Source organism: Peromyscus californicus, unplaced genomic scaffold (assembly GCF_007827085.1).
Source record: "Peromyscus californicus insignis strain IS unplaced genomic scaffold, ASM782708v3 Scaffold_9__1_contigs__length_137607984, whole genome shotgun sequence".
Lineage (NCBI taxonomy): Eukaryota > Metazoa > Chordata > Mammalia > Rodentia > Cricetidae > Peromyscus > Peromyscus californicus.
In genome coordinates this window covers 74,196,522-74,265,460 of record NW_026294617.1, presented here as the reverse complement: position 1 = coordinate 74,265,460, position 68,939 = coordinate 74,196,522, and the positions used below count along the sequence as shown (strand labels likewise).

General features: G+C 47.7%; 9 protein-coding genes across 10 annotated transcripts; 4 read left to right on the top strand and 5 right to left on the bottom strand.

The window, feature by feature from the left end:
- Positions 1–11,592: 11,592 nt before the first annotated feature.
- Positions 11,593–12,685, bottom strand: LOC128105394 (histone H2B type 2-F). Its single transcript, XM_052730510.1, has one exon. It carries the CDS (start codon positions 12,559–12,561, stop codon positions 12,181–12,183), a length of 381 nt encoding a protein of 126 aa, XP_052586470.1. The 5' UTR covers positions 12,562–12,685; the 3' UTR covers positions 11,593–12,180.
- A 178-nt stretch (positions 12,686–12,863) lies between these two features.
- On the bottom strand, positions 12,864–26,032 carry LOC128106642 (uncharacterized). Its single transcript, XM_052732207.1, has 3 exons — positions 25,521–26,032; positions 19,265–19,498; positions 12,864–13,641 (listed from the first exon to the last, which is right to left on the bottom strand). The coding sequence occupies exons 1-3, from the start codon at positions 25,923–25,925 to the stop codon at positions 13,204–13,206; spliced, it is 1,077 nt and encodes a 358-aa protein (XP_052588167.1). The 5' UTR covers positions 25,926–26,032; the 3' UTR covers positions 12,864–13,203.
- On the top strand, positions 18,289–19,977 carry LOC128105395 (histone H4). The gene has a single exon (XM_052730511.1). It carries the CDS (start codon positions 19,208–19,210, stop codon positions 19,517–19,519), a length of 312 nt encoding a protein of 103 aa, XP_052586471.1. The 5' UTR covers positions 18,289–19,207; the 3' UTR covers positions 19,520–19,977.
- Positions 26,033–26,714: 682 nt separating the features above from the next.
- Positions 26,715–31,552, bottom strand: LOC128105393 (histone H2A type 2-A). The gene has a single exon (XM_052730509.1). The coding sequence runs from the start codon at positions 27,207–27,209 to the stop codon at positions 26,817–26,819; it is 393 nt and encodes a 130-aa protein (XP_052586469.1). The 5' UTR covers positions 27,210–31,552; the 3' UTR covers positions 26,715–26,816.
- Positions 31,553–31,590: 38 nt separating this feature from the next.
- On the top strand, positions 31,591–36,562 carry LOC128106159 (histone H2A type 2-A). The gene has a single exon (XM_052731479.1). It carries the CDS (start codon positions 36,068–36,070, stop codon positions 36,458–36,460), a length of 393 nt encoding a protein of 130 aa, XP_052587439.1. The 5' UTR covers positions 31,591–36,067; the 3' UTR covers positions 36,461–36,562.
- Positions 36,563–37,229: 667 nt separating this feature from the next.
- On the top strand, positions 37,230–39,806 carry LOC128105663 (histone H3). The gene is given in 2 exon segments (XM_052730938.1): positions 37,230–37,330; positions 37,332–39,806. Coding segments are annotated over 2 exon segments (543 nt in total). The 3' UTR covers positions 37,774–39,806.
- Positions 39,807–59,816: 20,010 nt separating this feature from the next.
- LOC128105894 (histone H2B type 2-E-like) lies at positions 59,817–62,804 on the bottom strand. 2 transcript variants are annotated; one of them, XM_052731205.1, is made up of 2 exons: positions 60,630–62,804; positions 59,817–60,241 (listed from the first exon to the last, which is right to left on the bottom strand). In XM_052731205.1, the coding sequence occupies exon 1, from the start codon at positions 62,542–62,544 to the stop codon at positions 62,164–62,166; it is 381 nt and encodes a 126-aa protein (XP_052587165.1). In that variant the 5' UTR covers positions 62,545–62,804; the 3' UTR covers positions 59,817–60,241; positions 60,630–62,163. The 2 variants fall into 2 exon arrangements, with proteins under 2 accessions (XP_052587165.1, XP_052587164.1); XM_052731204.1 differs by having other exon boundaries at positions 60,671–62,804.
- A 73-nt stretch (positions 62,805–62,877) lies between these two features.
- Positions 62,878–63,414, top strand: LOC128105893 (histone H2A type 2-C). The gene has a single exon (XM_052731203.1). The coding sequence runs from the start codon at positions 62,879–62,881 to the stop codon at positions 63,266–63,268; it is 390 nt and encodes a 129-aa protein (XP_052587163.1). The 5' UTR covers position 62,878; the 3' UTR covers positions 63,269–63,414.
- Positions 63,411–65,821, bottom strand: LOC128105891 (histone H2A type 2-B). The gene has a single exon (XM_052731202.1). It carries the CDS (start codon positions 63,801–63,803, stop codon positions 63,411–63,413), a length of 393 nt encoding a protein of 130 aa, XP_052587162.1. The 5' UTR covers positions 63,804–65,821.
- Between the last annotated feature and the right edge of the window lie 3,118 nt (positions 65,822–68,939).

Genomic DNA, 68,939 nt, shown 5'->3' with positions numbered 1-68,939 from the left:
GCAGTGTCCTGAGGTTGGATCCATCCATCTAACCTCCCTCAGGTCCAGATATTGCCTCACTCAAGCGGCCTTTCCAGGCAGCCTACACGTGGAGTCTTAAGAGCTGTGGTACGAAGGCTTTGGGGCTAGATGCATGAGCACCTGACAAGCAGTCATCACCCTCCAGTGCCCTCATGGGGCTGCTGAAAGCATTCTCCTCCAGGACTGCGTAGAAGCTGGAGCCTAAAACGGGGCCTGAACATTGGCTGAAGGAATACCTCTTGGAAGGCACAGCTCACGTGTGTATGCCACCAATGTACTGTGACCACACTAAGAAAACCGAACTCTAGAAACAAGGAATAGATCGTATCTCCATTTAAGGTCGCTCCTAAGGACCTGCTGAAGGCCCTTCACATCTCTGGAACTCTAGGCTCTGTTGGGCTGGAGGTCCGGGTCCCCAGAGGGGGTGTGGCATAGCATGAGTCTGATTGGGTAAGAACCATTAGTGGATACTAGGGCACTTTGGAACTTTTATAGCCAGGGACCAATAGACCTAAGAGAGACAGGAATAATGGTCACTGGAGGAGATACACTCTGTTGCAGAATGCATGCAGAAACTGTTAGTGTGAAAAACGGTCTTGGAGCTGGAGAGATGGCTCAGGGGTTTAAGAGCACTCCCTGCTCTTCCAGAGGACTTGAATTCAGTTTCTGTGACTGCTTGTAACTCCATTTCATGGGTCTCGATGCCCTCCTCTGGTCTCTTTCAGGCACTTACACATGCATGGCATACAGACATATGAACAAAAGACACAGATACAGACATACGAAAGAAAACAATCAATCTAAAAAAAAAAAAAAAAACCGGGAGTGGCACACGCCTTTAATCCCAGCGCTCATCTAAGTTCGAAGCCAGCCTTGTCTCCAGAGTTCCAGGACGGCCAGGGCTACACAGAGAAACCCTGACTTGCCTGTCTTGAAAAACCAAAACCAAAACACCACAGCTCTTACCTCAAAGGGAATAAGAGATATACATGTAAAAATAATATAAATAAATCTTTAAAAAATTAAAGATGGCTCAACAGCTAAAGAACTTACACTGCTTGTCTTAGTTACTTTGCTACTGCTGTGAAGAGTCATCATGACCAAGGCAACTTACAAAAGAAAACACTTAACTGGGGGCTTACAGTCTCCCGAGGGTGAGGCCATGACCATCACAGCAGGGAGCGTGGTAGATGTGGCAGGCAGGCAGGCGTGGCACTGGAGCAGTAGCTGAGAGCTTACATCTTACTGGCAAATTGGAGGCAGGGGTGGGGGGGAGACGGAGGGAGGGAGGGGGGGAGAGAGAGAAGAGAAGAGAGGGAGGGAGAAAGAGGAAAGAGAGGAAGGAGGGGGAGAGAGGGAGAGACTGAAGCATTTATTGTAATGATAACAAAAATAAAGAAAAAAATTGGTAATAGCAAAAACCATTCACATCTGACAACATTTGGTACCAGAAAGCAAGCTTGATATTCTTGTTTGTTTGTTTTTCGAGACAGGGTTTCTCTGTGTAGCTTTGGAGCCTGTCCTGACTCTCTGTAGACCAGGCGGGCCTCGACTCACAGAGATCCATCTGCCTCTGCCTCTGCAGTGCTGGGATTAAAGATGTGTGCCACCACTGCCCGCCACAAGCTTGATATTCTTGAATGATGAAATTTAATAGCTTGCCATATCAGTGGTTTTATACACAGTTTACGAAGCAAACTATCCTTTTTCCTCTAACTGGGCAAGGGAATATCTTTGTTTCTGATTGTACTTTTGTGAACTATGTGTTACTGTCGAGGGGTCTGGTGCAAGTTGTTTTCTGTCAATTAAAGAATTAAAAGGCAGAAGAGATCTCTAGCGCATCAGGTAGCGATGGCAAGGAGACTCTCAGGTACAGCTGCAGAAGCAATGGAGGAGAGCACACACAGACACACACCACATGCACAGATACCACACATGCACACACACTCACACATGCACACACTCATCACACATATTTTTTTTTCACTCTTTTTGGGGAGCCTACCACCAGCTCCCAAATAAATCACACACAAAGGCTTATTCTTAATTATGAATGCCCGGCCTTAGCTTGGCTTGTTTCTTGCCAGCTTTTTAAAACTTATCCCGTCTACCTTTTGTCTCTGGGCTTTTCCCGTTTTCTCACTTCTGTAAATCTTACTCTTATTCCATGGCTGGCTGTGTAGATGGGTGGCTGGCCCCTGGAATCCTCTTCCTCCTCTGGCTACTTCTTCCTCTTTCTCCCAGAGTTCTCCTTCTATATATTCTCTCTGCCTGCCAGCCCCGCCTATCCTTTCTCCTGCCTAGCTATTGGCTGTTTAGTTCTTTATTAGAACATCAGGTGTTTTGGACAGGCACAGTAACACAGCTTCACAGAGTTAAACAAATGCAACATAAACAAAAGTAACACACCTTAAAATATTCCACAACGTGCACACACACACACACACACACACACACACACACACACACACACACACACACCAGCAAGGTAGCAAGGGCTCACACAAAGACCTCCTGCAAAGCAGAGGGGCAGGTATTTCCTCTCCTGGAGGAGCAGGGGTTTTCAGGGTCTTTGGTGGGAATGGGGGTTCCCTTTCCCTACTTAGGGTTGCTCAGTTTAGACAAAGAAAGGGAAGCTGATAAGCGCACAGCACCTGACCAGCATGTGGTGGAGGGGGGCGGGCATGGGTGAGCTGTAAGCTGTAGGGGGCGCTACCGCGGGAGAAAGAGATGCCAGCCTTGGTCTCTGGTCAGAGGGATGAAAAAGAAGCCAGAAGTCTCCCCTGCTGTGATTTTGCTTTGAAATCTGTTTTCACTCAGTCCTGCATACAGACCTGCATCTTAAGGCCAGGACTTAGAATTTCTCTGGTTATCATGAGAAGTAAAAACAAATGACAAGGGGTTTCACAGGGCAACTTCCGGAATTTCTCCTCCGTGAAGGGCGAGTTGGTAGTTACCTCACTGGCCCGTTACTCCGTCCATTTCTCTACTGCACGCAGATGTGTCCAGCCGCTTGACATCGCGACACCTCCCAATCAAGTTACAAAACAGAAATGGGCCAGGATTTAGATCCTTGATAGGCAGGCACATAGGGAGGCGACAGATAGTAAATACGGCAAACCGCTTGCTGTTTGCTCCGACTCCTGACCAGAGACAAAGACCTAATGACTGGGTGGGCTTTTCCTCCTGCCAGCAGGGCCCGAAGTTAAGGCCCGATTAGTACATGTGGGCCTATCAGCTTCTGCTTTATTGAAATCGACCAGCCCTAAATTAGGGGAAGACCCTTCAAAGATCCTTAGGCCTCAACCCCTCCCGAAGAGGCGGGTTCCTGAGATCATCCCAATCTTTCTGTGTGCCCGGCTGTGTGTTCTTCCTCACCCCAATAAAAACCTTCCTTCACCGGTTGAGTCTGCCTGCTGTGTCTGAGATTTACCCTTTTGCTACCTGTCCCGCAACATATTTCCTGCCTTTAGTTCTTTAAATGGCACAGAAAACAAAACTCAAATCAAGACTCCTAGATAGTAACAGAAAGAAAAACAAAACAAAACAAAACAAACCCCTCTGGGCGGCATGACTCGCTGGCGCCACCGCGTGGTCATCTGCGCACACTGCAGCCAGCGTGCGGCTGCGTCGCCGTTGGCAGTGCTCGCGGACCCACGTGACCCGAACCTGGTGAATAATTGCTTTCCCCCAGGTGGCAGGAGCGAAATGATCTAGAATGGGTCTGCGGCAGCAGAAAGCATGTGGAAGAAGGCCGTGCGTGCCCGGTTCCCCCGGTGCCGGGAAGGGCGCCCACTCAGGGGCGGACCCAGCGTTCGGCGATGATTTACATCTGCGTGAGCTCAGCAGCACGGAGGCTGGCAGGAGTGCGCAGCCGCAGAACTACCCGGAGGGCTAGGCCGATTAGCGCGCCCTCTAGTGGCCACCCTTGGGGCTCGCAGCCGCCGCCGAGGAGGAGCCTCAGTCTACCGCCCAGCTCGCTGCGAGGCTCCCGCCGGAGACGCCAGGGAGCCAGCAGAAGCCTGCGACCTCCGCCTCCTCCGTGTCCAGCGCACACAGCCTCCCCGCTGCTTCCAGCATAGTCGGAAGGAAGGAAACCTGGATCAGCCGAGCCAGCGAGCGGGCACCACCCCAGCGGATCCCTAATGAGAAGTTTCCTGAACTGAGAAAGAGGCATCCCGAAGGCATCTGTTGCAGCTGATGGGGAGGAGAGTGGGCCGGCCTGCCTTTTGGGGGAGGTGTGGTGTGGAATGAGGCATCCCGAAGGCATCTGTTGCAGCTGATGAAGAGGAGAGTGGGCCGGTCTGCCTTTTGGGGGAGGTGTGGTGTGGTGGTGGGAGTCTTCATTGCTAGACCAGGGCAAGAGGGTCTTGGCTTAGTCTTGTAATGAACTACCAGGGCTTCCATGCCTGAGTACAAAGCAGGCAATTAGTTAGGAGGATGGATCAGGATGGTGGCGTCATTTTCCAGGCTTGCTGTGGAGAACCACAAACTCATTCCCGGGTGGGGGTGTCTGGGCCCATAGCAGAATGCTCAGAGGTTTCTAGGCGTACTTGGGGATAAAGCAGGAATAGCCGAATCCAGCCAGGGCGTTCCATTACTCAGTACCTTCAGAATTTACAGATTATCCCCTAGGAGGGGTCTACGATTAGCCCAGCTCTACCCAGTGATTCTAAGCTGGAAGAAAAAAAATGGAGATGCTGCTGGTAGACGGCCCTCAGGGGTGGGTGAGACCTTCATTGACACAGACTTCGAGACTAAGTCAGGGGCTGACCGGAGAGGGGGAGGGGCAGCTTGTGCTGGAGAGTGCCAGTGGAGCTACTGAGAAATGGTCATGTGGATAATATTTTGGAGGAAGGGTCAACAAAACTTTCTGATTCACTAACAGGAAATGAGAGAAAGGTGATGGTGGGCGTCTTGGCTCAGAACATTAAACATCCCAATTGCTGAGCCAAGGAGCAAGTTGGTAGAACAGGGCAGGAAGGTATAGAAAGCAGCCAGAATTTTGGATGAATACATTACGTAAGATTCTTTTTTTTTTTTCTTTTGATTTTTCGAGACAGGGTTTCTCTGTGTAGCTTTGGAGCCTGTCCTGGATCTCACTCTGTAGACCAGGCTGGCCTTGAACTTAGAGAGATCCACCTGCCTCTGTCTCCCCAGTGCTGGGGTTAGAGGCGTGAGCCACCGCTGCTCCACTGTTTAAGATTCTTTTAGACATCGTCTCGTCTCCCTGGCTGGTCTGGAACTTGCTCTATACAGACTACTTACCTAGTGCTGGGATTCCAAGTGTGCACTGCCATGGCATGGGTGCTGGTGACTGAACGCAGAACTTCCTGCCGGCGGGGCAATCACATTCCACACTGAGCTGCACCCCCACTTCCCTTATTTAAGATTCGTATTAAACCTAAACATTACAGTGGAGTCTAGAATGTTGGACTCTGGAATATGTGACATCATCAGTGTAAGTGGACGAATGCACATAGAAAGTCTGAGCTTTTTGCTCTGTAGATTTTAGAGGCTGGGTAGAATGCCAGAGAAGAATTTGATAAGGGGCTGGGTATGGTGGCACACACCTTTAGTTCCAGCACTTGGGAGTGATCTCAGTGAGTTCAAGGCCAGCCTGGTATACAGGACAGCCAGAGCTATATAATAGGGGGATCCTGTCACCAAAAAGAAGACAAAACAAAACCCCACAAAAATATAAATAAAATAGAGAATGTTTGATAAGGAACTGCTGGGAAGGGGGAGGAAGAAGTCTTAGAAAGATTGGGAGGGAACCATCCCAAATTTTCATCAGAATGTTTAATATGGAGAAGGATTGCTTTAAACCTGCAGATGTGTGTTTCTGTGGGGGTCAAGGAAGGAAGGACAGGTGTGACGATGTTGACTTTCCTAAACTTGACAAGGCATAATCTCCACTTACTCATGTCATTGTTTGTATCTTACAGTGGTGGTAGAATTTTCCTTCTAGAAGTATTATTAGAACCATGCCTACATCTTCCATTTCTGTGAAATGGAAGGTAGAATCTCAAGTGATGAATATGTCTCATAACCGTAACAGTATAAAAACTAACCCTCATATGGAATTAATGGAATTAATATACAATTAATTAATATAATTGTATATTAAGGTTGGCAATGAAAAGCAGGATTCTACTCTCTCCCTACTCTCCACTCCCACTCCCTAAACCGTAAAACACTAGGATGTAGAAAATCTGGGACTCCATAAGGTCTTTCTGGGTTGGGGAGTACTTGGGAAGCAGCTCTGCTGGAAGTGCTTGTCCAGCATGCATGAAGCTGCATGTTTAATCCTCAGTATGGCATACAACCATGCATAGAGACACGTGCCTGGAATTGCAGCATTCAGGTAGAGGCAGGAGGGTCAGAAATTCGAGATCATCCCTAATACTTAAGGAGTTTGAGGCCAGGATGGGCAGCTTGACATCCTGTCTCAAAAAAAAAAAAAAAAAAAAAAAGGTTCATGGAGTATAGTGCAGACTGGTTAGTTGGTACAAAACTCAAAGCCAATAAAATTGTTTGTTCCACATCTTGCCTTCCCTTCTTACCCATGTGACATCGAGGATACACTCCTTAACCATTCAGGCTTACAAAGGTTAAAAAAAAAAAGTAACTTGTAGAGAGGGAACATAATGTTCCAGGGAAAAACTGGCAGACATGATATGGGAGCTATTAGGGAAGGAAAATTGCTAAAGACCAGAAATAGCTGACTAAGGCATTCTGGGGAAACAAACACAAAATCTTCAAATGTAACGTTTGCTGACAAGATAATGTTGAGGAAGCAGTGGCCTGGTCTCAACTTGACTATGACTTTGAGGACCCACTGGAAAGACACAGAAAGAGTCAAATGAATAGCATTTTCATAGCTTACAAATACCACACTTATTTTAAAAAACACAATGATTTCTAACTTTAACTGAGTCATATCCTAAGCGTTCCCAAGTTTTGGTTACAATAAGAGAATTCAGATTTTAACCCTAGATTTCATAGCTCCTTTGCTTCTTACCCTAATTAATTCTGCTATAATTATAATAGAGTAGATCTTTGACTGTCTTTTCAGCTTCTCCAATATATATGTATTTTATTGTAAGACTTATTTCTTTAATTGTATGTGTATGAGAGTTTGGCCTACATGTGTATGTGCCCCGTGTATGCAGTACCTGAGGAGGCCAGAAGAGGGAGTCGGATCCCCTGGAGCTAGAAACACTGACAGTTGTAAGCTGCCATACAGGTGCCAGGAATCTAAAACCTATACCCTCTGGGAGAGCAGCCAGTGCTTTTAACTGCTGAGTCATCTCTGTTATGAATTATGCATGCGTGGGAAACCCCTAGCTGGCCTGGCCAGGGTATCCCACTCTTGAAGGGAACCATGCTGGCATGCTGGGCAGATGCAGTGGTGGGCTGGTGGCCGACTCACTCCATGAGGGCATGGCAGCGGGGTGGTCGGTGGACATTCATAACCCAGACACTACATCTGCACGGAAATGGTTTATTATAATAGAGAGGCAAAGAGAAGAGAGAGAGAGGTCTAGGGATGCACACCTCATGGGAGTGGAGGGGGAGAGGGAGTGAGAGAGAGAGAGACAGAGAGAGAGGTAGGAAGGGGCAGAGTTTTTCCTTCAGAAGAGGCTTCTATGTCAGGACGCAGGGCCGCCCCAAGGGGCGGGATTTCAAGGTCAGAATATTAACAACCTCTCCAGTTTCTTTCCTTTAATTTAGACAGTCTCCTTTTCATGGAACTACTTTAGGCATGGTGGTGCAGACTTGTAATCCTGCACTCACAGGAGGCTAAAGCAGAAAGATTAAGATTTTGAGATTAGCTGAGGGTTTATCTTATTATAGCCACCAGAGAACACTGCTTAGACATGGGTTTAAGCCAAGAGAAAGTCTTTATTAGCCAACCAACAACTATACTGGGTGTTGGGGATCCCGATTTAGCACAAAGCCTTTTCAGGGTGAGCTTTTAAGCACAAAAATCATATTCTGGTTGACATACTTCAGTTAACAAGAACGATTAGCCAGAAGCAGAACTATAAAGGCTAAAAAGCAAGGTTAGAACATTTTGAGACTTTCCCAGAACTATGGATTTAGATGGATTAGGCCTTTGTTTTCATTTTGACATGTGTACTCTCTGTGAGCTGAGTTTCATGGCCTGAACGGTATTTCCATCATGGAGTCAGTTGTGCTAAGGTCTGGGGACCAGTTCCCAGCAACCACTCGAAGGCTCATAACCATCTGTTACTCCATTTCCGGGGCATCTGGTGCCCTCCTCTAAACTCCCTGGGTACCAGGTATGCATGAAGTGAACATACATACACACAGGCAAAAGACTCATACACATAATACAAACAACAACAAAACCAAACCCAAGCCCCAAGCATATACCATTTAAAATATCTTCTGCATTTAAGAACATACCTTATCTCTTTCACTGCCTAGCTTAGAGAGCAGTGTCAGGGAACAGTCTGGTTTTATTGGTTAATTCAGTCTTCGTAGACTAGGGAAGTCTTTGCTATCCTATTGATTCTGTTCTTACTCAGATTTACTCTACTTTCCTTCGGGTTTAAAAGCTTCACTCATTCTCACTTTCCCTTCAGTCCATTCCTTTTGCCCGCCCTGCCTCCTGAGTGCTGGGGTTAAAGGCCTGCATCACACTCACCTTCCTGCAATCCATTCTCAGCTTGATGTGTCCTCTGCTTACCTGCAGATTCCAGCACACGGTAAGCTCATTGTTATTCTAAAGACGGTGCGGCTTTGATTTTGAAATCCCTTTTAACTTGTGGACTTTTCCGTAGAGCATTGATTGTGGGGTATGCTTGTTTTATTGTTTTGTTATCAGTGAGTGTATCCTTTACGATTTCAATTTCCCAAAAGTGGTGGCCAGTTTTGGTCAATGTTCTGTGTGAGTTTGAAAATAATGTAAACTTTGAATACAATATAGTGTAGGCATGAGTTATGATTTAGTCTTGTGAGGTATGTTTTCCAAAATCCTTATATTCACAATGGAGGTTTCAGTCAACTTGGTCACTTCCTGGAGATTGTATAAATATTACTATTATTCTCAATTTTAAGATGAGGAAGCATTCCCAATCAGACCTCAGAGTAAGTCACAGGGCAGCTGGCTTGTTGCACAGTGTGCACACGGTACACTGGCACACTCAGGGGATTTAGGAATTTCCCTTCTACATCTACACCATCGTTCCATACTTCCAGGGATGGTCTGCACATGTAGTTTTGTTGACACCTGCAAATTGTGGGTCTGATCAATCTGAGGGACTCGGTCAATGCTTACAATCTCAAATATAATTCTTGTTTTTGAAGTAAGGATGTCACCATTTGCCTGTAGACCAGGCTGGCCTTGAACTCAAAGTGATCCATCTGCCTCTGCTGGGATTAAAGGTGTGTGCCACCATACTCAGCCAAATATTTCTTCATGCTAGGAAGTTTCTTAGTTTTGATTTGTCTTTATAATCTATGCAACTTGACTTTCTCCTCAGAACTGAGCCAAGGACTTCTCAGTTATGACCCTTTATAAACATACTCCCACCATCACAGATAATAAGATAAACTTGGGTAGACAGAAAAAAATTATCTTTTTTTTTTCTGTAGGCAAATGATTGGAATTCAAGTTTTACTGTGATGAACTCTCCTAACATCCTAAAAATACTATTTACTTATTTACTTATTTATTGCATTTCCATATGTTTGAGCACTCAGGTCAGAAAGTGATTTCTGAGAATCACTTCTCTCCTTCCATCAATTGCCTTTGTCCCCAGGATCAAACTCAGGTCACCGGGCAAGCACCTTTACACATGGCGGCATGCTTGCTAGCCCTCAGATTGGAGTTTTAACAATTGTTTTTGTTTTCCAGGGGTATAGGGGTAGGGAATTGGTCATTTAGAACAGTTTCTATCACCTAGTGTCTGGAAACCAGTATGAAAATATGACAATCCAAGTTTAGATACTTAAAATGACTCAGGAACAAAAACCAAAGCCAACAGAGGAATTGACAAGCAAATCCTTCAGATTTTCAGTGTGGACACCTCAGAAAACAAGGTTATTCCCTTGGGTGGCTAACCCCATTGTTCATATGTGCATACATTCATTAGCACACCTTTTTTCCCCCTGTTTATTATTCTCCATGAGTCTTGACTAAATAGCCAAGCTGGATGAAATACAGTATCAGGGGGGCGGAGAGATGGCTCAGAGGTTAAGAGCACTGGCTGCTCTACAATTCCCAGCACCCACATGGCAGCTCACAACTTAACTCTAGTTCCAGGGGACACCACATCCATGGCAAAACACTAATGAAAAATTTAAAAAAATTTTAAATTAAAAAAATACAGTATCAGAGAGAAAATAGCAGAGATGAGTTGTAGGTAATTTCTTTTCTCTTGGCTCCCTTTTGTGTTAAAGCATCAAAATTCAGAGCTATCAACTAAAAGTTGGGAAAGGAGTCTTTAGTAGAAGTACTTTTCCTCCTGAGGGTCCTGACGTGAAATTCGCCATGCTTTTTTGTTTTTCCGAGACAGGGTTTTGTGTAACCCTGGCTGTCCTGAACTAGCGCTATAGATCAGGCTGGCCTTGAACTCACAGAGATCCGCCTGAGTGCTGGGATTAAAGGCGCATGCCACCACCGCCCAGTTTACACAATCATTTGACTGTAAGTTATTACCAAAAACTTGCCTAGGATTATATAGACAGGGTCTCACTCTGGCCGGCCTAGATATGAATCTGCCCTCTAGAGTGCTTTTTTTTTTTTTTTTTTTTTTTGGTTTTTCGAGACAGGGTTTCTCTTTGTAGCTTTGCGCCTTTCCTGGAATTCACTTGGTAGCCCAGGCTGGCCTCGAACTCACAGAGATCCGCCTGGCTCTGCCTCCTGAGTGCTGGGATTAAAGGCGTGCGCCACCACCGCCCGGCAAGTGCTGGGTTTAAAGGCATGGGCCACCATCAAGTTTAAAAAACCCACTTCCCCCACTACTGGGTCATATAAAAGATACTTTCGAAGTTTCTGCAGAATCACATCCTGCAAGAGGTCTAGACGCCTTACTAGAAAGATGATGTTTTATTCAGTAAGGAGTTTAACGCAAGATGCTTAGGGAAGTGGCCTTAGAGAGCTAAAAATCCACGAGCGAACTTGTTGGGAAAGGAAGTGCCGGAGGTGCAATGGCTCCTGCGTGGCTTCCTAGCCGACCCACTGATAACTACTTAACTGGCTCCAGCTTTAAGTCCATTATCTCATTAAACCCTAACCAACCTAGAAAGGGCTCCGTTTCATTTTGACAGGAAGATTATCAGAGAAAAAGACCTTTCTGAGGAGCATTCAATCCTTGGTGAGGGTTAGGACTGAGTCTCAGTCCCGCGGTGTACACCACCGTTAGTGCTCACAGAAAAGCCAGTTACGCTGTGAAAACTGCTCCCAGGCTGATGCTGACCTTAAAAACACGCGTGGAGTCAGTCGGGCAGCGAAATGGCGCAGCAGGCAGGACTTGCCGCCAAGCCGTTCCCACTCACCCCACCCCCGCCGCCCAGAACACAGGGTAGGAGGCAGGCGAGACTACAAACACTTTAATCTCATACATGCTTATAACTTAAAGTCTATGGGATATTCAGTCTTTATCAAACAATCCATAATAACCTCAACTGGAAAGATCCAGTGTGATGAATTAGAGGAGCATTTTAACCGAGTTTCTGAAGACCATCCTGCTCAGCATTGGGTACACAACAGCCTGATGCCAGTGACTGCCCCCACATCATGCGCTAGGCAGATCTAATGATTTCCGGATGCCCCAAGGCAGTGAGGGATTAATTGCAGCTTGAAGTCACAGGAAATGGTAAGGTTAACTTGAGGTCGGCTCAGACTACAGCAACAATATCTAACAGCTAAGTGGAGGAAGAGTGCAGACTTATCTCTCATCACGTACGTGACGCGCCAGGCTCTGCCGCGCCCTGCCCGCCCAAGATTATTTGAAATGCTCGGTATTGCACCAGCCCCGCAGGGAGACAGACAGAGTCACCGCCCCATCTTACCTAAGCAAGAGATCATAGGTATTAGTGGTTACAGCTCTTTCTTGGGAGAGCTGAAGTGGCTCTGAAAAGAGCCTTTGGGGTAAAGTCGATCAATCACGTCTTGGCTGCGCTTTACTTGGAGCTGGTGTACTTGGTGACGGCCTTGGTGCCCTCGGACACGGCGTGCTTGGCCAGCTCCCCGGGCAGCAGCAGGCGCACGGCCGTCTGGATCTCCCGGGACGTGATGGTCGAGCGCTTGTTGTAATGCGCCAGGCGCGACGCCTCGCCTGCGATGCGCTCGAAGATGTCGTTCACGAAGGAGTTCATGATGCCCATGGCCTTGGACGAGATGCCGGTGTCCGGGTGCACTTGCTTCAGGACCTTGTACACGTAGACGGAATAGCTCTCCTTACGGCTGCGCTTGCGCTTCTTGCCGTCCTTCTTCTGTACTTTGGTGACGGCTTTCTTCGAGCCCTTCTTGGGAGCAGGAGCAGATTTCGCCGGATCCGGCATTTTCCTCCGCGTTCAAAGACTCACCGCAAAATGGACGAGGAGAGAACGGAGTGTTGCAGCGCGGCTGGTTATGCGCTACTTATAGAGCTCGTATGCAAATGAAGGCTCACACAGCACTACGTTTTTATTGGCTAATTTACACTGGTGTTAGCGTCAAGTGGGCGGAGCCTACGCAGATAGATTCTGGCTGCGCGCCTTGATGGTGGTGAAAGGAAAATCTCCCTAGCCAATCGCAGGCCTCCCTTTCCTGGTGGCCCGTAAATGAGAGCCGCGGTTCTCCCTTCGCCTGTCCGTCTCCCTTCCACTCATTGGCTGATTCCTAAACACCAGGTTGAAACAAGTTAACTTTTCGTTTTATGGGTCATCCTGCTTGATGGTTGGCTTGAAATTGATTCCCTACGGTCGTGTTTCCACCTGAGAGTCCGTGTCTCCTAGAACTCCTCAGCTTGACACCCAAACGGATGGAAAAAGGTTCAATCCCATTTGTTAGGTCGGACACATTTGGGGATATGCTTGGAATACTGGAAACTAAGCTCAGGTTTGGCCCGACCCTCAGTTCAAAGCTGACACAGCTGCTCTTAATGACAACGTAGGTGGCTCTGAAAAGAGCCTTTTTTTATGTCGACTTTCTAGAAACGCAACTCAGGCCCGCTCCCCGCGGATGCGGCGGGCCAGCTGGATGTCCTTGGGCATGATGGTGACGCGCTTGGCGTGGATGGCGCACAGGTTGGTGTCCTCGAACAGCCCCACCAGGTAGGCCTCGCTCGCCTCCTGCAGCGCCATCACGGCCGAGCTCTGGAAGCGCAGGTCGGTCTTGAAGTCCTGCGCGATCTCGCGCACCAGGCGCTGGAACGGCAGCTTGCGGATCAGCAGCTCGGTCGACTTCTGGTAGCGCCGGATCTCGCGCAGCGCCACGGTGCCGGGCCGGTAGCGGTGCGGCTTCTTCACGCCGCCCGTGGCCGGCGCGCTCTTGCGGGCAGCCTTGGTGGCCAGCTGCTTGCGCGGGGCCTTGCCGCCGGTGGACTTGCGGGCGGTCTGCTTCGTGCGAGCCATGTTTTTGCGGCTTTGGCTGGCGGGCGCCTAGTGGCCATATTTATAGACTTATCTTCGTCTTGATTGGGCCAGGAAAACAGGAGTTTCTGGACTTGGAGTCTGATTGGGTAGAATTCGATCCTATTTGCCGAGTCACGCGATGGTTACACTGCCCCTTCTTCCCGATCCTTTTCCATCTTCCTGTATTTACGGCCCACGGAGCGTTCTGGAAAGATGGTTCTTTCCAGTTGCTTTAACTTTTCTGAAAGCAGTGTGTAGTGTTTCGCACACTGTGTTCGCTAGTGTGTTCCTTCGGAAACAAGCTTGCCTCTTTCCTATACGGCGGTCACCAGTTACTGTAACGTATCCCACAGTCAGCATTTAGTTAGCATCAGGCACGGTGCCCCGCGGTTTGGAAGCTTTTATAACCATAGTTGAAGAATGACAAAGCAATATATAGTGAAAGGGACCAAAATTAAACTTACATTGTATCCACTTCTGAACCCGACCAAAGCTGGACTACATCAGCCACACATTGACCCTTGTTAGGTTTGACTCCCCTGCCTTCCCTCCTGTCTAGTACCCTCCACCTTTTCCCTTCACTAAAGACCAATTAAGTCCTGCAAATGAAATTATATGTCAAAGAAGGATAAGATTAGAAGTATTAATAACCTCCTTTCCCATAGAGAATAGCTGCTAATCAAACACTAATCATTCAGGTGACAGGTTAACAAAACTTTCAAAGCAAACAAGTCGTTTATTGACGACTGAGGTGCTAACATATTTCCTCCCACAAAGAGTAACTGTTTTATTAAATGTCTAATATTTCCCATATTCTTCCCAAGAACAGTAAAGTGTTTTTTTTTTAACCTTTTAGCTATTTGACATGTTTTGGAAAGTGCATGTTATAATGGTTATATGCAGTTCCACTAACTAATATAAAACTTTTAACAGCATGCATGTCTGGTGTTTTTTGGTTTTTGTTTTTTTAGCATTACATAGAACCCTTCTAAACACTCAAACCTAAAAACAAAAAGAGGACCAAGATATTTAAAACTTGCCTGAATGGTGCCAGTATGTATTGTCTTCTTGCTGAAATCCAAGTGAAATGAAATTGAATTTAAGGGGATTCCAAAATACTAAGCACATGTAGAAGTGTGGTAGTTTGATTAATTTCTTTAAGAATCTCAGGGGCAGAAGCAACCTCCAAAATGGGGCACAAAAGTATCGCTGATGTGAACTGTTTACCCCTTCCTGTTGATCATTTTCCAACAATGTTTTGTTTTGTTTTTTTGGTTTTTCGAGACAGGGTTTCTCTGTGTAGCTTTGCGCCTTTCCTGGAACTCACTTGGTAGTCCAGGCTGGCCTCGAACTCACAGAGATCCGCCTGGCTCTGCCTCCCGAGTGCTGGGATTAAAGGCGTGTGCCACCACCGCCCGGTTTATTTTCCAACAATGTTTTAAGCATAGATAGCAACGCTCTGTTTAAAAGTAGTTCTAGGGTCAGTGAGTATAGCTTTGAAGTACAGAAACATTTCCCTATTTTGCATCCAAACCATCCAGAACATCTCAAACTTCTTTGATGAACTTTCCCATCAGAAGGGGAAACTGCCCTGTGGAATCTGGATGGTGCCCACCCAACTGCCATGTTTCGTTGTAAGATTTCCTTTGTAATGTATGTGTGGGTTCATTTAAATCAGAAGGAGATTCTCAAACTCCATACCTTAATGCCCCTTTCTGAGGTGTTTTGTGTTGTTGTTGTTGTTGTTTTTTGAGACAGGGTTTCTCTGTGTAGTTTTGGTGCCTGTCCTGGATCTCGCTCTGTAGACCAGGCTGGCCTTGAACTCACAGAGATCGGCCTGGCTCTGCCTCCTGAGTGCTGGGATTAAAGGGGTGTGCCACCACCGTCCAGCTTTCTGAGGTTTTGATTTCTGCCTTCAGCAGTGTTGAGGTAATATTAAGTGAAAAATTTCAGAATAAAAAAGTCAGGAGTTTTACATTGCGTGCATATCCCTAGTACAGTGATGAAATCTCATACCTTCTTACCCAGGACATAAATCATCCACTCCCATCCAGCACATCCCTACTATGCACAAATTAATCACTTTGTAGCAGCCTCCATCACCATATCATCTGTAAAGGCCTCGAGTGCTTGAGTTCAGGTAACCCTGATCTTGTGCAATAAGGACTCCAAAGTGCAAACTTTTTACTAAAGAATGTGATCAGCATTGTTCTATCTTACTATTGTTGCTTTTGATCTTTTTTTGAGCCTAATTTATAAGTTAAACTTTAATATCATATATACATATACTATAGGGAAGCATAGAGCACCGTATAGGTATATGTAATACACAGCATTATCTATGCTTAGGCATTGGTTGGAGATCTTGGACTGCATTCTCTGAGAGTAAGAGAAAGCTGCTGTATTCAAGTATAGAACCCAAGAGTTGTGGGCTTATTTTACATAATAGTCAATAAGAAAATCCCAAGAGTCTTCCTCTTGTCTAACTTTTAAAATTATGCTTGTAAGTTTTCTATTTTTCAGAAACAGGGATGCCACTGTGAATGTGAATTCTAAGGCAAGAAATTAGACATAAAAAAGGAAACTTTCAAGGTTTATCAGGACCACTTCCTAAAATACAATAATCTGACAGGAGGTGGTGGCCCACACCTTTAATTCCAGCACTCAGGAGGCAGAGGCAGGGAGATCTCTGTGAGTCCCAGGCCAGCCTGGTCTACAGAGTGAGTGAGTTCCGGGACAACCAGAGCTACATAGTGAGGCCCTGTCTCAAAACAAAACAAATTACAAGGGCCTGAAGTTTTAGAGACGGAGAACTGAAATTTTATAATTGGGGCGGGTACAAGAAACTTAAAAATTTCCACGCAGCAAATAAGCAAACACAATTTAAATAAATGATTTATTGGGCATGCGGTATTTTATATGTGCTGGTGTTTGTTTTTAGTACAAAAGTATGGACTAAGCTTTGTGTCTGGGTTCAGGTACCTCCAGAATTATATTAGAACACCGACTGGGACCATTTGGGTTTTTGGTCTGTGAGCTGCTCGGGCTGTATACCCGATTTGCTTTTATTTTGTCTGGTCAGCAACCCAGGACCAAACTAAGAAACCACAGGAGTTTGGGGTTCTTACTCCATTTTGAGATGGACCAGTGCCTCCAGGGTCCTGCTGCTGGATAGGAATCAGCACAGGTCTCCTTCCTTCTGGTCAGTCACAGCTACTGCCTATAGACCACAGCTTAGTATAATATAACGTCATATTTCACTGGAATGTTCTAGAATCTAGTAATATATTACAATATCTCAGAGCTGTATAAAATGTTGTTTAATTCCAGTAGCTATCCTCATGAGACCTGCATAAATGCTAACATGTATATTTTAAGGGCTTTTTTTAATTGAAGGATAATTTTTTTTTGCTTTAACATTCAACTTTAGTTTCTTAGTTGGAATCTTACAAGAAAAGATAGGTCAAAACAATGTTTTCTTCTAAATATGTTGTTGTCTTCTAAATATGGGTATTGAGCATAGACATGGGAATTCTTGAAAGATGAGTAATTCAAAAGGGGTGGTTAGAATTTGGGGTCCATGTAGGGTAAAGGGAAAGGAAGAAGAGACACTTATGGAAAAATCAAGTGACTTTTGGGGAAGATAAATAGCCCTTAGGAGAATAGATGGGGACAGGACAGTCCTGAGAAAATGCCTGCTTAAGAATGGTCTAAGGTTTCATCTCTGAAAAGAGAACATTAGAATTGCCACCTGCCCTGGCCCCCCTTGTGGGGGTAATTTTCAGCAAACGGGATAAAATGCTGACTTCTTTTTCTTTTGCAGGTTCTAATTTGAGACAGAGAAGGGATATCAGGATCTCAACCCTTCATTCAAAATGATTCTCATGTTCAAAGTGAGCGCATACTCTTGAGCCCCTTCAAATAAGAAGATGGTAGACACTGTCTCTGGTACCTAAGGGCCCTGGTACCAAGACCTGGGTACTGTCGGCCTTGGTATGTGGTTTTTTATTTTGCAATTTGATTACCTCATCCTTTGTTTTAAAATTAATGTTTAAAGAGTCAAATGCAGGTCCTGTCCATTCATAAACAATTACTGAGTTTCTGCTGCACTTCGATTTACAAAAAAAAAAAAAAGAATAAACAGAAACCACATCCTATAAGGGCGGTGGTCACCGGTGTGGAGGAGTCGGTGAGATACAGACATGTGAAGTAACACACCTTCCAGGGTTGCTTCGGAAATCAGCAAGTGGGTTCTCATTCTCGGCCAGGAAGCCCCTAGGGTGCTGGTTTGGGCATGTAGGCATGTCCAAGCAGTGACCCACAGTGAGTTCTGTCAGTCAAGAAAGAGACTTGTACAACTGTCTAGGTTTACAGTGTGTGTGTGTGTGTGTGTGTGTGTGTGTCTCACCCCCTAAGAAACACACATTTCACAACCCTTAGGTTTAAAACACTTGAGTTTTGAAATTTTTGTTTTGTTTTGTTTTTGCTTAGCTTTGAGCCTAACACGACTAAAAACCTCCCACATCTACCTACAAGCCCTGAGCCAGAAAATCTGGATTGGGGTGGGGTGGGGGTCGGGAATCAAGGATTCATCAGTACGTATAAAACAAGGCATATAATAGGATGAATTTTTAAAAGATAAACTTTTTTTTTTTTTTTTTGATCAGAAAACAAAACAACCCACCACAATTATGATGCAGAAAGAATGTTTTCTCATGGTTCTTCGATGGAGGGCCCTGGGAACGACGAACATGCTAGCAGTCCAGACTCCAGTTCATTTCCCAGGGCACTGTGCGAAGCAGATACACTTGCAAAACCGAATATAGCCGGTTGCATGCGGGCCCAGTTTGGGAACCATTTCCCTAGCTGAAAACACCGGCAGACCTCCAAGGACTGGTCGAAACCAGTGTGGCAGCTCTCCCAGGCTCTGCTTGGGTAGAGGTGCGTGGGGACCCACTGACCCGGCGAGAAAGCTCCCCAACATCCTCAGACGAATTTTCCTAGGATCTAGTTTCTGCTTGGGCTGAAAACTGTCTATATCAACAAAACAGCGACTATACTCAGAACCGCCCGCGAACTTCCCCTTCCACACATAATCCTGGGTCCGCTGCTTTCGATTATGGTACCCTCGCTACTGGAACCTCTTTTGCAAAGGTTTTTATCTTACTGTAGCTCGGGGCCTTCGATGCAGCGCTCTCCCCTTCTCATCTCTGAATTCCCTTTCTCTTTCTCCAGTCTTTTGTCCTTTTAGCATACGTGCGGTCCAGAAGCCCACAGACTGGAAGAAACAGAGCCATAAAGACTGCGGTGTCTCTGAGTTTTATTTAGGGGCCTGGATTCTCCCAGGGACTACGGCATCACGATTTAAGAAAATTAAAAAGAAAAATAAGAAAGGCAAGGGGCTATGAGGGACCGGTAGAGGGCAGAGAAGAGAGAAGAAAAACAAGAAAATGACGCAACATCCAGAGCCGGGAGGATTTAGAAAGGTTCCCGCCCGCGCGCTTTCGGTTTTCACTCTGGTCCGATCCTCTCATATATCAGAGGGAAGCCACGTTCAGTGTTTCACAGGCTGGTATTTCCGACTGCATCTACCATGTCTGGGAGAGGAAAGGGTGGGAAGGGCTTAGGCAAGGGGGGTGCCAAGCGCCACCGCAAGGTTCTGCGCGACAACATCCAGGGCATCACCAAGCCCGCCATCCGCCGCCTGGCCCGGCGCGGTGGTGTCAAGCGCATCTCCGGCCTCATCTACGAGGAGACCCGCGGGGTGCTGAAGGTGTTCCTGGAGAACGTGATCCGGGACGCCGTCACCTACACCGAGCACGCCAAGCGCAAGACCGTCACCGCCATGGACGTGGTCTACGCGCTCAAGCGCCAGGGGCGCACCCTGTACGGCTTCGGAGGCTAGGCCCCCCGCCACTCCTTCATCCCCCATCCCTAACGGCCCTTTTTAGGGCCAACCACAGGCTCATCAGGAGAGCTGGCACTCTTGACTGCTGGGTCTGAACCAAATTACAGTCGATCTAGGTTCGGTATGGTGAAGGCGCATCCTCAAAATGGAGTCGCCCAGTTTGTTGGAAGCCGCGCTACCGGGCGTCCGTTTAGTGCCCTCCATTAAGGTTAATTTCCTGGGTTAACATCCTGGGCAGAGTCTGCTCACAGGCAACTATTAGTTTCCAGTAACGGTGTGCGCTGGTTATTTTTAGCGCTTTGTGGCCAGGACCGCCGTAGGCTGGCTCCTCAGTCTAGGCAATGACGTAGGAAATACTGGCCTGGAATTGCGGCTTTGCAAGTATACAATTGCAACGACACTTTCATGTCTTGTAACAAGCAAACCACCTGTGATGGTTATAATCCCAGCAGCTGGGGAGGAAGCAAAAGCATTAGGGGTCCAAGGCCCACTTGTATAAGGATATTTCTGGTTTTTTTTTTTTTTTTTGAAAGCAGTTATGGCAGGAACTTAGAGTCACGAGCTGATACAGAGGCCAGTGGAGGAGCGGTGCTAACTGGCTTGTTCCTAGGCTTGCTCAGCCTGCTTTTTTTTCTTTTCTTTTCTTTTCTTTTTTTTTTTTTTTAAGACAGCGTTTCTCTGATTCCTTGGCAGTCCTGGTAGACCAGGCTGGCCTTGGATTCACACATCCGCCCGCCTCTGCCTCCTGAGTGCTGGGATTAAAGGCGTGTGCCGCCACTGCAGGTTTTGTACAAGGATTTGAGGCAAGTCTGAACCACCATACCCTGTCACCAAGAAAACCATGAACAAGAAGTTGAGGTAAACTATAATATAACTTAGTGGAAGCCATTCAGATATGTGGTATGTTGGGGCCTGTCTAGAAAGAGACTTGCCAATTATGCCCACCACCCGTCAGTACAGAAGGTGCAGTTTAATTTTGGTAAGGCAAAAGCAAATTCTCCGCCTGGCCAAGAATAGAGTAAGCCATTCTCTCTGGTTCACTCTCCCCACCGCTCAGATTTGGGTTGGACATGTGGGTTGTGGGTTTTTAGTTTTATTGCTCATTAATTCGTTTACTTCGAAATATTGTGCGATCTCCACATTCAGTTACATGATCCTATGTAAGGATTCAACTTCCAATTCAAGAAGCTGGATTTTAGTGTACACCAACCACATCAGGTACACTGTAAGGATCATCTTAGCAACATGTTTGTCTTGATCCACCTGTAATTGTCATATTTAAAGAAAATACATTTTTTGGTAGTTATATAGGTAGCACATACTGAATAAGATGGGGAATGTAGATAATTTTCAGAATCACAAAACTAGGGAAATCACTTTGTTTTGGGAAACTGGCCAAGCTCTGCAGTAGGGATGGAGCTTATGCTAGTCTTTGGCAAATCTGGAATGCCTTCCATCCTAATTAGGTATTTAGTAAATCTGAGGGCTGGGGGAGATAGCAAGATTAGCATTTGTGACCATTTGGGCCGAGGAAGAAACGGCTTTCCTTTAAACCTGGATCACAATTTACAACTCTAGTTCAAATAATGCTGTGAGTCCCCCCAGATGAAGACATCTGATTCTCACCCAAAAGCTCTGAAACGCTGGGTTACAAAGGTTTAAAGAGAGACCTAACTCAGCAAATAAAGGAAGCAGGAAACATTCCTCGGTTGAAGTCCGTGGTTCTGAAAGAGATTTCCAGTCCATCAGCATGGCTCACCTGAGCCTCACTGCAGACCAACTGAACTGGAAACCTTGGGTGTTTGGCCCAGCAATTGGTGGTTAAGGCCAAGTTCTCCAGATGGTTCTGACGCACATTTAACAACCCTGGACCCAGGTGACAGATGTTTTGGTTGTTGTGGTGATGGTGCTGGGCATCACATGAAGGGCATTCTACACCCTGGGAGTTGTTTATCACTAAATTAAAACCCCCTCCCTAGTTTTCCTTTAAAGGAAGTAGTGGCAAGCTGCTTGCCATAATGTTATATCTTGGCTTATGGAAAAGAAAGCAGATCTGCAATCCATTGTTAAGTAAAAAATATAGGTGGAAAGAGACACAGTTGCTTTACTCCTCAAGCAAGCATATAGGCTGTAGAAATGAAAAGGGAACAGGCTTGTTTTATTAAATATTACTGCTTGGTGCTTTTAATAGTACAGGATTGAATTTTATAATCAATGGGTATGACTTTTTTTCTTCCTAAACATTTCCAAGATCCAAGCTTTACACTATTATTTATCTCCTTTGCTTTTTGAGAGAGGTTCTCCCTATACAAAACTGGCTGTCCTGAACTATGTGTAGACCAGGCTGGCCTTGAACTCTGCCACTGACTCGAGTGCTGTGGTTAAAGGCAGTGCGCCGCCACCACCACCACGCCCAGCTCGTAACACTATTATACATCTTTTTACAGAGACTGTTATTTTTAAATTGATTTTTATTTTGTTTGCCTAGGTGTTTTGCCTGCATGTATGTGTGAGGGTGTCAGATCTTGGAGTTACAGATACTGTTAGCTACCATGTGGATGCTGGGAATTGAACCCGGGTCCTCTGGAAGAGCAGCCAGCGATCCTAACTGATGATCCATCTCTCCAGCACCTGAGATTCTTTTAGATGACCTTAACAATGAGTTTGCTCACATCTGTCAGTCTCACTAATATGCTAAAACATGGCTGAACCGTGTTAGCTATGTCGAGTCTGTGAAGGACAAATTATAGAATATTCAGCTAGGCATCCCTTTGCACTAATAAATTCCTTTTTTTTCCTTTACCATCTCAGCCACCTGTAACAGGAAGGACCATAAAACCCAGTCAACTCATCATAACAGTGAAGAGTGTAAGATGCAATCAGACATTTTCTTTGGTTTGCTAGCAAAATAGTTTCCATTTCCAAGCCTGAATGCTGTCCACGAGGCAGACCCTAACTTCTCATTTTCATCACTAGAGTAGATGTGGAACATCCCCCAGAGATAAGTGCAGAGGATCACAGATCTACCCTAAGGTTCTGCTTCCGCTGTAGTTACACTCGAGTGCCTACTAATCCTGTTTGCCTGAAAACCACTCTCTGGGCTCTCTCCTCGGCCTCACTGCAGCGTCCTCACAGACACCCAGGCTAGCCACTGTCCTCATTCTGTCTCGTCCTTTAAACCCTCCACTCTGTTTATCCATTAATACATATGTTATTTCTCTACCCGAGTCAAAAGATGAGCTGACGTTTATACAGACTTCGACTAGTCGTATACATTTGTATGGATATACAGAGAAGTATTAGGAATAGTCATAACAATGGTTTATTATAGGTGTTAGTTTTCTTCCTTGAATGTTTCCGAATTGTTTGAATTTCTTACAACACTCATGAATGTATTTCTTCACAAGATAATAAGATGCTTGATAGTCTGATGACAGCAGCCGTGGGAATACCATTTTTGTCCGAGTTAAACCTCCTCATCTTTAGTGTTGCTGAAACTGCCTACTTTTCCATTAGGAATACTTTAAAGAGCGAATAACAAGATCTACGCAAAGCCAAGATTGAGGCCATGAAGTGCACAGAACCAAACATGATGCTTATTGCCCATTCATCTTCCCTTTGGTTTCAGGGAAAACATCTTCTCTTATTTCCTGTCACCGGACACTCAGGCGGCACAGATGGCCCCGATCCTAGAGCTTTCGCTCATGTCCTTGAGCAGCTCTGCCCCAGCATGGCTGGAAGTTCATCTGCAGCTCTTCTTCCAGGCCCTGAAGCCATCGAAGGCCATAGGTTCAGTCAGTTTGGATTAGTTTTTACCTCAACAGCACTGTGCTGCCTCGTTTTATTATTTATTTATTTATTTATTTATTTATTTATTTATTTATTTATTTGTTTTTTCGAGACAGGGTTTCTCTGTGTAGCTTTGCGCCTTTTCCTGGAACTCACTTGGTAGCCCAGGCTGGCCTCGAACTCACAGAGATCGGCCTGGCTCTGCCTCCTGAGTGCTGGGATTAAAGGCGTGCGCCACCACCGCCCGGCCGCCTCGTTTTATTTTAACTTAACACAAGTCATCTGAGAAGAAGGAACCTCAGTGGAGAAAATGCCTCCATAAGATGGGACTGTAGGCCAGCCTGTAGGGCATTTCTTAATTAGTGATTGATAGGGAGGGCCCACTCATTATGGGTGGTGCCACCCCTGGGTTCTATAGAAAGCTGGTTGAGCTGGGCAGTGGTGGAGCACGCCTTTAATCCCAGCACTCGGGAGGCAGATGCAGTCGGATCTCTGTGAGTTCAAGGCCAGCCTGGGCTATAGAGTGAGTTCCAGTACAACCAGGGCTGTTACACAGAGAAACCCTGTCTCAAAACAAAACAAAACAAAAAACCAACCAACCAAAAAACAAAAAAGTTACTGTAGCTGAAAAGATGGCTCAGCAGTTAAGAGCACTGGCTGCTCTTGCAGAGGACCCTGATTCAGTTCCCAGCACCCACATGGTGTCTATAATGTCAATTCCAGGGCATCCATCAGCCTCTTTTGGCCTCCTCAGGCACCAAGAAGACTCCTGGTACACACACACACACACACACACATTTGTGGGCAAAACACTCATACATATAAACTAAATAAATCTAAATTTTAAATATTTAAATGAATTTTTAACTTAGTGGCAGGGAGAGAAACCGTCCTGCGTACCTAAGCTGCTTAGACCAGGGCTGTTGAGGGTGTCAATTAAGGCAAGGGTCCCGGACAGATGAATAGAGTGATACAATTAAAAACATTTGATGCCGGGCGGTGGTGGCGCACGCCTTTAATCCCAGCACTCGGGAGGCAGAGCCAGGCGGATCTCTGTGAGTTCGAGGTCAGCCTGGGCTACCAAGTGAGTCCCAGGAAAGGCGCAAAGCTACACAGAGAAACCCTGTCTCGAAAAACCAAAAAAAAAAAAAAAAAAACATTTGAAAGTATTTAGTGACTTGCAAGTTTGGGGCAAAGGACAAGAAGCAGCTTCTAATAGATGAGAGGGATCTACCAGTCAAGTGGGATATCTAAAAAGGAACAGATAGGTTTGGGAAGCAATATGGCATATAATGATTTAGAAACAAAATGAACTCAATGTATCCCTCTCTGAAGGAAGGACTTAGAAATACTGCTGTGTGCAGCTCTCAATGTGGGACTTGGATGACAAGGATGACGAAGGTAGAGGACCCAAGGGAGAGCTCTGTTTGTAGTGGTCAGCCTTTTACTATATAGTTTGCCTCTCTACACCTTGTATGCCATCATCCTAATTAAATCTGAACCAAATATGTCACACCTGAAAGGAGATAATGGCTTAGATTAAAAAATTCAAATGGCAGAACATTGAGTTCAGTCTCATAATGATACACGTGATCTCCCAAGCAACAAAACCTTGCAAGAGGACTGCAAAAGCCTAATTGTTCCAAGTGCACAAAAATGTGATGTTACTCTATTGTTACCTGTATACTAGTAATATTCTCACTTGAGACTTGAGGAAACCCTGCATGTTAGCGGTGCAGAGTACACCAACTTCTAGAGGGCAAGATAGGCTAGCCCTGTGGATTAGCCCGTCTGACACTTGGCCGCATAGGTCTGTGTTCACTCGTCACTCTTACCAGTGAGAAGGCCCTATCATTCCCTAGGTAATTGGCAACTCGTTAAGTTTATAATCAAAGGACCTACAGGAAAGGCCAAGAGCATGATGTTAGTGACAGGTGGAGAAGAGGCTCTAAGTAGGAATTGGGTAACCAGGTAAGATATAGAATACCAGGTGCTCTGCAAACCTTCCTGGGAGAAAACTCCATAGGTGCAGCACCTGGAGAAACCGAAACAGCGCTCTTCGCTGCTCGGCCATCACCCCAAAACCGAACCCTTCCCGAGACCGTGAAAGACCACGCAAGGACAGAGAAGCAAACAGCTCCTTCCGGGCACATGTGGTGGCTCTGAAAAGAGCCTTTGGTGGGATGGAACCGAGATCGAGAGCTCAGGCCCGCTCCCCGCGAATGCGGCGGGCCAGCTGGATGTCCTTGGGCATGATGGTGACGCGCTTGGCGTGGATGGCGCACAGGTTGGTGTCCTCGAACAGCCCCACCAGGTAGGCCTCGCTCGCCTCCTGCAGCGCCATCACGGCCGAGCTCTGGAAGCGCAGGTCGGTCTTGAAGTCCTGCGCGATCTCGCGCACCAGGCGCTGGAACGGCAGCTTGCGGATCAGCAGCTCGGTCGACTTCTGGTAGCGCCGGATCTCGCGCAGCGCCACGGTGCCGGGCCGGTAGCGGTGCGGCTTCTTCACGCCGCCCGTGGCCGGCGCGCTCTTGCGGGCAGCCTTGGTGGCCAGCTGCTTGCGCGGGGCCTTGCCGCCGGTGGACTTGCGGGCGGTCTGCTTCGTGCGAGCCATGGCAGAGACAAGAGACACCGAGACCAGGAGCGCGGGGACCTGCCCGGGTCCCCGGCCGCCGGTCTTTATAGGCGCACTCTTCCCGGGGGCGGGGCGGAGACAGCCACTTGAACGTCCCGCGCTGACGGGCCATTGGCCGTGACGCCACGACCTCGATCCCGCCCATTGGCTCGGGCCTGCCCCGCCCCCCGGTGCCCCGCCCGCCCCTCGTCCAGCCCTGCGGCGAGCGGACTTGACAACGTTCCCCGCGGGTGGGGCCGCCTCTCGTGGCCGCCGGTAGACGGCCGCTCCCAGCTCTGCCAGGGAGAATCGCGCCCGCCCGCCCGTCCAAGTCACAGAGTTAGTGTTCAGTGCCGCCCAGGGCCCCACGATCCCGGGAGCTGGCCGCGGCCGTCATTGCGGCCGGGACACGTCCCCTTCTCCTAGACTTTGCCGAAGGAGCGGGCGGGAGCGGCGGCTGGTTGGGACTGACGTCTGGCCTCGACGGCCTGGGCTCGGGTTCCTGTTTTAAGGGAGGGGCGGGAAGCTGTCAGGACTGTAGGTGGGGAGCCAGCGCGCTGGTCGCTGCGGGCGGGACACCTACCGGGGTGTGCATCGGGCTGACATACGGCGCTGAGTGCTTAGGACAGTAACACGCCCGCTCCCGCACAGGAGAACCAAGACCGAACGCAGAATACCCGGGGGCCCGCGGACAAGAGTGGGGAGGGCGCTGGGGACGCGCGAGGCGAGTGGCAACGCCACAGCCGACACCTTGGGCACGGGCCGGGCAAGGCCACCAGACCGGTTCCGTGAGTGACACAACTCTTTAATCTGAACCAGTGGGTGGCTCTGAAAAGAGCCTTTGAGTTCGCGGGCGTCTCCCCGAGACGCGGGCCGGCGCCAGCAGCGGCCTCACTTGCCCTTCGCCTTATGGTGGCTCTCGGTCTTCTTGGGCAGCAGCACGGCCTGGATGTTGGGCAGGACGCCGCCTTGCGCGATCGTCACTTTGCCCAGCAGCTTGTTGAGCTCCTCGTCGTTGCGGATGGCCAGCTGCAGGTGGCGCGGGATGATGCGCGTCTTCTTGTTGTCGCGGGCCGCGTTGCCCGCCAGCTCCAGGATCTCGGCCGTCAGGTACTCCAGCACGGCCGCCATATACACGGGCGCGCCGGCGCCCACGCGCTCCGCGTAGTTGCCCTTGCGCAGCAGCCGGTGCACGCGCCCCACCGGGAACTGCAGGCCGGCGCGGGACGACCGCGACTTGGCCTTGGCGCGGGCCTTGCCGCCTTGCTTGCCGCGACCAGACATGATGGAAAACACAGAAACTCTCACAAACAGGAAACTGCACGCCGGCGCCGCCGCCTCGCCCTTTTATAGGCAGAGCCCCGCTTGTCCGCCCGACGCTCTCATTGGCTCACGCGCGTCCTCACACCCCGGCCTATAGGAGCGTGCACACACAATCCGCTCATTTACATAAGCCCGGCTCCCTCGCCCGAGCGCCGCCGCCAACGCGCGAATCACGACGCGCGTGGCCGGAGCCCTCATTTGCGTGCGGCCGTTGGAAGGAGGGCCCGGGGCCTCGGCGGCGCACCGGCCTGCCGCCTCTGCCGGGGCGGAAGGAGCCGAGTGCGCCCCGCCTCCAGCAGGGCCGGCGGCGAGCGCGGGCGCAGCGGTGGCTCGGGGAGGTGTGCCGGGTGTGGGTGAGGCGGGTGTGCCCCGGCGCGGGCGTCCCGTCCCAGGCCGGGCGTCTGTGTGCGCGCCCCCGGCCAGGCGGTCCTGCGCCTGCTGCTCTGCTGCCCGGGCAGCTGCCCGGCTCACCAAGTGTTTTGATTTGTGTACTGTTTCTTTTCGTGGTAGTTTGGCCTGTTCTGGGATGTAGGTCAGGGTTAGTGTGCTTTAGTGTGCACGAGGGTCTGTCCTCACCACCATGCAAGGAAGTTAACCAGATGTAACCACACAAATATTCCCCGCACCGTCACCTTCCTTGCAGTGTCTGTAACAGGCTCTGCCGTTCTCTAGTAGAGTCAGCCGAATCTTCTGTCTACCCAGCCAGCTGTTACATTGTTTCCTTGGCTCCTGTCGCATTGCTGCTCTGATGGTGTTGGCTGCACTTTTCCTCCCACAGAGTCCCTGCAGATTGGGTTCAGGCCACCTTGGTTATTTGTGCTCCAAGTAAGCACATGTTTCTAAAAATTCAACAGAGAGAGATACACTTGAACCAGACTTGTATAATTAACTCCCAGGGGACTTCCTAAACAAGCGTGACGACCCAAGGGCATAGAAGTAGTGTATAGGGGGCTGTTTGACTTCAGCACTGAGACACTTCAGGAACCTAGTCCCTAAAGAAGCAGGCACTTGTGCTTTTCAAAAAATAAAAAGACCTCTTGTGGCCACAGGGTAACGGAAAGCCTGGCATCTCTGCCTTTGTGTCTGTCTTCCTTTCTTTTGCTGAAGGCACAAAGGTAAGTCATTGTCCTCCCTTTCTCTTCCATGGTAGCAGATGAGGGTGATTATCCATGGAGCTGAAATGATCATTTTGTGTGAGAGTGGTGTCCTCACAAGACAGCAGTATGGACTTCCCACCTTGCAGGGTCAGAACTGTAGCAATGATCAAAGAGATTGCACATCCACCAGGACTGCTTAAGTATGCTAACCTCCTCTGCTTAAGGGCAAAGCTCACCTCAGTATCCTGAAGATGGACTTGGGGTGTCACTGGACCTGCGTTTGTCCCCTTTACAATGGAGCCACCTTGACTGTGTCTCTATTTTGATTTTCTCTTGAATGTGGATGAGTGATTGCACCTAGCCAGGGTTTCTAGAGCCTAGGCCTCTACCATAAAACCTTTGGTTACTGTAAGAAGGAGTCCATCTGCTAACTCGTTTGTTTGGTTGCATATTCTAAGGACACTGGCATAGGTTTATGACCTTTGGCTTTGTGTGTAATAAGGCTGAAGTGAAAGGTTATACTGACAATACTGATTGTTGCCCTATTGAGTGAAGGAACAAACATTGGAAATAAGTTGATAACTATATTGAGGAAAATAACTTGGAATGGGGGAAATGCATTTTTGTTGGAGATCTTGGAAAGATTGTGAAGCAGTCAGTGGCAGAATGTGGTGGCTCAGGTGGCCATTTACACAGTGAACTGTGACAGCCCTAGATGTACTTAAGTCTTCGCTTTGAAACTGGATTTGCTTATTTTAGCAAATACAAAATGGCTTCAGGGCAAGAGTGTATTCCCAGGAAACAGTCATGTAAGACCTTGTAGATGAAATATTTAGCAAAAGATGTATATGACAGGCAGCAATGAAACTGTACACATCACCCAAGTGCTAAGGGCTTGCAGACAACACACAACACAAGATTGGCAGTGGGAACATGAAAACTAGTCCCACACCGAGGAACCACAGGGATCTTCTGGAATGTGCTGAGGAACTTGACGCCCACATAACTGTGGCTAAGTTTCACGTTTTAAGTGATTGCTCAGAGCCTCATGTGCGTGCACCTTTCTGCTCTGTCCGTGTTTAACATGGCAGTGGACGCTGGCTTCATGATAAGCGTGTCAGACATTGGTGGCGGCTGCACAGAAACCAACTTTCAACCAAAAGGCTAATCACGTTATCAGTCCTCCATGGGACATCTTTCTTGAAGTCTCTTTTGAATAGCCATCTCCCCCAAATGGAAACATTTTCTAACATTTTCTCATGCAAAGCATGGAGGCTTAGAAGACCCAGGAAACAAAATTGACAAGCCCAGAAAACAGATAAAACAAAAGTCACAAGACCCCTCCCCAGAGTTTTAGAGAGAGGTGATGTGATCAATCGGGGATGGACAGGTAAACTTCGGGAAATTTTGGGAGCTTCAAGGATGCATTTTCAAGAGTTCTCTCTTGTACCTGAGTAGGCTTCTTAGTGGTACACTGCCTTCGATTCACCATGCTCCTCTACACTTCACCCATAGGTAACTCATAGGTAACCCTAATAAAACTCATTGGCTCCCTAAGCTAGTCCTGGCTGAAACTGTTTCTTTGGTGGAGATGCCTTATCTGGGGTGAATAGAGACGTTCACATTATACAGGGTAAGGGCTTCTTGTGCACACGGGTAAGCGAGGGAAAGCAGGAAGTTAAACTCCCACGCTTAGCTCTGCAGAGGAAGGAGATGCTTACCCGTCTCCCACCATGACCGCTGGGAAAGGATGTGGTTTATAACCTGGTGACCTTTGCTATGTGTAGGGCCAGGCTTCACCTCACTCCCCCAGAATATTGTTTATCTCAGACTCACCCCCCTACCTCCACTAAATCTTGAACCTTGCTTTTCAGTCCATAAAACCCACCCTTATGAGAGATGTCACTTGTACCTTACAAGAGCCTAAGTGACTTCTATGCTGTGGTAGGGACAGCCCAATCCTGACTCCCACGGGCATTATGTTTACCTCAGACATTCTCCCGAGACCCTTACCTTGTTTCTGGGTCAACAGTACCCATCTTTATGGAAGAAGGCCTCTGTACTTTATAAACAGTTTCTACGTAAACATGTCTTAAGCTTTGTTGTACTCACAGGACTGAGCTAATTGTCATCAGGAAACCTTTTTCAAAATTGTGCTGTTTAAATATGGCTAAAATAAACCACCAGGTGTCGCAGACTCCAGAAGTTTGGCCCAGCCCTGGCTAAGTTGGGCTGAAAAGAATTTCATTCTTGCCTCACCCATGGTTTCCCTACCAGCCAGGACACTTGCAGGGTCCTCCACACACTTATCTCTACGGAAGATCAAAAATCACGAAATGCTCTGGTATTAAGATGATTTCAGAACCTCAACCTACTTGTGTCTTTTGTATTCATACTTGAACTTGATGTTGTTGAAAATAAACTCTGGAGTGGAAGCTGAGGAGTATGGATGACGGTGTTTATGGATTTCTTAGGTAATCTCAGCCCTGGTGTGAGGCCAGGAGTGGACCACAGACCGCTGGGGCCTGTTGCCTAGCAAGTGTGCTATTTTGTGCTCTAACAAATAAGGCTTGCCTGAAGATCAGAAGGTGGAGCTAGCCACTAGTTAACCACAGAAGTCTGGAAACAGGAAGTGATATGGCTGGACAGAGAGAGGAATAGAAGGTGGGCAGAGACGGGAGCTCAGCCCTTTTCGGTCTGAGGAGTCTTTGGTAAGAGGCGACTGTGGCTAATTCCTTTACTTCTCTGATCTTTCAGCATTTACCCAATCTCTGACTCTGGGTTTTTATTATTAAGACCAATTAGAATTCTCGATACAAGCAAATCTAACTGAAACTAAGCTCCTGAGTCAGTGAGAGACCCTGCCTCAAAGGAAAAAACAAAGAGATGCAGAGGAATGGAGATAGACAACTAAAGTTAACCTCTTGCTGTGTGGAGAGCACACATCCACAGTTAAGTCGTATAAAATGTCTTTCACCCATATGTCAAACGTCAGTGAAGTCAGCAGGACTAAATTAGCTATGTTGAGCATATTCAGAATGTGTAAATGTGTGCTGTGAACTGTAGCTTAGTAAATGTAACATTGCATCCTTGTGTACTTGACCTAATATATGACTCCTATATTACTGCAATTAAATTTTTTGTGTTTCAAGACAGGGTTTCTCTGTGTTGTTTTGGCTGCCATAAATTTTTGTGTAGGTTTTCCCATTTTTGCTCCCCCCCCCCACCCCCCACCCCCGCCAGGCTGAAACTCTTGGAAGAGAGCTAGCTAGCAAAGGTAGTTTTGAAACAGATGTTGTTGATGGCTATTCTTGGTTGTCAACTTGACTACATCTGGAGTTAGCTAAAACCCAAGGGGCTGGATACACCTGTGAAGTGTTTTCTTAATTAAATCATTTGAAGTGGGAAGACCTTAAATCAGGGCCACACCTTCGTGTGGCAGCCCACATGAAGGACACGGAGAAGGAAGCTTGTCCCTCGATGGCCAGGTCATTCCGTCACCGGCATTAAAGTCTACTTCTTCAGGATTCTGGGGCGGTGCATGCATGGGTGCTACTATCCTACACCTTAACTACCTCTGACCAGGACTTTGGTGATTTAGGGCTTAATCAGAAATTAATCCAGGATAATCTCTGAATCTTAGAAGCTAATAGGCAAATCCTTTACCCCACTTAAGAAAATATTGATAGGTTCTTAAACAGAGCCCAACTACTGATATGTTTGAACTGTATCTACACAAAAGACTGAAGTCTAACCCATGGTGCTTTAGTATTCTGCCTTATTTGAAAGTTGTGATATTTTATTTGTGCTTTACTAAATAACGCTTGCCTGGAGATCAGAGGAAAAACCAAGTCATTGTAAGTAAACACAAAAGTCATGCAATGTTAGCACATGCTTTTAATTCTATCACTTGACAGGCGGGGATCTGTCTGAATCTGTGAGTTCAAGGCCACACTGGAAACAGAGCCAGGTGTGGTGGCACATGCCTTAAATCCCAGCACTAGTTAACCATGACAGAGCTGGGCAGGAAGAGGAAGTGATGGAGCTGGACAGAGAGTAAATCAGATGGCAGAACAGCAAGGCATATAGGCATGGGTAGACAGGAAGTCGCTCGCATTTGGAAGCTGTGGAGTTGGTGAGGTGAGGTTAGCTTGTGGCTGTTCCTATTCCTCTGATCTCTCTCAGGCTTTAACCCCTTTATCTGGCTCTGTGTATTTTATTTAATAAGACCGTTTAGAAATTTGTCTATGGAAAGTGTTTGAGGCAGATGTAATCAAGTGTCACTAATTACAGAATTCCATCCAGTGTAATTACTAGCTTCCTAAGAAGACAGAAACAAGGAGTTAAAAGGGACAGTGGCTGGTGAGTAAGATCCAAGTACATTACATGCCTGCATGAAACCGTCAAAGAATACAATTTAAAGCTTGTCAGGGAGAACGCTGAGGCAGATTGGCGCTATGCTATCACAAACCAAACCATCCCGCTTCCAGATGCAGAGAGGTAAGGAAGCATCCTTAGAGAAGGGCACCCACTGTCCGGTCACACCTTCATTTCAGACTCTAGCCTGTATGACTAAGAGAGAACAATGTGGTAGCTTACTATGGCAGACTTGGACTATAACTGCTAGAAATTCTAATTATTGAAATTTATAAATAAAATTTTAGATTAAATAAATTTCAAACTGCTGGGGTGGTGGCACACACATTTAATCCCAGCGCTTGGGAGGCAGTGCCAGGTGGATCTCTGTGAGTTCAAGGCCAGCCTGGTCTACAGAGCTAGTTCCAGGACAGGCTCCAAAGCTACACAGAGAAACCCTGTCTCAAAAAAAAAACAACAAAAAAAAAGAATTTCAAACTTTTCTACGGTGGTAATATTAAACTTTGGTCCTGATCAAATGCTGAGTTTTAACATTTGCAGTTTTAACATTTGTCCCAAATGTGTATTTGGAAGCCTCTATTTTTCCTTATCAACCTATTTGACTTGAATAACCACCAGTGAATATAAAGTTGAGGGCTGGCGAGTTGGCTCATGGGGTTAACAGCACTTGCTGCTCTTGCAGGGATCTGGGTCCTTCAGGCCCCAGTGCTGCACAGTGGCTGGAGACCATCTGTCACTCCAGCCCCAGAGATCCAATGCACGCTTCTGGTCTCTGGAGGCACCAGGCATGCATGTGACGCACATACAGTAAACACTCACACGTGTACAAAATAATAAATACAAAGATTCACACTTCTTTTATTTCAGAAAATTGTTATTGACATCTTCCAAGGTTCAAGCTAAGCAAGAATATGTCAGACAAGCTGGCTTAACTATGAGTTTAAAGTTAACACAAGACCCCAAAGTTGGCTGTCCCTCACAACTGCCAACTTGATGAGATCTGGAACAAGCTGAGAGATGAGCCTCTAGCCACGCACCTAGGGAATGATTTAGATTTTGATAACTGACCTACTGTGGAGAGCACCATTCCCTAGGCAGGGGACCTTTGTACAAAACAGAAGAAATCGAGCACTGGCATGCATGGATCCACTGTTCTGCTCTTTACTGTGGGTGTCATGTGACCAGGTCTCTAGGACCCTGCTGCTGTGACTTCCCTGCCCTGATGGACTGTGAGCCAAATAACTCGTTTCATTCATCAGAATATTCTATCACAGCAACAAAAGAAACGGGCAACTCTCCTGCCTATCATCTTTTTTGACTTCACAATTTCATCTTATCGATATCAAAAAAGCTTACCCCAAAGAACATTCTACTCTGTCCCATTTTGAAATAGTAAGATTGATACAGATGCCTGAAGGGAGCCAGGACAATTTTTAAAACAATCAGGTCAACGCTAAGGACTGTGTGTACAGTGTGTGCATGGCTGGGGTGGTGGTGGGGTGGGGTTGGGTGGGAGGGGTAGGAGGGGGTTGTTTGCTTCCTGAGACAAGCAGAACTAATACTGTGTTCAGTCAGTTCATAAATGCAGTGTTGTATGGTCTTTACTGAACCCTAGATTCATCTCTCAATTTCTCAAATGTGACTTCCCATATCTACTTGAATATCAATTTCTCAAACTTAATGAGAATGCTTGATAGACATTCAACTTCTCAGCTTACAATGCTTCTCTGCATTCCATCCTAATAACACTGTCTGCCCAGATAGTTGTTCAAGTCAAAAACCTGGGGCCTCACTCCTGCCTTTCTCCACAAGACTTACAATTCTACCTCCACCCCAGTATTTCTATGTTCCTAGGACTATGCTCCAATTTAACATGTCTAATCTGCCCGTGGTTCTCACTGCCACAGAACCCACAAAGCTTATTAACACAAATTACACAGAATAGAAAATGCTGGCTGTGACACCTCTCTAGGTATTGCTGATGCGATGTTAAAATAATGGCAGGCCAGACAGAGATGGCACGTCACCAGTCACTCTAGCCCTACACAGTGGAAGGCTCATAAACGGCGCTTGAGCAGCCATAGGGCAAATGACTGACAAAAACACCAGCATAATCTTCAACATTACTTCGATTCAGTAAACGCACGCCAAACCCTATACGGTCTTCCTTTCCAAGCACGCCCAATTCTTTTCAAGCATTTTGTTGCCATTGTATGGAGATAAACCTTTAATGTAAAAAATCTAAAGGGAGGCTCCTAGCAGTGAAAGACTAAGCGTGTTAACAGGTAGGTTTTACAATGTTTCAGGCAGAAGGAAAAGAGGATGCCAGAATTACAAGCTAATTCATAGGTATCAGAAATTAAGCTTCCATCTTCCTCAATGGAAAGTCTCCACATAGATCAGCATGAGCTTGAGAAAGGGCATCAAAAGATTTGTAGAAACTCAAATACATCAACTTTCGATTTTCTAAGTAAACACGAATGCTACCATCCATTGTACTTAGAAAGTAAGTGGCTGACTTACATCCACTTTCATTACCTGTATATAAAATAATGAAAATAGTTAACCAACTGCTTGGCTAAGCGAATCAGATGGGATAAAATGAAAGCTGAAGACAGCTAGATAAGCAGACGCACTCTAAAGACACCCGTGGCTATTCTGTATCAGGATCATTCTCTGGACCTAGAGAGGGCTAAAGGCAGAGAAACACTGATAAAGGGGAGGAGAAGAGATGGACAAGCCTTGATTCCGGATTGAACCAGCATCTTTCCGAGAGAAGGTGGGTGTCTCCGCAGAGAGCCTTCAGAGTTCAAGACGCGGGCTGGGCTGTACTTGGTGAGCCGGGCAGCTGCCCGGGTAGCAGAGCAGCAGGCGCAGGACCGCCTGGCCGGGGGCGCGCACACAGACGCCCGGCCTGGGACGGGACGCCCGCGCCGGGGCACACCCGCCTCACCCACACCCGGCACACCTCCCCGAGCCACCGCTGCGCCCGCGCTCGCCGCCGGCCCTGCTGGAGGCGGGGCGCACTCGGCTCCTTCCGCCCCGGCAGAGGCGGCAGGCCGGTGCGCCGCCGAGGCCCCGGGCCCTCCTTCCAACGGCCGCACGCAAATGAGGGCTCCGGCCACGCGCGTCGTGATTCGCGCGTTGGCGGCGGCGCTCGGGCGAGGGAGCCGGGCTTATGTAAATGAGCGGATTGTGTGTGCACGCTCCTATAGGCCGGGGTGTGAGGACGCGCGTGAGCCAATGAGAGCGTCGGGCGGACAAGCGGGGCTCTGCCTATAAAAGGGCGAGGCGGCGGCGCCGGCGTGCAGTTTCCTGTTTGTGAGAGTTTCTGTGTTTTCCATCATGTCTGGTCGCGGCAAGCAAGGCGGCAAGGCCCGCGCCAAGGCCAAGTCGCGGTCGTCCCGCGCCGGCCTGCAGTTCCCGGTGGGGCGCGTGCACCGGCTGCTGCGCAAGGGCAACTACGCGGAGCGCGTGGGCGCCGGCGCGCCCGTGTACATGGCGGCCGTGCTGGAGTACCTGACGGCCGAGATCCTGGAGCTGGCGGGCAACGCGGCCCGCGACAACAAGAAGACGCGCATCATCCCGCGCCACCTGCAGCTGGCCATCCGCAACGACGAGGAGCTCAACAAGCTGCTGGGCAAAGTGACGATCGCGCAGGGCGGCGTCCTGCCCAACATCCAGGCCGTGCTGCTGCCCAAGAAGACCGAGAGCCACCATAAGGCGAAGGGCAAGTGAGGCCGCTGCTGGCGCCGGCCCGCGTCTCGGGGAGACGCCCGCGAACTCAAAGGCTCTTTTCAGAGCCACCCACTGGTTCAGATTAAAGAGTTGTGTCACTCAGGGAACCGGTCTGGTGGCCTTGCCCGGCCCGTGCCCAAGGTGTCGGCTGTGGCGTTGCCACTCGCCTTGTGCGTCCCCAGCGCCCTCCCCACTCTTGTCCGCGGGCCCCCGGGTATTCTGCGTTCGGTCTTGGTTCTCCTGTGCGGGAGCGGGCGTGTTACTGTCCTAAGCACTCAGCGCCGTATGTCAGCCCGATGCACACCCCGGTAGGTATCCCGTCCGCAGCGACCAGCGCGCTGGCTCCCCACCTACAGTCCTGACAGCTTCCCGCTCCTCCCTTAAAACAGGAGCCCGACCACAGGCCGTCGAGGCCAGACGTCAGTCCCAACCAGCCGCCGCTCCCGCCCGCTCCTTCGGCAAAGTCTAGGAGAAGGGGACGTGTCCCGGCCGCAATGACGGCCGCGGCCAGCTCCCGGGATCGTGGGGCCCTGGGCGGCACTGAACACTAACTCTGTGACTTGGACGGGCGGGCGCGCTCCTCCCTGGCAGAGCTGGGAGCGGCCGTCTACCGGCGGCCACGAGAGGCGGCCCCACCCGCGGGGAACGTTGTCAAGTCCGCTCGCCGCAGGGCTGGACGAGGGGCGGGCGGGGCACCGGGGGGCGGGACACCAGGGGGCGGGGCAGGCCCGAGCCAATGGGCGGGATCGAGGTCGTGACGTCACGGCCAATGGCCCGTCAGCGCGGGACGTTCAAGTGGCTGTCTCCGCCCCGCCCGCGGGAAGAGTGCGCCTATAAAGACCGGCGGCCGGGGACCCGGGCAGGTCCCCGCGCTCCTGGTCTCGGTGTCTCTTGTTTCTGCCATGGCTCGTACGAAGCAGACCGCCCGCAAGTCCACCGGCGGCAAGGCCCCGCGCAAGCAGCTGGCCACCAAGGCTGCCCGCAAGAGCGCGCCGGCCACGGGCGGCGTGAAGAAGCCGCACCGCTACCGGCCCGGCACCGTGGCGCTGCGCGAGATCCGGCGCTACCAGAAGTCGACCGAGCTGCTGATCCGCAAGCTGCCGTTCCAGCGCCTGGTGCGCGAGATCGCGCAGGACTTCAAGACCGACCTGCGCTTCCAGAGCTCGGCCGTGATGGCGCTGCAGGAGGCGAGCGAGGCCTACCTGGTGGGGCTGTTCGAGGACACCAACCTGTGCGCCATCCACGCCAAGCGCGTCACCATCATGCCCAAGGACATCCAGCTGGCCCGCCGCATCCGCGGGGAGCGGGCCTGAGTTCTCGATCTCGGTTCCATCCCACCAAAGGCTCTTTTCAGAGCCACCACATGTGCCCGGAAGGAGCTGTTTGCTTCTGTCTGCGTGGTCTTCCACGGTCTCGGGAAGGGTTCGGTTTCGGGGTGATGGCCGAGCAGCGAAGAGCGCTGTTTCGGTTTCTCCAGGTGTTACATCTGTAGCTTTTAGTGTTTCTTTAAGGAATGTTTTTGTATTTGATAGCTGCGGACTAGTGCTCAGTATTTTGCTTTTTCTAGTCCCCCTAACGCAATCACTGCGCTTCATGTCTACTTAGCCATCCTTAAACTCTGCAGTCTTCCAACTGGTATGGTGCTGAGGTATAGTTGGTATTTCGAGATGGGCTGGAACGACTGGCCGTGAGTCTGACGCTAGGGAGAAACTTAATACTCTATCTCAGTCCAGGAGGTTAACGATCCGTTGTTTAACCTGGCCGGAAGTGATGGGTGCCACGCCCATCACTGACCAGTACTGCATGTGTGCTATGACCTGGTTGGGAAAACTAGTGCACCCATCACCTGAGTGCGAGTGGCTGAGCATATAGGGTGTTGCGTGCATGGTGATATACCGCGGCCCTGGCTGGAGCAGAAAGGGCTTTTCTAAACTAGCTGAACGCCCAGGAGACCTGGCTTCCCCCTACCTCATAATTACCTCGCTAAATTTCTAGACTGATGAAGATAATGGTCGCCCCTTCCCGTGCGTCTGATAGGCAATGTCTGGGCTAACTGTGATCATGGTCAGTGGTAAGTGGACCACTATCAGTAGTAATATCCAGTGATGCTCACCTTTCCTCTTAACACTTGAGGAATTAGACCTCTTGTTAGCATCTTGGAATTCAACATTTATTACTACCATCTGACCTTAGGATTCCGCGGCAATTTGTTAGTTTCTTCCCTTATTTCCATTTAATTTACTTTGAAATGCCAACCCAACTGTGTATATATACACAGAGACCTTTCCGTACAGACGTAGACTCCGGATGTCAAGGAAGGATCTGCTGCTATTCCTTGGCCTGAGGAGGGTCTTCTGGAGGGGTGGATATTGAACCTGTGAATCAGAGACCACAGTAAGTAATTCTGTCACTGTCAGGGACCTTCCCTCTTGTCTACTGCCTGAAACTTCCAGGAAGCAAACTTGAGCTTTGTCTAAATATTGAGACGTTATCAACCCAAGGCTCTTTGAATTCAAGATACTGGTGGTCATCGACCCAGGGAAACAACATGTCCCTCTTACCTCTCTGCCATCTGGGAGCACCCAGAGCTGGGAGGAGTTTTGGAGATGTGCTCCGCACCCAGTGAAAATGGAAAACAAAGACAGCCTGTCAACTGGGGTAAGGGTCGGGGTCTTGGAAAGGCTGCATTACACCCGATTCCTAATCCTCTTGATCACTGACACCTGAGACACCGAGGCCTGGAGGAACTGAAGCAGAAATACTTTTTAAAGTATTTTGCTGTTTGAAAGGAGTGAACAAAGGGGGAAAGTGGTCATTCCTGATAGTGTCCCTCCCAGTTTTCAGCCCTAGCCCCGCTAGAATTTTCCCAGTAGATTTTTGTTGTTGTTGTTGTTTTGGTTTGGTTTTTTTTTTGGGGGGGGGTTGTGAACTGAATTATGCTCCTGGGCCCCCATTCATATGTTGAAGCCCTACCCCACATACTTCAGTGTGCAACTAGAACCTTTCAATCAGCGATTAAATTATGACAACAGTGTCCCTGCCTATTACAGAATGGTGTTTGTAAGGGAGTATTAGAACACACGGGGTGACAGAAATGCCGTAAGAAGGTGGCAACTGCAAGCCAGGGAGAAAAGATCAGAAGAACCAATCCTGTCACCACTTTGGCTTTGTATGTCTAGTCTCCAGAATGAAGAGAAATTTTCTTCTGGTTAACCCACCCAATATGGGATATTGTGTTGGAGTGGCCTGCTATGGTTTGGATATGTGTTTCCCAGAGTTTTCTGTGTTCAAATTATTTCATTCAAAGGTCTCCAGTGTGGCTATGTTAGGGGCTGGGGGAATCTTAAATCGGGAGAGTCTAGTGCAACCTAATTAGAACATGAGGTCATCGTTCTCAGAATTAATTAGTGTATGCCCTCAGGAATTAGTTCTAGCAAAAGCTGGTTATCATGAAAGTGAGACCACCCTGTATGCTTGGCTTTCTGCATGTCGCAAGGTCCCTCTGTTTCTCCGCTGTATTGTAATGCAGCCAAGTACATGCTGTTTGGAGCATCTAGTCACCAGAACTGCAAGCCAAATATACATCAAGAACCTAGCCTTGGGCGTTTCGTTATAGCAACAGAAAATACGCTAACAGACTCCTAGCCAACTTACCCAGCTCACTTAGTTTCTGGTTAGGGCCTCACTCCCTGTTCAGAGCCGCAATGGATGACAGGGTCCTTCCAACCTGAACTCAGCTATGAGCAGAAAGTTCAGCAACGGCCTAAAGCTGTGTGGAGACAGCACATTTGCACCCGTCATCTTATTGAACTTTGCTTCGAAGGTTGAGCCCCAAAGTTCTCAGAACGTAAGTGGTTTTTCTACTACATCAAAGCTATTAGTGGCCAGATTTACACCATGAATTGAAACTAAGGCAGATTCAACAGCAAGATGCCAACCGAATTAGATACCAAAGATAGCCAAGATCGCCCCACCCACACCAGAAATCTGGATGACAACAGCCTGTCCGTGTCACGTTCTAAGGTAGTCAGGGGTCCCTGGCTTAGCAGAAACAGCGGTGGCCTGCCTCGGCCCTTCTCACTTTAGGCCGTTCATTCTCTCCTATGACTATGAGGACTCACTTGCCGAACTCAGACTACAGAATGTAGGAGAGGACAGAAAACGGAGGTGGGGGGCAGTGTACTGGGCAGTGCAGGACCCGGCCTCTCTTGGCTGGCGTGGGACGGTGGAAGCCCTCTCGTTTAATCTTCTCTGGCGTCCTATCAAAGGTGAGCCTTAGGGGTCAGTGACCTGCCTGCCTCAAGGCGGCTACCCAGCAGCTGTGAACTTTGATCACGAATGTGTTAAGTCACGTTCTCCGCTCAGCTGCCCTAAGCCTGCTCTTTCAGAGGGGAAGAAAAAGAGCTGACAGTTCAAATGAGTGTGTGCTTACTTCTGAGGAAATCACATTATTTGACCAAACTCCTCTCACCCAGGCTGGAATCAGCCTTCCCCAGGACTCTGCTGCCTAACATAGCAGCCACCTTAGGGACAACACACGCACACACACACACACACACACACACACACACACACACACGCACAACTTCCCAGAGCTGGGGCAACAGAATTTGGCTCTTACTGTGGTCTGGGAAGACCAGGAGGAATTCTCCAGAGCCTCTAGGCTTTCCTCAGCTGCCACAGGCGGTGTAAGGACAGCACTCACCTGTGACATTCCTGCCATTGCCCTCATTCTCACCACTGTCTTTGACAGGCCATCCGAGGCCTCATAAAACATTTGCAATCTCTTTTTGGTTTGAGAAACAAGGACAAAGCAGTAACTCTTTTTTTTAATGTTGGTATCAAAACTCACTGATAGCTCAGTGATGCTCTTCCAGGGGACCGAGTTGCGTTCTTAGTACCTAAAGACCTGATCAGGAAGTTCACAACAGCCTGTAATTCCAGCTTTAGGGGATTTAGTGCCCTCTAATGGCTTCCGGACACCCACACATGTGGCATATTATTACATAGACATATACACACACATAAATAAAAAAGTAACAATGATTTACGTACAAAAGGAGTGCTCCATTCTTTCGGTCTCTTGAAAATTCTCACAACAGAGCTTTCCAGATGGCTCAGGAGGTAAAGCCCCTTGCTAACAAGCCTGAGGACCTGAATTCAATCCCCAGAATCCACGGTAAATGCAGAAAATCAACTCCTGACAGTTGTTTTCTGACCTGGTTCATGGTGCTCACACACACACACACACACACACACACACACACACACACACACACACCAGTAAATAAACTTTTAAAGGAAAGAATATTCTCATAATACCAGATATTTCCAGGAAAAGTCAGACACAAAACCGGTATTATCTGGTGAATTTTTATACAGCTATGGCAGCTGTGACAGAGGTAGTGTGTCCTCAGCTAGGACAAATGTAGAAGTGGACACAGGTGGAGTCATGGCTGACAGGGTGAGAGGTACAGTCAAACAGATTTGGTGACCTGGCATTTGGAAAATGCAAGAGGAAGAAGCCTCTGGCCTGAGGAGCGGTTCTGAACGTTGGGTGACTGTTTCACAGTGATTGCCTAAGACCATCAGAAAACATTTATATTACAATTTATAACTAGCAAAATTACAGCTATGAAATAGCAATGAAATAACACAACACGAGAAACTGTGTTGTGGAATAGAATATTTGTTTAACTCTGTAAAGATGTGTTGTATTTGCTTAACTATGTAAAGATGTGTTGCTGTTTCACCTTGCCTGCCTAAACACCTGATTGGTCTAATAAAAAGCTGACCAGACAATAGCTAGACAGAGGAGGGATAGGTGGGACTGGTGGGCAGAAAGAAAAGGGAAGCAGGCCAGCCATGCCAGCCAGACATGGAGGAAACAGGAAAGCAGATGGACATGTATGTATGTAAATAAGACAAATGAGCCCCCAGGCAGCACACAGATTAACAGAAATGGGATAATTTAAGTTAAAAAAAAAAACTATCTGGAAACAAGCCTAAGCTAAGGCCGATCATTCATAATTATTAATAAGTCTCCGAGTCATGATTTGGGGGCTGGCAGTCCAAGAAAGCCTGCCACAGAACTGTATTAAAGGGTCGCTGCATTGGGAAGGTTGAGAACCACAGAACTAGAATATAGTGGTCGATTTCAGTAAGGAGGAAAATGATGGCCGAGAAAAACAATTGACAATTCTAGAGCCAAGACGTTACACCAAGTCCCTGCTGACACAGAAACTGAGGTTCCTTGGATCTAGAGAACACTCTGGCAGCTGGGAATTTTAACCTATTCATTGAGGTGGCTCCGCCAGACATGTTTGTGGGGAAGCTCTAGGCAGATAGCTAGAAGGATAACAGAAGACAGGTCTGGATGAAATCTACCCATGCATTAAAGAGAAGGGGCTGGAGAGATGGTTCAGCAGCTAAGAGCACATACTACGCTTGTAGAGAACCTGAGTTCAGTTCCCAGCATGCATGTCAGGCATCTCACAACCACTTGTAACTCTAGCTTCAGGGAATCTGACATCCTCTGGCCTTTGCAGGCATGCACCTTCATTCACACACACACACACACACACACACACACACACACACACACACACACACAGACCAAGGTTTAAGTTATTGGTCCACATAAAAAAATCGATGGGAGAACTCCTAAACTAGAAGGGATGGCTGGAGAGAGATGAAGGGCATGAGGAGAGACTGTGGCTGAAGGAGGCAAAGGTGAGATCAACTGGGCCACGTTGTGACACTTGGAAATGAGAATAGCATGTTTCTTAAGCTCGGGGTCTGCCGACGGCCGAGGGATCATCACAACAACCTCGCAAAGCAGGCAAGGACACTCAAGTATTTTGCCCAAACTCCCTCGACTAGTGTCAAGACAAAAGTATGAAAGGGACCCCAAAGCTCATATATTTAGGGAGAAAACTCTCAACAGTTCATACTGGGAGCTCAGAGGGGAAGGACAGGAAGCACGTGATGCCCAGGGCATTCGATGCCCAGGGCTCAGTGCCTCACTGCATCAGCTGACTCTGCTTCCGGCTCAACTCCGTAACCATGCAGGGACAGACTCCTCCGCCCCACGCCAGGGATAGTTTGTCACGCCTATGCTTTCAAATCTTTCCAGGCTCTCTACTCCTTTACCTTCACAATGATATCTACACCATATGCTGAATCGGAAACCCTGCAGACAGCCACAGGCTCAGTCCTGGCTCTGCCCCCCACCACTGCAAGGCTGGGGCAGACGTTGAATCTTCATCTCTAAAGATGGTCGTCATCTCTAAAGTGGAGAGCATGGACGGGCCAATGGTGTTTGGAGGCATTTAAGGAAATAATTCCCACAATGACAAACGAGTGTCATCTTAAACAAACAATAGAAACATTTCACTGTTGTTAAATATTCAAAAAGTAAAGTTACAAAGGTATGCTTCATTTCCACCCCTGAATTGCAAAATTACCCCCTTTCTATCCTCCACCCCTGACTCACCCTGGCCTCTGACTAAATTCACAAGCTATTCATCTGTCAATGTAAAACCTGTATCTCTCATCTTTTTTTTCCCCCAGATCTAGGGACTGAACCCAGGGCCTTGTGCTTGCTAGGCAAGCGCTCTACCACTGAGCTAAATCCCCAGCCCCCCATATCTCTCATCTTAAAGGGAACAAGAGATAGTTTATTCTGGAGTTACTTGAGTGACCATGGCCCAGGAGTACAGATTTAGGTTACCCCAAATTCCATATCCCAATGTGAAATCAGATTCATGAAGTTTTACTGAACAAATACAGTCATAAATCAAGGCAAGTTTAAAATACATTGGTCAGCACCTCTGAGAGGCGATTATAGGAAGATGGGAGAAAAGCTTTTCTACAGGTCCAAGATACTGTTCATGACAGTCTTCGCTTTGGGGTTGGTCTATTAAGTCAATAGATCCCAAGGGTTTTTATCTGCTAGTCATAGGACGTTAGTTCTGACGCAGATGGGCAAGGAACGGCTGTCCTGGGGGCTGAAGCTATCCCGAGACAAGGTAACGTCTCTGGGTCTGTTACATTCCAACCTCTCCATGGTACTGCAATGCTCATCAGTCCCCTCTGCAGACAGCCTCTTTTCAGGAGTTCTTGTACTTACATCTACAGACGTAAGTTTGGCCTGGCCCTGTCCAGTCTCTGTGATTCCCAACTACGCCCCTGATGTGGCAAGATCCTTTTTTATGTTCAGGTATCTTTCTCTCCTTGGTGGGATTCATCAGAACGCATCCCTGGGAAGCTTGCTCACATGCCCTACTACCACCTTCACTTACATAGACTCTTCAGGACAACAGCCCACATTCTCAAGTTCCAAAAAACAACTGGACCCTTGCTCTGTGTTATCATTTCCTCCTGTATTGATTTAACTGTCCTACTAGATCCTAAATTCCTTCAGGAGGAGTGTTTTGCTTCGTGTCTCAGCAAATCAGTATCCTGAGCATGCGTGGAACACAGTAGGTGGTCAGAGGAATATGTAACAAAAGACCCAGTTCCACTGGCTTCTAAACTGTAACCCAGAGGAGACAAAATGCAAGCCCTTCCCGGCTCTCAGGAATTTGCAGGCCAGGAAGGAATTTCTTCCAGGTTGGCCCAAGATTGGGAAAAGCAGCAGCTGCCTTGGGGTGGTATGCCTTACCCACCCAGAGCTGAAGCTCACACTGTGGCATTAGCTGAGGGCAGAGTTTCTGACCAGACTGAATCAATGGGATCCATGTTTGAAGGGAGATGCTTTAGAAAGGGGTGCTCATTTATGGGGGACTGAAAAATAGCCCACTTTCCCAAATCCAAGTTCACCCATATCTCAGTCCCTGGAATATATAGACATTGTCTTATCTAGCAAGGAGATCTTGTAAGCGAGAATAAATGAGGACCTGAAGTGGGCAGCCTACTCTGGATCATCAGATGGGGCCCTAAGTGTAATCACAAGAGTTCCTACTAAAGGGAGGCAAGGGGGGAGGGGAGGGGGGCAATCAAGAAGAAGGTGTGCGGAGACGGCTGCAGAGATGGGAGGTTTGTGTCCAGGGGTCAAACCCTGCTGGTGGTGTCTAGCTGCAGAGACAAGGGACAAGTTCACTCCTTGAGGGACTTGACCCACCTCCCTGACTTGCTCAGCCAGAGTTTCCCAGGGGATCACTTATCTTTGCAGGTGGTCCTGAGATATTCTAGATGATGTGTGGACTCCCCAGCCATGCATCTCCTTGGGGCTCCTCAGACCCACTCTAGGCAGAAAGGCCAACAACTGGCCGGGCGGCAGTGGCGCAGGCCTTTAATCCCAGCACTCGAGAGGCAGAGCCAGGCGGATCTCTGTGAGTTCGAGGCCAGCCTGGGCTACAGAGTGAGTTCCAGGGAAAGCGCAAAGCTACACAGAGAAACCCTGACTCAAAAAAAAGCAAGGCCGACAAACTGACTTTATTGTGGGCTTGTGCCTGGAGTGGCAGCCTGTTTGTGCAATGACAAGAGCTCACAGCACTTGCCAAGAGGACACGGGAATCACTTCCTCTAGGGCTGCCAAACAAGTTGCTATAAATAACATCAATTTATTCTGTCACAGTGGACCCACTAGTTTTCTGTCAACTTAACACCAGCTAGAGTTATCTGAAAGGAGGGAACCTCAATTGAGAAAATGAGGCCATAAGATCCCACTCCAGGGCATTTTCTTAATTAGTGATTGATGGGGGAGGGCCCAGCCCAGTATGGGTGCCATCCCTGGGCTGGTGGTCCTGGGTTCTATAAGAAAGCAGGCTGAGTAAGCCATGGGAAGCAAGCCAGTAAGCAGCACTCCTCCATGGCCTCTGCGTCAGCTCCTGCCTCCAGGTCCCTGCCCTGCTTGAGTTCCGGTCCTGATGATGGACTGTGATGTGGAAGTGTGAGCCAAACAGATCTTCCCCCCCTAAGTTACTTTGATCATGAAGTTTCATCACAGCAAAGGTGACCCCAGCGAAGACACACGGGCTGAAATCAAGCTGCCGTGAGCCCTCCAAGGGCTCTGGGGATAATCTTTCCTTGCCTCTCTTAATTCCCAGTGACTTCTCGTGTGCTTTGGCTTAGAGTGACAGAACTCCAGGCTCTGCCTTTTTTTCCACACCAACTTCTTCCCTGTGTCTCCGTGGACCCAGACACCATCTTCTTTCTCTTATATAATGCCAATATTTGAATTTAAGGCCTAAATCAAGGGTGATTTCATTTTAAAACCCATGCCCAGTTACACATGTGAAAATCCTATTTCCGAATGAAAAACAAAAGTATCATTGGACACACTGCAGTGAACTTTAATCGGGCTGATAGATTTAAGCTAAATATGAAGAAAGCTGGCCTGGGCTAGGTGGTGCAAAAAAGAAAGAAAGAAAAAATCTTGCACTCAAGGCAAGAGGTCCAGTGCGAGGTCTTAGGGACCGAAGTACTTGAGAACAAGGGGATCAGTCACAGCCATGGGCTGGAAACTGCTCACACTTCTGCACACAGAAGCTTGCCTTAATCTGGACTGGGGAAAGAGCAGAAAGGAGCTATCAGACCAGAGAAGGAATTAAAGGTGACTCTGGACCTCTCTACTGGAGTTCCTGGGAAGAGGGCACCAACTTTACCATGACAGCAGTTTGGGAGAATGACCTGAACCCACAAGGTGTGAAGGGGGAGAGTCAGGGATGGAGAGATGAGGAAGGACAGAAAGTTGGGGACCAGAAGGTCTGCATGAGCTGATGGCTCCTGTCCAGCAATTTTATTAAGAAGTGCAGCATCTTATACACTGTTTGTGGGGAACATGGGCCAAGGTCAGCAGAAAGCTAAATTGAAAAAGAAAATAATGTAGACAAGAAGAGAACAAGATATCTCAGACACAGCAGCTCTCAGACTGATAACCACAGCCTTTCTTTGGGGAAAGCCTGGCACCAAAACCTTAACTCTTGGTAGCCCAGCCCCTGGCTGGACCTTGCCAAGTCTGCCCCTGAGCAAGGACACAGAACTAGTGTTTCCTTCTCCCTCCCATCAGGGCCTCTGTGAGGGTCTTGGTTCAGCTTGGCTCCCGACAGAAGACCCCGCCTGGGAGAAGTTTCAGGTTGTGCCGGAGCCCAGCTGTAACTGGCAGTGGCAAGCGGCACTGTCCCTCAGGCAGCTGGCACCGAGGATCTGTAAAGAGAGCTAGAGGCTCAGCTGGTTCCTCTCAACAACCCAGAGGACTCTGGGCATCCCCGGGGGGCTTATGCCCCAGGATAGTCGTCTGGGGAATGCCTGCACCACTTACAGATCTGATGGAGGCAGGAAAGGAAGGCAGAGAATATTGCCCTGAAACCAAAGGGAAAGATAATATGAGCTCTGTGTGTGCTTGTCAGCACTAATAGTCTACTTTTCTGTTAAAGATATATGTCCAACCTCCATACTTGTACCATGGTATGTACATACCCCTACACACAAAATAGTAAATATAATAAAAATTAAAAACAAATAAATAAAAGTATATATGCAGGGGAGTGGATGGAGTCCTGAGCGAATTATTACAGTCCAATGTGTATTACTGACACGGGCATGGCCATGTCAAGGACCCCAGTGTCCGAGACCCAGCGAAATGGCACAGCCTTCCCCGGGTGAGGCTCAGAGGCACAGCAAATATGGTCCAAAATATGGTCCAAATGTGAGTGTCTATGGATGATTGACCAGTGTTTGCAGAAACTGTCGACCATAGCTTGATCCTCCCAGAAGGTAACAGCCCGAGACCTCTCCCCTACAGAGTCCTGCCACGGGCACTAGCTAATCCTGCCTCCTGTGCTGTGCCTAATAAAATTGCGGTTTCCGGGCTGTGTGGTAGGCGCCCTCCTTCAAAGTGAGTACAGTCCACCCTACCACAGCTTTTCTGTGCGTGTGTCTGTGATTTCTCTATTCCCCCGCCAGGTTCCCACGACTAAGCCCTGCAGGACGAGGCACGTGTATTTACAGACCTTCGAATTATCGTGTGCACCTTTCTTTCCCTTTTTATTTTGTATGTATTTCCATACTTACTTATTTGTCTAGTTGTGGTGCTGATGGATTGAATTCAGGACCTTGCACATATTAGACAGATATTCTACAAAACCCTCTGTTTTTACATTCATTTTGCGAGCGCGCGCGCGTGTGTGTGTGTGCGTGTGCGTGCGTGCGTGCGTGCGTGCGTGCGTGCGTGTGTGTGTGTGTGTGTGTGTGTGTGTGTGTGTGTGTGTGCGCGCATGCGCCACAGTGCATGCATGGTGATCAGAGCACCACTTTCAGGAGTCTGGTCCCTCCTTCCATCACGTGAGTCCTGGGGACCTAACTCCAGCTGTCAGGCTCGGTAGCAAGGGTTACCCACTGAGCCGTCTTGATAGCGCAAGGCCTTGGTGTTTTGAGACAGGTCCTTTTTTATATAGCCCAGGCTAGACTCTAATGTATGGTTCTCCTGCCTCTACTTCCCGAGTGTTGCCATCACAGCTGGCACGACGTACAATTTTTAGGTAGTACTAGGAATTGAACCTAGGGCCTCCTGTACGTGAGGCAAGTGCTCCGCCATCGGTCACAGCCCCTGTGCAGGTTTTAGACAAATATTTTAGTAAAACTCGAAGGCATCAGAACAGAGCCCCGAGTTATTTCACCTGAGCACTCATCAGCTGCTTTTATGAACTGGGGATGGTTTTCCTTCGGGCAGAGGCACTCTGAAACGATGCAACGTGCTGGATGAAGTCCAAATGATCTGTCCCGTCTGAAGCTCAGGTTACTCCACTGTAAAATAAGAATCATAACATGAACCTTCCAGGACGCCTTCTGAGGAGCTGAAATGGTGCGTTGAGGCACTGGAACACAGCAGGCTGTCTGGACCTCTTTTGGTTTTTTTGTTTTAGTTTTTACTATTTTATGTTAAAAGTAATATCAAAGAAAAACAACCGAGGTGAGCAGAAATATTTTCCTTTATGTTTCCACGGTAAGCAGAATTCTAAAGCGGTCTGGGTGACTGCTAGCCTCCAGGACCCCTTATTTAATCACCCCCCTTTCAGGAGAAGCAGAATCTGCAGCTTATTTGTGTTTAAGAAGGATATAACAGGTCCAGGGAGATGACTCGCTGGTCAAGAGCACTGGCTGCTCTTGCAGGGGACCCAGGTTCAGTTCCCAACACCCACACGGCAGCTTAAAATAGCCTTAACTGCAAAACCAGAGGATCTGGTACCCTCTTCTGGCCTCACAGACATCAGGCACGCATGTGGTGCACAGACATACATGCAGGCAAACACTAACACACATGAAATAGAAACAAATAAATATTTTTTTAAAAGTATGACAGTTAGTTGTGGTGGAACATTCCCGTATTCCCCGATGCTAACCTTAGGAAACTGAGTGTTTTAGTCACAGTGCTATTGCTCTGAAGAGACACCATGACCATGACAACGCTTATAAAAGAAAGCATTTAGTTGGGGCTTGCCTACAGTTCAGAGGTTTAAGCCATTGTCGTCATGGAGGGAAGCATGGCGGCGCTCAGGTTGGAGAAATAGTTTGAGAGTTCTTCATCCAAACCAGTAGGCCACAGGAAGAAAGGGACACTGGGTCTGGCTTGAGCATTTGAGACCCTAAACCTCATGCCCAGTGACACACTTCCCCCACGCCTCCTAATGCCACTCCCTAAGCATTCAAATATATGAGCCAAGACTGGCGGTGGTGATGCACACCGTGGGAGGCAGAGGCAGGCGGATCTCAGTGAGTTCGAGGCCAGCCTGCTCTACAAAGTAAGTTCCAGGAATGTTACACAGAGAAACCCTGTCTCAAAAACCAAGCCACAACAAAACCAATACGTGGGTCTATGGGACCATTTTTATTCAAGCCACCACGCTAAGGTAGGGGGATTATTGAGAGTTTGAAGCCAATATGGCCTACATAGCAAGATGGTGCCTTCAAAAAAAGCAAGAGGTGCATGTACCAGGGGTGGAGGGGTGAGGAGGGGGTGAAGGGGTGGAGGCATGGTAATTGGAGAAGCCTCAAGCCTTCCCTGGGGTAACCGAGCGCTGGGACTGCAGGCCTCTACCACCAGAACCAGCTTGGTGTTCACAGTTCCAAGTGATTATAGTTTTAATGAGACTGGGGATACTGGAGTCCCAATCCCAGATCTGTAGGTTAGCCCTCCAACCCCAGGGGCTTTAGGGCTTTTTGTTGTTCTCGTTACTGTGGCCCTTAATTTAAATTGGTTGCTGTTTGTGTTATTGAGATTTTTCTCAACTATTTCTCAGAATTACCTGCAATGCTTTGAGAGTCTAGCAGGGTCTCAGGGATTTCCAAATACATTATTTCCACAACACCCTGCAGCAGGGTTTTGTCTGCTGAGGTTTGAGTCTACTGTATTCTGTTTTATTTGGGACTTTTGTTTGTTTGCTTGGGTTTTGGTGGTGGTGGTGTTTTTGAGACGGGGTTTCACTTCGTAGCCCAGGATGACCTCAAGCTCCAAATCCTGCCCCAGCTTCCCACATCACTGCATGGTCACAAGTATGTACCAGCAAACCCGTAAGCTCTTTTGTAGAGCTCCGTCTTGTTAGTTGGGGGTTTTATTTAATAAGATTGGGAGTTGTTTGGTTATGTTTGTGTTTAAGACTGAGCCTCACATTGTGACACAAGCTGGTTTGGAATTCACTATCAAGTCCAAAATGGCCTCAGGCTTGCAGCAGTCTCCTGCCTCAGGCTCCTTCCTGCGCTGTGAGGGGGTCTCTGCAGAGAAGAGAGGCAAACCTCAAAGAAACAGGAATGAAAACTCAGATCAGACTGACTTCATCAACCCGGATCAAGAGTTCTAAAGTGTCTGACATCAGGCGATTTATTCCCAACATATTTAAGTCCGGTATAATTTGGGGGGGGGGGGGGTGTTCCTGGTGTAATACAATCCCCGGTGCACAGGAATCTTAATTGCATTGACTCAGGATACGGTGATTTCTTCCAAGAAGATGGGTTCTAGAGATTAGGCTGACTGTATTAGCTTCAGGGCCTAAGGCTCTGGCCTGGGTCTCAGTCATGCGGATAGTGTAGAGGTCATTTGGGCTGTTAGTCACCTCTGGTCCTGGTGGTGGGAGCTTGGGGAGCCCCTGGCTATAAGGTCATTTAAATTACTAGCCACCCTCCCATCTTGGTTGTAGGAGCTTGATATGGCCTGGCCCAACAGATCACTGGGCTGTTAATCACTTCCAGTCCCCAGCCTTCTGGATGGAAGAACAGGTTTTTCATCTTTCCCAGTGGAAAGACAATCATGCACGTTTAACATTCCTAGTTTCTCTGGAGATCTGCGGGCTCAAGGATTTGTATGATCCCAACAGTGCTGGAATTCCATCCACCATCCACCACTTCCTTGCTAACAATAATTTTAAGAGCACATGCCCAGTAAACTAAAATTATAAAAGATAAGAATAAACAAGGAAAAGCTTTCCCCTCCCCCGAATCCTTACAAGTCACCGTTATTTTTGGTTTTCTAATGTAAAAATCCACAAACAGTGTTTTATATAATAACAACACATACATACATACATAGATACATACATTTTCTTTCCTACCACTTGCCAGGAGGTGAAATGTGAACTGAAACCCAATCAAACCTCTACTGATTTGCTGGGAATGCAGAGGAGAGTGATTGTGATACACCACACAATAAGGAAAGCAATCAATAAGACCAAAATGGAGAAACTTGCTATAGAAATAGCCAGGATACATAGTACCAAAGAGTTAGAAAACATTACAATCGCTCATGGCATGTACAGGTCTCCTCAATTCCAATGTAAAGGTTTGCAGTTTTGTTTTGTTTTTTAAGATTAATTCATTTTTATTTTATGTGTATGAATGGTTTTAAAACCTGCATGTATGTCTTGTGCACCACATGCATGCCTGGTGTCCAGGGGAGGCCAGAAGACGGCCTTTGACCCCCTGGAACTGGAGTTACAAGATGTTGTAAAAGGGGACCTGGGAACTGAACCCCTTACGCCAGAGCAACAAGTGTTCTTAACTGATGAGCCATCCCCCAGGCCCCAAGTTTTTATTTGTATTGATTTTGTGTTGTTTTAAAGTTTATTTGAAACTAAGTCTCAGTATGTATCAAGGCTGGCCCTAAACTTGAGATTCTCCTGCCCCCTGGGTGCTGGGAGGGGACTACCATACCCAGCAAAGATTCATTTCACATATAAATACAAAACAAAAACCTCCAAGTTAAAAACGGTGAGGTACTTGTCCAGAGACGTCAGTTAGCAGCTTTAAAATACATACATTTCAGTTGGGCATGGTGACGCACACCCTGTAATCCCAACACTTGAAAACACAGAGGCAGGAGGAGGGCCCGAGAGTTTGAGGTCAGCCTGGCCTAATAGAGTGAGTTTCCAGCCAGCCAGGGATGCACAGAGACAGCCTGTCTCAAAAATAAATAAATAATATGTTTTATGTTCCCATGACATAACTCAACTTTGAAGGAAATTCCAGACACTGTATTATGTCGCAACCGAAATGTTTCTTTATGTATCCTTAAAAGATAAAGGTTGTGGGGCGAGCTCACATCTAAAACAATGAACAGTCATCTTTAATTATTAAAGACACAGTTAGTGTTCAAATTTCAATTTCCTTCTTTGTGTGTGTATCTGAAAAACACTTTGAATGGGGGCGAGCGAGATGGCTCAGGGGGTAAAGGACAGTTTACTAAGCTGGACAACCCAGGTCCAGCCACTGGGACTCACTTGGTAGAAGAAGAGAGCTGATTCCTCAAGTTGTGAGGCCCTTGACACAAATGTTAAAAGTGCAGACACACGCACCCACCATGCACACCACACACCTACAAAATACAGACAAGTTAAAAAAAAAAAAACAAACTTCCCAGTACCCTCAAGGGGCAGCTCACAACCACCACTCCCAGCTCCACGGGATCAAACAACCTCTTGCAGCCTCCAGGGGCACCCACATCCACTTGGCATACACCTCAGACATACTCATACATTTTTAAAGTAATCTTTAAAAAAGAAAATCTCTTATAGACATGCTCCAGGACTTGTTTCCATCGTGATTCTAAATTCTGTAAAATTGACAATTAAAACTGACCATTCCGTATAACTACTGAGTGGAAAAGAGTTGAGGTTCAGTACAAAGGCAGCCTGGTGTCAGACCCTGGGCTCTTACCTCCTAATGAGAGGTGACAGCTGCCAACTAGCTAAAAAGTGCGTGGCTGGGTCCAGCTGGTCTCTCACTTGTCCCCCGAGGTCAAATGTCAAAGAAAACCAAACTGCAATAAGAAAGCCTCTTGCTGAAGAGATGGATATGCGGTTGAGAGCACCAGCTGCTCTTCCCGAGGACGCGGGTTCTAGTCCCAGCACCCACAGGGCAGCTCACAACTGTCTGTAACTCCAGTTCCAAGGAACCCGATGTCCCTTTCTGGCCTCCCGTGGGGCAGTGCACACATACGGTGCAAGGACACACACGCAGGAGAAACACCCACATACAAAAAAATAATAAATACTGAAAGGAAGCCCCTTGCAGGATACCTGATCAGTACCTAGAAGCACCATTTTCTGTTTAAAGGAAGTCCCCATTGCATTGAACAGCTATCGGAGGATCAGGGTGCCATGTGCCCTGGCGTGCTGGACCAAGACACACCATTAAGGCCTCTGAGAATTTGAACTCCCTGCTTCTAGTGCTGTCCAGTGCCTTTCTGTTCCCCAGTCACGTTAGCCTGGAAGTGAGTTCTTCCAAGTCAGCTTACGTCCAATCTGATCCTGCCGGCATGGCTCTGTCTACTGTGTGAGCTCCTCACTGTCCTCTGCACACTGTGGCTCCACCTCTTCCTAAGCGCCCTCTTTCCCGCTCCCCTAGGGGCCTCTGCCCATGCTGCCTACTGCTTGGAACATTCATTCCTAACCTTCCTGGCTCTTAGCCTACAAGCCCCTTTCTGGAAGAGACCTTGCCTTCCTCTGTGGTGGTTTTAATGCAAATGGCCACCATAAGCTCATATATTTGAATGATTGGGTCCTAGTTGGTGGAACTGTTTGGAAAGGATTAAGGGGTGTGGCCTTGTCAGAGGAGGTGTGTCACTGTGGGTGGGCTTTGAGATTTCAAAGCCCCTCACTGCTTCTTGTAGTTTGATGGTTTTTTTTTTATTTTTTATTCTTTTGGGGAGCCCACCCCACCACCCAAATAAATCACACACGGAGGCTTATTCTTAATTATAAATGCCTGGCCCTTAGCTTGGCTTGTTTCTAGCCAGCTTTCCTTAACTTAATTGTCCTGTCTACCTTTTGCCTCTGGGCTTTTACCTTTCTGTTTCTTTTACTCTTACTCCATGTCTGGCTATGTAGCTGGGTGGCTGGCCCCTGATGTCCTCCTCTCCTCCTTTTCTGGCTCCTTCCTCTCTCTTGCTTCCCAATCCCTCTTTTTCTCCTTCTATTTATTCTCTCTACCTGCCAGCCCCACCTATATCCTTTCTCCTGCCTTGCTATTGGCTGTTCAGTTCTTTTTTTTTAGACCATCAGGTGTTTTAGACAGGCACAGTAACACAGCTTCACAGAGTTAAACAAATGCAACATAAAAGAATGCAACACATCTTTGCATCATTAAAACAAATGCTCCACAGCATAAACGAATGTAACACACCTTAAAATAATATTTCTCAACAGTTTCTTGTAGGCAGATTTTTCTATCCATCAGCCAGCTCCCAAATCACGACACAGAGACTTATTATTAATTATGAAAGCTTAGCTGATAGTTTGTTAGGCTTGTTTCTAACTAGCTCTTATAACTTAAATTAACCATTTCTATTAATTTACTTTCTGCCTCGTGGCTTTATTACCTTGACTCTATACTGCTCATGCAGCTTTCCTGCTTCCTCCGTGTCTAGCTGAAGACTCAGCCTTCTTCTTCCCAGCATTCTCTGTGCCCTGAAAACCCTGTATAGCTATTGACCACTCAGCTTTTTATCACAACGATCACAGCAACACATTTTTACACAGTGTACAGAAAAATTCTGCAACAGTTTCTAGTTACCTCTCTCTCTCTCTCTCTCTCCCTCTCCCTCTCCCTCTCCCTCTCTCCCTCTCCCTCTCCCTCTCCCTCTCCTCTCCTCTCTTCCCTCTCCCCTCTCCCTCTCCCCTCTCCCTCTCCCTCTCTCTCTCTCTCTCTCTCTCTCTCTCTCTCTCCTCTCTCTCTCTCTCTCTGCTGCCTGTTGAACAGGATGTATGCTCTCAGCCATTACTCCAGCACCACGCCTGCCTATCTGTGGCCATGCTCCCTACCATGATGGACTCACTCTCTGAAGTTGTAAGCTCCCAACTAAATGCTTTTTCTTTTATAAGTTGCTTTGGTCATGAGTCTCTTCCCAGCTGTCTTAGTCATACAACTCTTACAAAGGAAAACATTTCATTGGGGCTGGCTTACAGTTCAGAGGTTGAGTCCATTATCACCTATGGTGGGGAGCATGGTGGCGTGCAGGCAGACATGGTGCTGGAGAAGGAGCTGAGAGTTCTACATCCAGATTTGCAGGCAGCAGGCAGAGATACACACTGGACCTGGCTTGAGGCATTTGAAACCCCAAAGCCCACTCCCAGTGGCACACTTCCTCCAAAAGGCCACACCTACTCCAACAAGACCACACCTCCTAATCCCTGCCAAGTAGCTCCACTCCATAATGACCAAGCATTCAAATCTCTGAGCCTATGGGGACCATTCTGTTGGGTCTGGGGTCTCGCAATAATGGGAGACAGACCACCAAAGTCTATTAAACCAGAAGTAAACTTTATTCCAGAAAAATAAAAAATTAAAATAATAAAAAAAACAACCACAGGGTACAAAAGATTATCAGCTAGCTGAGACCACAGCCAATGTTGGAATTCTAAGGCTGTGGCAGCTGGAGGGGGTTATGAGCCTCTTTTTATAGTAAGGGGTAAGCATGAGACATAGACAAAGGAAATTTTTACAATTTTAAAGTTAAAACTTTTGGAGACAAATTGTCTTAGGTTTTTATAATTTTTCCATGAACAAGGTTTTAGGGGGTTTTGGCTAAACAATATTTGTATATCCTGCAGCCCTTCTTGACTCAGTTAATTGATGTTTGTCCAAACCTGCAGCTTCTCCTGACACAGCTGGGTTCCCATTGGGGGGAGGGCGTGGGGGAGTGGGGTGGTGGGGAATGCGAAACAACGCAAGGCAGGTGGTTGTCACACAGAACTCATTAAAAGTGAACTTTGGTTTCGGCAGTGAGTGGTAGGGGGCTGTGGAAGAATAGCTAACCCAGGGCTGCAAAGGGCAATCTTTTTTTCAAGACAGGGTTTCTCCGTGTAATTTTGGTGCCTGTCCTAGGTCTCACTCTGTAGACCAGGCTGGCCTCGAACTCACAGAGATCTGCCTGCCTCTGCCTCCCAAGTGCTGGGATTAAAGGTGTGCGCCACCGCCACCCGCTGCAAAGGGCAATCCTTAGTAAGAGAAAAACTAACATTTGGGATATTGACAGAGCTGCCCATCTTAAAACCCGGACGGGCCCAGTTAAAGGTTAATCCTTTTTTTTGCTAGCCAAGCTGATGGTTGTCAGTTTTTATTTTTAAGTTTATAGTTTTATATTTCCATATTCCTGGACCTTCAATTCCTATTCAAGCCGCCACAACAACAGAAAAGTAGCTAAGACAAGGCTCCAGCGCTTAGTGAGAACGCTTCCACCCCATTCTCTGACAGCAGTACTTCCTATCTTAATGCTTACTGTTACTTCTTATGGTCACTGATTTCACATCCGTCTTTCTTTCTAGGTGCTAAAAGTCTAGGAAGCCAAAAGCCACTCTGGTTTAATCTTGTGACATCACTGCCTAGGTAGTCCTGATTGTCCTGGAACTCCCTATGTAGACCAGGATGGGCTCAGACTCACAGACAGCCTCCTGCCTCTGCTTTCCAAGTGCTGGGAGTTTTAAAGGTTTGCGACACCACGCTAGCTTGGAATTATTTTTTTCCTTCCGCCACCAGGGACTGAATCTAGGGTCTCACACGTGAGAAGCAAGCATTCGACCACTAAGATACACACTCAGCCTCTTCTTGCTTCTTGGGACAAGGGCTCACTAAGTTTTCCGGACAGGTGATCCTCCTGCCTCAGCCCCCAGAGAAGCCAGTTACAGTCTTGCTTGTACCATCAGGCCTAACTCCGAAACTTCTTAAATGAATTAATGATACTACACCTAATAATGCTTCTAAGTGGCAGAAAAGGCCTAGAGGCCCTTTCTTAATAATGTTAATTGATATTTATAAAAGTACACGTTCTCAATCATACATATTAAATAGATGATTAAACCTAGTCTCCCTAATCACAAAGATAATCGCTTGCTTAAAGGTCAATTTCAGAAGATAAGTAAAGTAGAAATGTCGGTTCCTGAGACACAAAGCTAGGCCTCGGGCGTTTTCCTGAGAATTAAGACAACCCCCTATTTTATTGTTTTGTTGTTGTGTGCTTGTGTCTTTGTCTCGGGCAACTTTGTTGAAAGGAAACACAGTCGCACCCAACAGGCGAGGTTTCTCTCTCATTCTATCTCACACAAAGTCACCTCACAGCGTGTGTCATACAGGCAGGTTCTCAGCCACAGGCCTGGGATGCTTCTCAGTTCCTAAGGCCGAGAAGCATGATGGCCTCCCTCTTAAAGGCACAGGACTCCACAGCTCCCATGGGAAACTCAATGTGGCGTGGCGTTTCACGGTTCACTAAGACTAAGCTGAGGCAGCGAATTGACAGTGGAGCTCGTGAGCAAAGTGATGGGAGCAGCTTTGTGTTGGAGAGGGCTTGCAGCAGGACATAGGGAGACGTAGCACAGAGAGCAGAGAAACCCCACTCCCAACTCTACAGGACAGAAATCTGTGTATGTCTCAGCCCTCCTCCATGTTCCTTTTCAACTAAGGGTAGAAAGCCTTACCGTGCTTCTCTGTGGAATCATCATGGCCCAAAGTTGGGGTACATTCAAAAGGTGGGGAAAGGAAAGGGGAGAGAAAACTCAAGGGTGGGGGAAGGACTCGGGCAACCCACTGCACACTAACAGGTAAGTGGATTAACAATGTAGTCAGAAAAAAAAAAAACATGTGTGGCACGCGGTGAACAGATCTCTAATTATGTTACAGTCAGGTACGGCAGTTCCTTCTGTAGCCCAGCAGTTGGGTGTCTGAGAAGGGGGGTCCCTGCAGAATTGGTGCCAGCCTGAGTTACATGGTGAGACCTTGTCTCAAAATAACAAAAAGGTGTGCATTTGGGTTGCATCTCTACAACTTGTTCAACGATCCCAGAGGAGCTATTTAAACTAAGGCTTTCCCCATTATCTATAAAGACAAGAATAATGAAACATGCTTTAACTGGAGCTGTGAAGATAAATAAGAGACATTAGCAAACCACTGAACAGAGGACCTGGTCGAAGAGGCAATGATTATTTTGTAGCAATATTATCAACCTCAGAAAGACAACCAGTGGGAGACAGGTCTGTAGCTGGAGTTTTCCTGCCTGGCCCACAGTCTGGACAAATCTCTCACCCGCCAGTCCCAAGCCGCTCAAACCCGATCAAGTAAACACAGAGACTTATATTGGTTACAAACTGTATGGCCGTGGCAGGCTTCTTGTTAACTGTTCTTACAGCTTAAATTAATCCATTTCTATTAATCTATACCTTGCCACGTGGCTTGTGGCTTACCGGTACTTTACATCTTCCTTATCCTGATGGCGGCTGGCAGTGTCTCCCTGACTCAGCCTTCCACTTCCCAGCTCTATTCTCCTCCTTGTCCCGCCTATACTTCCTGCCTGGCCATTGCCAATCAGTGATTTATTCATTGACCAATCAGCAACACATTTGACATACAGACCATCCCACATCACAGGTCTAACGCAGGATTAATCTCACTGGATTAGTTTCTCCTCCAGGGTTAAAATTCCAGATGCTATTACCACTTCCTCTTCACTTGTGTCTGCCAGAGCGTCACAGGAGCACCGAGCCAGTATGTATAAAGGGCTTAGAACAACACTCCCTAGTACGTCCCAAGAGTTCTGCAGGTGCAGGCTAAACATCACCAGGGATTTTATTTCACACAGCTTGTTTGGAATACCTTTTATTCGTGGTCATATTTCCCAATCACTAGGCATCAACAATGGCCTTGTCATAGGATATTTCAACCCCAGTGCACCTCTGAGGAAGAAGTTTGGGTGGAGACAGGCGTGTGTGCATGTGTGAGCATGACTGTGTGTGTGTGTGTGTGTGTGTTTTAATATATTGGTTGAATGTAGGGCCTCAGTGCATTCTCTGCAAACCTTCCAAGCTACACCCCTAAGCCCTGACTAATGACCTTTCAAACCAGAGGCACCCAGCTTTTCCACAGAGCCAACCACAAATGGTTATATCTGCTCATTTTATTTTTTGAGAAAATGAATTGCACATGAAACAATCCAGCAAAGATATGAAACTAAGTGGTAACTTGATTAATAATAACTTGAAAATGTTTTCATTACTCATTTTGGATTCACAAAGCTCCTGTAATCAGCTCCAGAAATCGTTAGCCTAAAACAGCATCGGGAAAGTGATCAGACCATCAAGTGCCTTCACCAGCAAAATCAAGACTTTGAAGGAAAAAGTCAGTATGCTACACTCCACAAAAGAGAACCAAGGCAGTTGTCTTCAGCCAGGGAGACAAAAGTGGATAGTGCCACGCATGGCCCTGGACCAGCCACTCAGCTTCTGTTAACTTCGTGGCCCTGGACCAACCACTTAGCTTCTGTTAACTCCACTGTTAACTCTGTGGCCTATCTTGCAGAACCCTCTGAAAAGTAAATGAGAGGGACGATTGTAAATTGAAAATTCATCTCAGTAGGGAATAGAACAATAAGGAATGGGGGTGCTGTTGAGGTAAAAGGATAGGAATGGGGGTGCTGCTGAGATAAAGGAGACTTTGCCCCAAAGCCCAATGCTCTCGATTTAATGAAAATCCAAGAGCTTACTCTAAATTGGGAAAACTAAGAAATCTACTATGGCCAGCTCCTGGTACACACACACACACACACACACACACACACACACACACACACACAGTCTTAACACCTCCAACTCTGCCTCAGTTACACTGAGGCAATTGTATTGGTCCGGGTTCTCAAGGAACAGAACTTATAGAATGAAATATATATGTATTTTTTCATAAATATATGGCTTACAAGCTGGGGTCCAGCTAGTCCCACAAACAATGGCTGACTACCAAGAGAAGGTCCATAAATCCAGTAGTTGTTGAGTCCACAACGCTGGATACCTCAGCTGGTCTTCAGTGTCTGCCAGAATCCAGAAGTAGGCTCTAACACCAGTGAAGGAACAGACTTGCCATGGAGAGCAAGCTTCCTTCTTTCATGTCCTTTATCTAGGCTGCCAGCAGAAGGTGTGGCCAGATTAAAGGTGGATCTTCCCACCTCAAAAGATCCAGATTAAAAGTGCTTCTTCTCACTTCAAATTATTTAATTAAGAAAAAATCTCTCACAGGTGTACTATCTGTCACTTTTTAGTTATTTCCAGACGTAGTCAAGTTGACAACCAAGAACAGCCCTCGCATTAACTTGAACTAAGGACGGATTTGGAGAAAGAATCCTCAAAACGTTTCTGTTCCACCGTGTCTTCACGTACATCAAACAGACAAGCCCCGCGCCCCCCGGCCACGGAAGCAATTACAAAAGCAGTGATATAAAAATTAATTCAAGCCGGGCGGTGGTGGCGCACGCCTTTAATCCCAGCACTCGGGAGGCAGAGCCAGGCGGATCTCTGTGAGTTCGAGGCCAGCCTGGTCTCCAAAGCGAGTTCCAGGAAAGGCGCAAAGCTACACAGAGAAACCCTGTTTGAAAAACCAAAAAAAAAAAAAAAAAATTAATTCAATAATAAGTACTTGAGCGTCTGGGCTGTGTCAGACATTTGTGGGCTCTGGAGGTATGAGAACATCAGGCCAACTTCACCAGAGACAGCGTAAACAAGAAAGCAAACAACTTCAGACGGTGGAGGCAGGAAGGAAAATGCTACTCCTCGAGTGGGTTAATTAGAAAGATCGCGTCATGAGTCCAGAGCAAAAAATGAGCAGTCTCTGCGGGAACCTGCCACCGCAGAGGTTAACGCAAAGTATTAAATGGGGGGTAAAATCACAAGCCACGAACAGGGATTCTAAAGCCTGAGGCAGAACCCCAACAGACTTCTACCAAATCCGCAGCAACGCGGAACGTTCGTGATGGTAAATCTGTTAAAGGCGAGGACACCGCCCTAAGCACAGGAAACCGCCCGTACCCAGGACTTCAGTTGTAGATGACTGGTACACAGCATTCGTCCACACAGGTTTAGGTGTGTCCTGGAGCCCTCTAACCGCCAAAGCAATCAAATCATCTCACTTTAGGTCCATCAATAAAGCGCCCGAACACCACAGTGTAGAACACGGAAGAAACCCGCCCAGAGGCCGACCTCCATTGACCTAGTTTAAAACTCCAAGAAGCTAAACGGGGTGCTAGGAGCTCTACAGCCAACTGCAAACCAGCTCAGGGAACCTCAAAACTACAAATGCTTACAACTGAAGTGCACCTTCTCCAAGACCCTTAAAGTAACTTTGGGATAGGAACTAGAAACTAGTGCAAGTGGACAAAGCTTTCCTGATTGAAGCGGGTGGCTCTTGCAAGAGACTTTAGAAAGCAAAAGAGCCAGCGAGCGCCTCATCCAGGAGGGCTTCTACTTGGAGCTGGTGTACTTGGTGACGGCCTTGGTGCCCTCGGACACGGCGTGCTTGGCCAGCTCCCCGGGCAGCAGCAGGCGCACGGCCGTCTGGATCTCCCGTGACGTGATGGTCGAGCGCTTGTTGTAATGCGCCAGGCGCGACGCCTCGCCTGCGATGCGCTCGAAGATGTCATTAACAAATGAATTCATGATGCCCATGGCCTTGGACGAGATGCCCGTGTCCGGGTGCACCTGCTTCAGCACCTTGTACACGTAGATGGAGTAGCTCTCCTTGCGGCTGCGTTTGCGCTTCTTGCCGTCTTTCTTTTGCGCCTTGCTGGCAGTCTTCTTGGAGCCCTTCTTGGGAGCCGGGGCAGATTTAGCCGGCTCAGGCATGATTGAAAATAAACACAGGAAGGTTGCCTAGTAAGTGGGAAAGCAAGCTGGATCCCGGATGACTTGAGCCTTTTATAACCACCTTATGTAAATTAGGCCTCAAAATGCTTCGCATTCCCATTGGCCCATACACGAAACTTCCGTTTTCAGTACAAGCCTACCTAACAAAGACTCTGAATTCCAGATTTCATTGGACTTCTCTGGGGCCAAATTACGACCAATGAAAAGCTGGCTCCTGACCCCACCCCTAGGAAAGCTTATAAAGGCCGTAAGCCGTTACACCCTAGTACTGTAGTAAAGTCTGCAAGAGTTGGTTTTACTGTAGATTAAAGTCATGTCTGGTCGCGGCAAGCAAGGAGGCAAGGCCCGCGCCAAGGCCAAGTCGCGGTCGTCCCGCGCCGGCCTGCAGTTCCCGGTGGGGCGCGTGCACCGGCTGCTGCGCAAGGGCAACTACGCGGAGCGCGTGGGCGCCGGCGCGCCCGTGTACATGGCGGCCGTGCTGGAGTACCTGACGGCCGAGATCCTGGAGCTGGCGGGCAACGCGGCCCGCGACAACAAGAAGACGCGCATCATCCCGCGCCACCTGCAGCTGGCCATCCGCAACGACGAGGAGCTCAACAAGCTGCTGGGCAAAGTGACGATCGCGCAGGGCGGCGTCCTGCCCAACATCCAGGCGGTGCTGCTGCCCAAGAAGACCGAGAGCCACAAGGCGAAGAGCAAGTGAAACTGACGTCACTCCAAAACGGCTCTTTTTAGAGCCACCATGTCTTCCTAAAAGGAGCTAGTGCGCTGGTTGGTTATCAGCCCTTCAGTTGACTCTTTGGTGGCTCTTAAAAGAGCCTTTATGGGTGGAAGGGGATATTGAGTTACTTGTTCTTGCCGGGTTTGTGGCTCTCCGTTTTCTTTGGCAATAAGACGGCCTGGATGTTGGGCAGGACGCCGCCCTGGGCGATGGTGACACCCCCTAGCAACTTGTTCAGCTCCTCATCGTTCCTCACGGCCAGCTGCAGGTGGCGCGGGATGATGCGCGTCTTCTTGTTGTCGCGGGCCGCGTTGCCCGCCAGCTCCAGGATCTCGGCCGTCAGGTACTCCAGCACGGCCGCCATGTACACGGGCGCGCCGGCGCCCACGCGCTCCGCGTAGTTGCCCTTGCGCAGCAGCCGGTGCACGCGCCCCACCGGGAACTGCAGGCCGGCGCGGGACGACCGCGACTTGGCCTTGGCGCGGGCCTTGCCTCCTTGCTTGCCGCGACCAGACATGATGGCGGAATAGGCAATAACGGCTGCTTTTTCAAGCAAAGGATATGGAAAGGTGAAGCAATTTGGTGTAATTTATAAGATCTGCCGGGAGGGGTGAAGGAATAGTAGTTTGATTGGCTGAAAGCGGAGCTGCCTCGAACAGCCAATGGGAGAGCAGGAGCTGGACGCAATGGTTTACATCCTACAGTACCGGAAATGACGGATTTTTTTTTTTAAACTTACCAATCGATAAGCGCCACATTAAAGCTCCCTATTCACACCCCAGGATTTTTAAAGGCAGAAGACTTTCGCGGAGCTGTTTATTTTAGTATGGTAACTTATAAGGGTTTGGTTTGCCCAGTTCAGAGCTGGAAAATCCAAAAAGCCTCCCTCCTCCAAGAGCACAAAAGGCGACAGCCACTCCCCTCAAGAGTATGGGATTTTCCCCTGAAGCTTTGCATTACTCTTCAGGGCTAACCTTTCCTGTCTTTCATAGGCAGCCTCCGTAAGGGAACTGAAGAAGTCGCCTCCCTTAGCCTCGTCTGTGGCTCGCCCAATCCCCACCTCTGTGCTCCTCGGAATCGTTTGGCCGAGGATTGGATGCGAGTGCCATTCTCCTCTTTGCCCTCTGGGAGGCGTCTGTCGCCACGTTTCTTGTTCCCCTAGCTTTCAACATGGCTCCCTCTTTGGATCTTTTCTCCGATTTTCTTAACCCTGCTCCTGTTCTCTCCCTACTTCTAAATCCACGAGCTTAGCCGAACTGTCCTATCTATCCCCAGCTCTCCACTCTGGGAAGGTTTACACGCTTCCAGCTAATCCAGACCCGCTTCTCTATCTCCGACCGCTGTATCAACCAACGCTTACCAGATACTTAACTGTTTGTCTCAACAAGCACCTTACAGCATTTGAACTTGAGCTCCGCATTCCTTTGCCCTCTCCCAAGGATTGCGCCCACAAACTTTCAGGTACCAAGATAGAATCTAATCTTGCCTTTGTCACAGCAGCGTAATGCTGTCATTTACTTCCTTAACATCAACCCGCCCTTTTCCAGTTCGTATTCTTCCCAAAGATTCCAGCGACAGCTCCCAATGAATCGTTCCGTCTGCAGACTCTGGCTTAACGATTGTCCCCTATCACCACCTCCACCCCAGCACCTTTCCTTTAAAATCTTTCTGGAAACCCTCTGTTTCTTCCTTCCCAGTGTCTCCTCCGGCCCCCTGTTCAGCAAGATTCTCGCCCTTTCCTTGGTAATCCTGTGACGGCAGTATGCTCATAAAGAAGACAATAGAGGTCAATTCTACCCTTTTAGCTCTCTTCTAATATTCTTTCTCGTCCTCATTCTTTTTGGAGTTTATTTATTTTATGTGTATGGGTGTTTTGCCTGCACCTGGTGCCAGCGGTGGGCAAGGCCTCGAATCCCCTGGAACTAGAATTGCAGACAGCTGTTAGGATGATGGGGATCGAACCTTGGTCCTCTAAAAGACTAACCAGCGTTCTCGATGGCTGTTGAACCATCTCTCCAGCCCGTCAACTGGCATTTATTGAATGTGCGCCACTGGCCAATGAACAATACGGGTCATTAACACTAATACAAACGATGAAATGTCTAGAAATGGCAGAAGGCTAGTGAATTATGCGAATTGAATTAATGTTAGCTATAGAAATTAGCCTGGATGTTGTTACACACTTGGGGAATGAATGCCCAAATCCAGTCATAGGGCATGAGGTCACAAGTCTAACCCCAGCATTTAGAAGGCTGAAGTATGAAGATTGCCAGGAGTTCAAGACTAGCCTGGGCTACACAAAATTAAAAAAAAAAAAAAGTCAATGAAGGTGTTTCCTCAGTAAGTAAAATGTAGCATAATTCAGAAAATAATCCTAATCCTTTTTTGATGGTTTCATTTCATTTTAGAAAGTGACGGGCAGTGGTGGCAGACGCCTTTAATCCCAGTACCCGGAGGCAGAACCAGGCCTCTGTGAGTTCGAGGCCAGTCTGGTCTACAGAGCGAGATCCAGGACAGGCACCAAAACTACACAGAGAAACCCTATCTCAAAAAAAAAAAAAAAAAAAAAAAAAGAAAGAAAGAAAAGAAAAGAAAGTGAAAGAGTTTACAGAAAGGTATGATTCACAGAGTTCACATGTGACATTTATGATGGGAGTGTGTTGTGTTTCTCCAACGTTAAGAATATAGAGAAAGAGCACTTGCTACTCTTGCAGAATTGGGTCCAGTTCCAAGCACCCTCATGGTGGCTCACAACCATGTGTAACTCCAGTATCAAGGGATCCATACACCCTCTTCTGACTGTGGGCACCAAGAAATACATGCAGGCAGATACAACATTCATACACATAAAATGAATCCCTGGGCGGTGGTGGTGCACACCTTTAATCCCAGCACTCAGGAGGCAGAGGCAGGTGGATCTCGGGGCAATTTCCAGGACAGTCAGGGCTACACAAAGAAACCCTGTCTCAGGGGGAAAAAAAAAAGTAAAAATAGGAGTTTTTAAAATGAGAGCCTGTTATGGGAAATGTATCTAATGCTGAAGTTATACTTTCATTCTAAACTTTTCCTTCCAGAGTATTTTGTTAGCATAAGAAGCCATTCCACTACGCAGCTTCTAACGCTGTCAACTTTTGAGACACTTGGGGTCGAGAACAAAACCCAGATAACAGGGAACACCCACACATAGCCCGGACACCTTGTAAGGCCCTGCTTGAAGGGCCTCTGTCCCCCTTTCCTCGAACTTCTGGATTTCTTCTCAGTGGCCATGTTAGGAAGAAGGCTAGAGGAAAAGGGACTGCCAAACCTCTGTGCTAGAGGCTGGCTACAAAGTGGATATCATTTTCTGTTTGACAGATAAAGGAAAAGGGACTCACGGGGACTTAGGCCCTTGTTGAAGGTCACGTGCTCACTCACTAACCCAAGTTTTCCAGACTCAAAGAATATACTCTTTATGACTTCGTTCATAATCTTTCGCTAACCAGATGTTGGGCATAATGAAGTTACAAACAGTACAGCTCGGATGGAAAGGTATCCTGGCAGCCAGGAGCCAAGGAATATCACAAAGTCACACTGTACAGCAAACCTCACACTAGATGTTTATTGGGAGGGAAAAAGCCAGAAGGGTGGCTGCCTCTCCTCAGGCAAGAAACAGTAACTAACTGAACAGGATAGAGGGCTTCTGTAGATGTCTTGGGAGGGGGTGGAGCTTTCCAGGGTGGAGCTTTCCAGGGTGGCAATTGATGGGATTGCAAGTCCAGAGATTGGGCTTTTTACTCTGTAGGGTGGGGGCAGGGTCCAGCAGTTAGAGCGGTTAGAGGTCCTCAGGGGAGAGGCCTGGCCATTCATGTGGCTCTGGGGACTTACAGAAGTCACTTGTCCACCATCACGCCATCACTTTCCTCCTCTATAAAAGAGAGTTAGTTTGAGACTTTAAATTTCGTACATAATTTTTTAAGGTGAGTTTACATAGGCCAGTATGTATCAGGCCCCATTATTGTCTGTTGCTCCCTAGAACTCCCTTCCCAGCATTTTAATCGGAGCCTTCCTAGAACAGACAGAACAGGCCGTTTGCTAAGTGCACACCATCACTAACAGGCTGTTTCCCTTTGATGCTGCGGGGATTATCTGCCAAAGGCCGCTGAGTTCCTTCCCAGGCAATTTAATTAAGCAAACATTTATTTTGTGCTCTACCTTGTTCCCCTGCCCTCCCCTCCCCGGCCCTCCCCTCCCCTCCTCTCTCTCCTCGCTGCACGGCAGTCCACTCGTGAGATGAGCCAGGCCTTTCCACAGCTCCTGCGCTGAGCCTTCAGTTGCCTGGCTCCCTTCTCTTGACCCGAAAGTTGTCCCCCGTCCAGTTCCAGCCCCACATCCTCCGCGAGGGCCCCATTTCCACACACAATGTCCACACAGCTCCGTTCACATCCTAGCGACAGCATTTGCCCCTCTACCTTTTATTAATGTTTATTTCGCCTCCATGTCCTCTTTATATTTGTGACAATAGTTAGTGATTCCTTCTACCTGGCTTATAGTAGGTAATTAACTATTTTGATGTAAATTAATTAAACAAAACTTTTAGAGAATTCATGGTTTTTGTTTTTTGTTTTTTTCTACAATATTTGTTTTTACTCCACAACACTTTCCAAATGCCACCAAATGCTGGACTATTGCTCGCCTGGTAGAGTACTTGCCTAGCATGCACAAGGCACTGGGTCGGATCTCCAGCACCCCACAAAAGGGGCATGTGGTTCGTTCCTGTAATCCTAGCAAATTAGGAGGTGGCATCAGAAGTCCAGGGCCATCCTTGGCTACAAAGCAAGTTTGAAGCTAACCTGGGATAGATGAGACTCTTGTCTCTAAAAAAATATTGGAGGTGGGGTGCTGAGGAGAGTCACCCTGCCCTAAAAACTATAGTATTTAAAGGTTGTGGGAGGAGAGAAAGAGAGACATTTTCTTCAGTTCTGGAGCCGATGATAAGTTCCATTTTCCTGCAAGTAACCCCTCACCCATGCTCCTATAACCAATAGCAGTTAAACTCAGTGGGTCACAAAAGGAAAAAAAAGACATGAAAAATTAGAAAGATTTTAGTAAAAATAAACATTTACAAAAGAAAGATTTGATGACGGTTCCCTGTGAGCCAGTAGTATTGACTCCCTGGGTGCCTTCTGAAGCACTGGAGATTTCCTGTCTCTTCATACGGTCCACTCAAGCACAACTAAGCTGCATGGTCATGATTCCTGAATTTTGTATGTGTAAATAACGAACACAAAAGTTAGTGAACAAATAATAAAGTGATGTCATATCATGGGGGGACAGTGAGTGGCTTGTTGGGCACCCCAACCCTCATGTTACAGGTATTTGTTGTGTGTTGTGGCCACACAAGGTGTCCACCATAATTTCTCAGGACCTAATACCTAAAATATCTTGATCTGCTCAAGACAGACCCTTCAGCAAATAAGATAGTATTGCAACTATGAATTTATTGAAAACAAAGACAATAAGCTTACTATACACGGTTTACACTTAAATTATTTTCTTTTAAAAGGACTGAATAAACAAAAAATAAAAAAACAATTTTTGCTTGTCAAGTTCATTCCAGTAATGTGTATGTGGTGACTGTGAGTAACTGAGGTGGATATTTGGACATATTTGTTAC

Excerpts from the sequence above, each read along its gene's own strand:
- LOC128105394 (XM_052730510.1), bottom strand. The coding sequence starts at position 12,561 with ATGCCGGATCCGGCGAAATCTGCTCCTGCTCCCAAGAAGGGCTCGAAG.
- LOC128105395 (XM_052730511.1), top strand. The coding sequence starts at position 19,208 with ATGTCTGGGAGAGGAAAGGGTGGGAAGGGCTTAGGCAAGGGGGGTGCC.
- LOC128106642 (XM_052732207.1), bottom strand. The coding sequence starts at position 25,925 with ATGGCTCGCACGAAGCAGACCGCCCGCAAGTCCACCGGCGGCAAGGCC. Across the intron at positions 19,499-25,520 it reads GCCGCATTCGCGGGGAGCGG|GGTGCGCCCCTGGCGCTTGA; the intron begins GCCTGAGCTCTC and ends GAAGCCGTACAG. Across the intron at positions 13,642-19,264 it reads TTGTCGCGCAGAACCTTGCG|GCGCCCGCCAGCCAAAGCCG; the intron begins GTGGCGCTTGGC and ends TATGGCCACTAG.
- LOC128105393 (XM_052730509.1), bottom strand. The coding sequence starts at position 27,209 with ATGTCTGGTCGCGGCAAGCAAGGCGGCAAGGCCCGCGCCAAGGCCAAG.
- LOC128106159 (XM_052731479.1), top strand. The coding sequence starts at position 36,068 with ATGTCTGGTCGCGGCAAGCAAGGCGGCAAGGCCCGCGCCAAGGCCAAG.
- LOC128105894 (XM_052731205.1), bottom strand. The coding sequence starts at position 62,544 with ATGCCTGAGCCGGCTAAATCTGCCCCGGCTCCCAAGAAGGGCTCCAAG.
- LOC128105893 (XM_052731203.1), top strand. The coding sequence starts at position 62,879 with ATGTCTGGTCGCGGCAAGCAAGGAGGCAAGGCCCGCGCCAAGGCCAAG.
- LOC128105891 (XM_052731202.1), bottom strand. The coding sequence starts at position 63,803 with ATGTCTGGTCGCGGCAAGCAAGGAGGCAAGGCCCGCGCCAAGGCCAAG.